The sequence below is a fragment of the Spinacia oleracea genome, chromosome 4 (assembly GCF_020520425.1).
Source record: "Spinacia oleracea cultivar Varoflay chromosome 4, BTI_SOV_V1, whole genome shotgun sequence".
NCBI classification, from domain to species: Eukaryota; Viridiplantae; Streptophyta; class Magnoliopsida; order Caryophyllales; family Amaranthaceae; genus Spinacia; species Spinacia oleracea.
The window spans coordinates 16,060,556-16,132,644 of NC_079490.1; the positions used below are offsets into that span (position 1 = coordinate 16,060,556).

Consider the following 72,089-nt stretch of genomic DNA (forward strand, 5'->3'; position numbering starts at 1 on the left):
AGTCACTGACTGCTTCATCAAAACGTATATTCCAGCTCCTGGATGCCTGCTTCAATCCGTAGATTGACTTCTTTAGCTTGCATACCTTTTTAGCATTCTTTGGATCCTCAAAACCTTCAGGCTGTGTCATAAACACAGTTTCTGTTAAAATGCCGTTTAAGAAAGCAGTTTTGACATCCATCTGCCATATTTCGTAATCGTAATATGCAGCGATTGCTAACATTATCCGAATAGACTTTAGCATTGCAACTGGTGAAAAGGTTTCATCATAATCCACACCGTGGACTTGCCTGTAACCTTTTGCAACCAATCTAGCTTTGAAAACTTCAAGTTTCCCATCCTTGTCCTTTTTCAGTTTGAAAACCCATTTGCTTCCAATGGCTTGGTAGCCATCTGGCAAATCGACCAAATCCCATACTTGGTTTTCAGACATGGAGTCTAATTCAGATTGCATGGCTTCTTGCAACTGCTTGGAGCTAGGGCTCGTCATAGCTTGTTTGTAAGTCGCAGGTTCATCACTTTCAAGTAATAGAACGTCATAGCTCTCGTTCGTCAAAATACCTAAGTACCTTTCCGGTTGAGATCTATATCTTTGCGATCTACGCGGGGTAACATTTCTAGATTGACCATTATTCTCACCAGATTCTTATAAAGATCTCTGAGTTTCATCCTGAATGTCATCTTGAGCATTCTCTAGAGTTTGTTGTTCGACTCGAATTTCTTCGAGGTCTACTTTTCTCCCACTTGTCATTTTGGAAATGTGATCTTTCTCCAAAAAGACACCATCTCGAGCAACAAATACCTTGTTCTCAGATGTATTGTAGAAGTAATACCCCTTTGTTTCCTTAGGATAGCCCACAAGGATACATTTGTCAGATTTTGGATGAAGTTTGTCTGAAATTAATCGTTTGACGTATACTTCACATCCCCAAATCTTAAGAAAAGACACATTTAGAGGCTTTCCAAACCATAACTCGTATGGAGTCTTTTCGACAGCTTTAGACGGAGCTCTATTTATAGTGAGTGCAACTGTATTTAGTGCATGTCCCCAAAATTCTAATGGAAGTTCGGCCTGACCCATCATTGACCTGACCATGTCAAGCAAGGTTTTGTTCCTCTGTTCCGACACACCGTTCCGTTGTGGTGTTCCAGGAGGAGTCAATTCTGATAGAATTCCACATTCTTTCAGATGGTCATCAAATTCATAGCTCAGATATTCACCGCCTCTATCAGACCGCAGTGCCTTTATCTTCTTGCCTAATTGATTCTCTACTTCACTCTGAAATTCCTTGAATTTGTCAAAGGATTCAGACTTATGCTTCATTAGGTAGACATAACCATACCTACTGAAGTCATCAGTGAAAGTGATAAAGTAGCTGAAACCACCTCTAGCATTTGTACTCATTGGTCCACATACATCTGTATGGATTAAACCCAATAGTTCATTTTCTCTTTCTCCAACTTTAGAGAAAGGTTGCTTTGTCATTTTGCCAAGTAAACATGATTCGCATTTACCATAATCCTCTAAGTCAAATGGTTCTAGAATTCCTTCATTTTGAAGTCTTTCTAAGCGTTTCAAGTTTATATGGCCTAATCGACAATGCCACAGATAGGTGAGATCTGAATCATTCTTTTTGGCCTTTTTGGTATTTATGTTATATACTTGTTTGTCGTGATCTAATAAATAAAGTCCATTGACTAATCTAGCAGATCCATAAAACATCTCTTTAAAATAAAACGAACAACTATTGTCTTTTATTAAAAAGGAAAATCCCTTAGCATCTAAGCAAGAAACTGAAATGATGTTTTTAGTAAGACTTGGAACATGGAAACATTCTTCCAGTTCCAAAACTAGCCCGGAGGGCAACGACAAAAAGTAAGTTCCTACAGCTAATGCAGCAATCCGTGCTCCATTTCCCACTCATAGGTCGACTTCACCCTTGCTTAACTTTCTACTTCTTCTTAGTCCCTGTGGATTGGAACATAAGTGTGAGCCACAACCAGTATCTAATACCCAAGAAGTTGAATTAGCAAGTATACAGTCTATAACGAAAATACCTGAAGATGGAACGACTGTTCCGTTCTTCTGATCTTCCTTTAGCTTTGGACATTCTCTTTTGTAATGGCCTATTCCATCACAATAAAGACAGCTTGATGTGGACTTGTCCTGCTTTGATTTAGCATTGCCCTTGGACTTTCCACCTTTCTTGAACGGTCTCCTTCTAGCCTTGAGTAAATATTTGGCTTCACAGTCCAGTATTATTTCAGCCTTTCTGACAAGGTGAACAAATTCTGCAACTTTTTCTTCTCTTGGTTCACTTAGGTATAGTTGCTTGAAGCGACCAAACCCACTGTGTAGTGAATTGAGCAAGATAGAGACTGCCATCCTTTCGCTTATTGGTGTTCCTAGTAGACTTAGGCGATCAAAGTATGAACGCATAAGATCCACATGGAACCTCAGTGGGACGCCTACCCTCTGTTTAGTGCGAAGGAGCTGAACATGTGTTTCTTGGACCTCCATCCTATAACACCTGTTGGGAGAACTAACCTTTAGACCAGACATTGATTCAATCAACTCATGGACGTTCAGGTCCCTGTCCTCCGTGCTTCCACGACAGATATCCCTCAGATTCTTGATGAGCGTAAAAGGTTCATAGGCTACAAACCTTTTAGCCCAATCATCAGGGATATTGTTCAGCATGAGACTCATAACCTTTTTGAGATCCGTATCCCAGGCGTAAAATCTCTCAGGGGTCATGTCTCTGGCATAGTAGCTTGGCATGGGATGTGACAGTACATACTCAAGTCCATTGAGTTTGACTATTTCAACTAGCTTAGCTTCCCATTCAAGAAAATTTGCCAGGTTCAGCTTGACCATAAGCTTAGAACCCATGATGATGTTTTGATTGTTGTTTGCCATATTAAAAACTACAATTGAAAAGAATAAACAAATAAATAACCATTCACAGTTTCTCTTAATAAACTTAAATCCTAGCATACATGCATAATTTAATGTTTATTAAGCATTTTATTCAAGTTATGTGTTCCGGCAGGTGTGAATAAAATGATTCCAAGATCCTAAAATCATTGAAGAACTAAGCACAGTTTGTCGACTTAATCCTAAAACATCTTAGGTAAGCAAAAGCCTTTTGCTAATAGTCTAGAAACTATTCTTGGTTGATAGGTACGTCTAAGAACTTATTAGGTAAACCTATCGATTTTGCCACGACATAAAAGGACTCCTTACTTATATCGTTGAGTTTCACCAAAACTAACATGTACTCACAATTATTTGTGTACCTTGCCCCTTTAGGACCAATAAGTAACACCTCTCTGAGCGAAAACTATTACTAGATTGATGTAAAGGATATCCAAGCAAGTGTATATTTTGGCATGGCACCTTTTAACTCAATTTTTAAGTTTGGAACTTAAGGCTCTTACTATGTTAGTTAGATTTTAAGTGAACTAAAATCCTTAATCATGCAACATAATCAAGCCACAATCTTATGCATAATTAAGACATATTTAAAGCAATAAATAACTTAAAGCATGCATAAGATAAATGTGATCTAGTATGGCCCGACTTCATCTTGAAGCTTTGACTTCAAAGTCCGTCTTGAAAATCTCCGTGGGAGGCACCATTTTCTTCAAATAGGATAAGCTATAATTAAAACTAATTACAACTATTTGATGGTACGCAGACCATATTTGAATTTGAAAAACAACTTTGGTACTTTAGACCAATTACATTCAAATTAATGGTACGCAGACCATATTTTCTATCCTATTTGGGCCATACTAGTCACTTCATAACCTGCAAAACAGTACATATAAAATATATACCATTCACCCATTCATTATCATGAATGGCCCACATAGCTGGTTAGTTAAAACACATTATGCATCACGTAAACATTTGCAGCAATTAATCAAGGGCACCAATAATCTACCAATTATTCAGTCCTTATTAATTCTAATCAAGTTGTTTTAACCTTAAGGATTTGTAGACCTAATCAAGAGTTTATGACTAAAAGGGCTCCCACTTAAACCAATAAATTCATATGCTTTACTAATTTTAAACATAAAAATGTATTTCTAGTCTAACCGGAAACATACAAATTTAATTAAAATTTAAAGCTCATATAAATTTATAATTGAATCCAAAAAGTTTAATTTAATTTCAGTCGTATTTAAATTAATTCATGATTTTAATTTTAGTTAAATAATTAGAATAAATAAAATTTATTATAATTACAATATTCAAAATTAAAATCCAAGAAAATAATTTAAATTATTAATTTTAAAATTAATTAAAATTACGTAAACTGAAAATTTCAAATTAAACATTCAAAACGATCTAATCGCAACGCAAACACCCTACGCATCGCACGCCCATGGGCCACACGCACACAGCCATCACTGGCCATGTGCGCGCAGCCCATGCGCTCGTCGCATAGCTGCTGCATTTTCCCATCGCAAGCCATCGCACAAGTGGTGCTCGCTGCACGCGCGCCAGCGCTCGACGCACGCGAGCCATCGCTCGCTGTGCGCGCTCGCCAGCGCTTGCTGCGCGCGCTCCAGCGCTTGATGCACGCGAGCCATCGCTCGCTGTGCGCGAGCAATTGCGCGCTGCGCGCGATCAGCGCTGGGCGCAGCGCTCGTGGCACACGAGCTTGCGCTCGCTGCGCGCGAGGCTGCGCGCGGTTGCGCGAGGCAGTGCGCGTTGTGGCGCAGCTCGCTTGCTGCCCACACGCGACTGCCATGCCTTGCCTTCGCCCATGCCCATTCATCCATAGCTCGTGGCCCACGACACAAGGCAGGGCTGCTGCCTGGTGCTCGTGCACCATGCCCCTGCTCATTGCATTCGTGCCGCACGGGCGACGAGCTCCCTTGCTCGTCGTCGCATGCCCGCATTATACAACACCCCTTAAGGGTAACACGAAGCGTCCATTGCTTTGTGCGTGAAAGTTATATGAACGAATCGCATAAAAATTTAAAATTAATGACAAATTAATAAATTAATATTAATTTCACAATTTTAGGGCCAAAAATCGAAAATTTATTATTCAATTGATTTCCGATTATCATGGATTCAAGCCTAGGTCATAAAAAATTTAAAATTTATCATAAATTTACAATTTTTATGGTGGTTTTTAATCATAGGTTTCTAATTAAATTATAATTAATTATGAAAATCAAATTAATTCTAAATTATTCTAATTTTCAACAAATTAATCATAATTACAAATTAGATTGCATAATTAACAAGGCTAGGCATTCAAACTTGTTAAACATATACAGTAGGTCAATCAAAAATTCAAGATTTATCAACAAGAATCGCAAATATTTAATTTAACATCTTAAATTTACGAAATTTTGCATTCGAAAAACTAAAACCTTCGAAAAGTCATAGTTAGGCTTCGAATTTGAGAATTCTGGGTTCGACAGAAAAAAACATTTTTACCTCGTGATCGGGCTTGGCCAGGCCTGGTTACACTTTATAGCTTTGATTTCGAAAACGTCTGTAGATACTTCCAATGACAAAGCGAGGGAGTTTCTATACATTTGTAGGTACTTCCAATGACAAAGTGAGGGAGTTTCTATACTTAACAAATTCCAATGACACGTGAGGAATATGTTAACACTTCAAGTGATGACCCTAAAGTCAAATGTTATCACTCGGGGGCTCGTGAGACCCTCGCAAAACAGGTCACATACACCATGGCTTGTATGACGCACTCCGTCTAATACTTTGACCATCGTCTTACTCCAAGACTCAGTCAAAGTTGGGGCTAACTGTAGACACCTACTTTTGTCCCCATTCCCGAAAGGGAAGGTTCCATGATGAGAACATAAATATCCACTTGGCAACGCATCTCCTATAAAATAACGAATCTCGATCACCCTTTTCATTTCAGCCAAACCTGCTATTTATAGAAACCTGCAAAAAATAGTGACTGAAGACATAAAAGATAGAAATCTGTCGGAATTAGGTGTTACACTCCAACATAAATCCTAAAAGAGATAGAATTTACAAAAGGAATTCTATTCCTGGTATAATTCGAAAATAAGAGTTACGTATTAATTAAAATCCTAACGAACCTAGAGTTCGTAACGGGCCCAGACGCATTCCGTCAAAAAGTTGATACGCACTAAGAAACTCGGATAAGTCTCAAAAGCTCCGTGATTAAGAGTCCAAATCTGACAAAAGGCTAGGCTCAGACCCTATTTTCAACGCCTGGGTCTGGGCGCCGAAATCATCGGCGCCCAACCCTGGGCGCTGAAAATACCTGGGGTCGTGCCGTGTCCGAATTCTCTTTGGATTCGTTTCTAAAGATCTATCTTTCCACAAACTCCTTCCCTATAAATATAGCCTAAAAATCGATGTGAAGAGAACACACAATTCCATAACCTGAGTATTGACTCTAGCCTTAAGCCTAGCCTCACGCTGCGAAATTGATCCGGCGTTCTGTCGCAATCGACCCAAAAGTCGAACAGAACGCGTCCTGCCCCTTGTAGCTGATGAATTAAGCCCAAATACTGGAACACTGCTTAGAAACCCGAGATTCGTTAAATAAAAGGAGAAATAGCAAAGCCAAGTGGTTAGTTTTCTGAGAACCGTGATGCACCTCTCAAGGGTGCGTTGTAATGTGTCCCTCATATGATTTAATCGCTTTCATCACCCTTTTATAAAATTGTCAAACTATTAATTTGATTGATCTATCACGCCTAATAAAGATAATACCTTGGACAATTGAACTATCATGCTAGGCACCTTAAATCAATCTAAATAAGATAATCACGATCGATTTAGTATTATGTGTTGCATATTGCTAAAATCAATTCAGAGTAGTTTAATTGTTTAAACGCATGTCCCTTCAATTATTAATGCTGAGCTAGTAAGCATAACCTGCCTCTGGAGTTATCGATGATCACTCCTCTCGGTAGTTACAGTCCCCCGAACTCTCAATCTCTGCCCTGCGGGTGTACGTTGAGCGATCCCCACACCAAGGATCACAAGGGAACCTATGGCCGTCATGGTCGAACATAATTGCACTCCCTTTATGTCACGATAACCGGGTTTTGTCAGTTTTTCTCATTGTCGTTAAAAACTGAATGGCGACTCCTATATTACTAGTCGATTGGGTGTAAACTCAAAGGAAATCTAACTACACTTGATCTGACGACGTCACGCCCACGAGGGACGAGGTCATGCATTAGCCTCGTGCTTTTTCGACCCCCTCACAATAGGTCCAATAAGCCACCCAAGATCTCGGAAGTGGTTGAAGACATGCACAGTGTTAGGTTATGATACATATGACAATTCATAAATCATGCGGAAAAAACCATTAAGCCAGGAATACATATTATTTACACATAATCATATAGCATAATTTAGATGCATACTCTTTGTTGCGTGCCTTCCCTAGCTGCGCCCGAACCGAACAAGAACAAGTCTTTAGGACTCCAAGTGTCGTCCCTCCGTAGATAGTCCACAGCACGTCCGGATCCGCCTTAAGATTGACCAACTAGAATCGCCCTTAAGGTACTATTATTTTCGGCTAAATAGGCAAGAGTTATGGCTGATTTTTCTGCTTAAAAATCCTAGTTTTGAATACTTGAAAACTTATATATAAATAATGTCCCCTAGGCCCTTATTTATAGAGGTATGGAAAAGGAATTGTAATCCTACTAGGATGTGGATTTGTTAATTAGAACTTTATTAGGACTCTAAATAACAAAGCAATTCTAATAAGATTAGGATTTTAATCTTCGCACGAATCCCAATAGAATTAGGATTTCCGGCATACGCATCGCACAAGCCGTGCACCCGCGCAGGCCTTGCGGCCCACGACAAGCGCACAACCCATGTGCGGTGCTGCGTGCGCGCGCGCGCCCTTGGCTGGGCCTGGCCTTGCGCTGGGCCTGGTCGAGGCGTGCGTTGCGTGCGGCTCGCTGGGCGATGGCCTGGCTTCGTGCTGGGCCTTCGTCTAGCGGGCCTCGTCCGATGCTAATTCGTACGATACGTTTCCGATTAAATTCCCGATTCCGGAATTCATTTCCGATACGAACAACATTTAATATTTCCGATTCCGGAATTAATTTCCGTTTCGAACAAATATTTAATATTTCCGTTTCCGGAATTATTTTCCGATTCCGATAATATTTCCGTTTCTGACAATATTTCCGTTTCCGGCAATATTTCCGATTCCGGCAATATTTCCATTTCCGATAATATTTTCCGATACGTACCATGTTTCCGTTTCCGGCAACATCTACGACTTGGATAATATTTATATTTCCGATATGATCCATATTTCCGTTTCCGGTAATATCATCGTTTCCGGAGTATTCATTTCTTGCCTGTGACGATCTCAGCTCCCACTGAAACCAAGATCCGTCGATTCCGAATATCCATTGATGGAGTATTTAATGCCATTAAATACTTGATCCGTTTACGTACTATTTGTGTGACCCTACGGGTTCAGTCAAGAGTAAGCTGTGGATTAATATCATTAATTCCACTTGAACTGAAGCGGCCTCTAGCTAGGCATTCAGCTCACTTGATCTCACTGAATTATTAACTTGTTAATTAATATTGAACCGCATTTATTAGACTTAACATAGAATGCATACTTGGACCAAGGGCATTATTTCCTTCACACAGATCGTGGGGACAACGGTCGTTAACGGATTCCTATCTTCTAAGGATCCTCTCAACTAACAATGTCGTTGGACTTCACTTATATAAGCATGGAGCAACGACATTGGAAGGCACAAGTTAATTCAAGCACTCAAGTAATATCAAAGCAATACTTAGCCATTAAAGCAATCGATGTACTCGTTTATTTTCTTTACAAAAGCACAGTCGTTTACTTAGTCATATTCTTAGGATACTTAGTGGATTGATAGCCTCATAGCTATCCGTGGTTTTTTACCTTATTCCTGGGTTTTCCGCGTCAACATCTCCTTGTGTCGCCTCTCTTTTTATCGTTTTTCGCATTCTTTACTTAGTTAGTGTCGACCCAAGCCAAGTGTCTCCCCTAGACGAAATTTGGTATAAAAAGCTTGGCGTCGTCTGTGGGAACATTAACTAGGTTCCACACGAAAACATCCCCTCACAAAACACCTCTCTCAAAATGACTTCTGGAAACATGACACTCGCATAGATGAAAGCGGCCGACGACAAGGCCCAGGCAGAGCTAGCTAGGGACAAAGCTGAAACCGCCCGCATCTTAACCCAAAACGAGCAGCTCGCATCCGAAAACCTATCTTCCAAAGCATCTGTTGAAAACCTCCAGAAAGAGCTAGAGTCCGCGAAGAGCACCAAGCACCGTTCCAGAATCAGTGGAAAGCCAAAGAAGCTGACATTTGAGATGCCCAACGAATTCGAAGATCTGATCCCATCTGACGAGGAGCCCGAAGAAGAATAAGATGGAGCAATGCCTGACCCAGTGACCCGCCGCCTGAACAAGATGGAATCCCACATGAAGAAGCAGTGTTCGTTGATGTTGAAACTGATGACCAAGCTACCAGGAGCACCTACGCCAGTGGAGATCGAGCCAACCGACGGATACGCAGATTCACCATTTTGCGAGGCGATCGCCAGACTAACATTCCCGCACTAGCTACGACTTCCTATTTGGACCACCCTGTACGACGGAACGTCCGACCCCTACAAGCATGTCAACGTCTACAAGCAGCGAATGTGGAAAATCGACATCCCATACAACTTGGTTGAACATGTCATGTGCAAATCTTTTGGAGGTACCCTCGACGGAGAAGGTCTGGAATGGCTCATGAACATCGCCCCCGGATCCATATCCTGCCTATCTGATCTCATCAACGCCTTCTACCAGCAGTTCGCTAGCAGCCGTTAACTGGAAAAGCAGACGATCGATCTCTATCGGTTGGCCCAAGGACCAGACGAGTCGGTATGCGAATATTTTAACCATTTTAATTGTGAAAAAATTAGTATAAAAAACTGTGATGTCAGGACAGCTATTGAAGCATTCAAGAGAGGTCTCGTCCCCAACTCGGAGTTGTACCGGGAGATTACCAAATATCCCTGCGCACCCTTCGAGGAGGTGAGATCGAGAGCCACTGCCCAGATGCAGATCAAGGACGACAAAGTTGCATGGTCGACAGCACCACGGCCAGCAGGGGCAGCAGCGACAGACGGTCATACACCCCGAGGAACAACAGTTGGCGACACCAACCATATAATTGCCAAAACCAGGTACAAAATGTCAATCAATATAATGATACTAACAACGTTCACATGAACGAATGGGCCGATCACCTCGACATCTCTGAATGCGGCTTCAACGTCGACATCGGAGGCGTTGTCACCGCCCTTCAAAATGTAGGTGGAACTGTCAGATGGCCCAGGAAGAGCGACAGACCAGATTCCATGAAAGACATGAGAAAATGGTGTGAAATCCACCGCGACAACGGCCACAAAACCAAGGAGTGCATCTCCCTTAAAAAGGAGGTCGCATATCTTCTGAAACGTGGGCACCTGAAGGAGCTGCTGAGCGACAAAGGGAAGGAAACATACAACAAGGAGAAAATCGCCCAACCCGACCCAACGACGAGCAGCGATCGACCGGCCCCGCCCAAATTTAACAAAGTGATAAACGTTATTTCTGATGGTTCAGATATTTGTGGACTAACTTCTTCTACAGCTAAAAAGATCAACAGGGGAGAATCTGGAGCCGTCAAAGAGGGAAAGACTGAGGATGAGATCGCACTTGAAAAATCCCTAGCAGCAATGTCAATCACCTTTGACGACTCAGATTCAGTAGACGCACAACAGTAACATCATGACGGATTGGTAATATCGTTCCCAATAGGCAACGCTCTAATCAAAAGGATACTGATCGACAACGGCAACTCGTTAAACGTATTGTTCTTGGAGGCCCTACAGGAAATGGGGCTCGAGGAAAAGAACATTGTTAGGAGATCGATAGTCTTAGTAGGATTCAGTGGAGAATCGCTGCAAACAGTCGAAGAGATATCATTGCCCACATATGGAGAAGGTGTCAACATCATGACTAAGTTCAACGTCGTCGACTGCCCATCAGCTTACAATGTCATCCTAGGGCGACCATGGATCCACAAAATGAAAGCAGTACCGTCAACATACCACTTGTCAATCAAATTCCCGACCAAATGGGGTGTCATGGAGATCAAAGGACAGCAAAAAGACGCAAAGAAATGCTATGAAACGGCGCTGAAACCATCAAAATCATCCATCTAGCAATTACAGCCAGGGCCGACAGCAGATGAACCGGACGACCAACAGATCTATGAGGTAGTACTAGACTCGACAAAGCCTGACCAAGTCGTAAGGATAGGAGCGTCGCTGCCTGACAACATCAGAAGTCAGATAGTAGCGCTCCTAAGAGAAAACTTGGACTGCTTCGCCTGGTCGCATGAGGACATGACAGGAATTAGCCCGGACGTCATCGCCACGTCGCATGAGGACATAACGTCGACCCCAACTTTATGCCAGTGAAACAGAAACGATGAAATTTCGCACCTGGAAGGAATAAGATCATAGACGAAGAGGTTCAGAAATTGATAGATTTGGGAAAAATCAGAGAGGTTAAGTATCCAGACTGGTTAGCAAATGTCGTCGTCGTCATCAAGAAGAACGGGAAATGGAGAGTCTGCATCGACTTCACGGACATCAACAAAGCATGCCCCAAAGATCTGTTCCCTCTGCCACACATAGAAGCAATGGTCGACGCCACCGCCGGTCACGAGCTACTCACTTTCATGGTCGCGTACTCAGGATACAACCAGATCCTCATGCACCCGGAGGATCAAGAAAAAACATATTTTGTAACGGATAGAGGATTTTATTGTTATAAAGTCATGCCTTTTGGTCTTAAAAATGCAGGTGCGACGTACTAGCGGCTGGTCAACAAGATGTTCAAAGATCAACTCGGAGACACGATGGAGGTCTACATCGATGACATGCTGGTAAAATCAAAGAAAGCGGACGACCACGTAGAACACCTACGACAGTACTTCAAAATACTGAGGAAATATGGTATGAAACTTTACCCGACTAAATGTTCTTTTAGAGTATAAAGTTTTTGGGCTACATCGTCACCCAATGAGGAATCGAGGCAAGCCCTGACCAAGTGCGTGCAATCATCAACATCCAATCGCCCAGAAACATAAAAGAGGTACAACGCTTGACAGGAAGAGTGGCAGCATTGAACCGTTTCATTTCCAGGTCGTCGGATAAATGTCGTCTATTCTACGACGTCTTACGCAAAAACAAGGGTTTTAGTTGGTCCGACGACCACGAAACGACTTTGCAAAATCTCAAAAAATATCTAATGTCGTCACCCCTCCTGTCTAAACCCAAGGAAGGTGAAGTCTTACAACTTTACCTTGTCGTCAGCCCGGCAGCAGTCAGCGCGGTGTTAGCCCGAGAAGACGAGACGAAACAGGTATTCCTCCCTCGAAAAACTTGTCTTAGCACTCGTCACTGCCGCCAAAAAGCTAAGGCATTGAAACTCACCAAATAGTGGTGATGACTTATTATCCAATTAAGTCTGTGATGCGTATGCCAGAACTGACAGGTCAAATGGAGAAATGAACAATGGCACTAGGAGGATTCGACATCAAATACCAACCAAGGACGGCTGTAAAGTCGCAGGCCCTAGCGGACTTTGTGGCCGACTTCAGCCCCGACTTGGAGAAAATAGCAGACGACGAAGTCAAACACATCAACATCATAGGCGGAACGTGGACACTATTCATCGACGACTCTTCTAACTTTCGTGGTGCAGGTTTAGGCGTCATGCTGAAATCACCACAAGGGGACATGATAGCACAGGCCATATGCTGCGACTTCAAAGCGGCGAACAACGAAGCAGAGTACGAAGCACTAATCGCCGGAATGATGTTAGCCGAAAAACTAGGAGCAAGCGGACTCGACATCTTCAGCGACTCCCAACTGATCGTCAACCAAATCAACGACGACTACGAAGCTAATGACCTTAAAATGACCTTGTACCTCGAGAGAGCTAAAAAATGAACCACAAAATTCAAACCCTTCTCCATCAAACAAGTGCCACGAGACAAAAACACACAGGCTGACACACTCGCTAACTTAGGATCCGCACTCAGAAAATCACCATTCTCAACCATACCCCTAGTACTTCTACTGTCGCCCGCCATAGACAAAGAGATACCACAAAACGCCAGCCTCGTCCTATCAACCACAAACACAGACAGCTGGACCAAACCTATCCTCGACTACTTAACACATGAAACCCTTCCCGACGACAAGCTCGAAGCTAGAAAAAACCTTTTTAAAGCTTCACGATATGTTATCTTGCAGGGCATCCTATTTAAAAAAATTAGCCATCGGAATGATGATGCGGTGCGCAGAAAAAACAGAATGGGAAGGGCTGCTCCAACAATTCCACGAAGGAGAATGCGGAGGACACGAGGGAGGATGAAGCTTATCAACTAGGATAAAGAAGAACAGATACTACTGGCCAACGATATTCAAAGATGCCATGAGGTACGTCGCCAAGTGCGATAAGTGTCAAAGGCACGCTGGTATGACACACAAACCCTCTGAATTCTTATTGTAACACCCCCAATTTACTAACTATAAATAAATAAGAATATAAAAGACTTTATAATAACATTGCAGAAGCTTACACCTAAATCGGAGGTATCACCGCCACACTTGACCACATTGTCAAGTGCTAAGGCTTACAAAACTCAAACTATTACAACTCAATTACTAGGTGATCTATTTACAACTGTACAACTGTCATAAAAGACTAAACGGTAACACTTGAGCTCATTTAACTTCTAACTGCAATCCTTCACGATCAATCTGCTCCAGTCATCTTGACTGCTCACCATAGAGGACAAATTCCAAAAGGATCGTCGCAGGGCCACCATAAGAAAAAGACATGACCGCAAACACACATAGCAAATAAACACACACGTCAGCAAAAGCTGGGTAATCACCTGTTACAAACAGAAACATGCTAAAATAGAATAATAAAGTCTCATGTAAATAATGTAGTATGAAACTACATTTCAAGTACGATCCCAAAGATAAAACTAACTCCATGCTCTATGGAAACTATAAATTTCTCTTCATATGAACCTCGATTATAATGATATGATCTTTTCCTCTACTAAACGTACTCAACCCAATAGGTGCCATATTTGCTCTTTGTTCTATACCTAGCCTTGGACATGGGTAATTCGAATAATAAACCAACAAGTATAAAAACTTGAAACTCTCAATAGCTGCTAGAAAGACTCTCTGAGTCAAGACCACTTTTGGACCAAATCCCACTTTTGGGATACTAAGAAAATAAAGATTGTATCTTGCTCCTCTACTAATGGTTATCATCTCCTTACCAAACATGCCAAGGACTAAGGTCTATAACATTGAGCCTCAAACCAAAAATAACCGCAACCTTTTCTCATTATATATATGAACAATAAACCCATCATGGGTTAAATTTATACACTTCTCAATTACGGCACAAGATCCCAAATTTAAACAATATATAACTCTAATGGGTAACTAATAACACTTATCAAGATCAACAGTCTAATATTTCCCAAACTAATTGAGTAAAACTCACGCAGGTCTAATATTCTCCAAAAGACCATATACATCTAGCATCATCAGTAACTCATATTACCTATCTAAAGAATCTAAACCAAAACTTAATGATATGGTATTATAAAAAAATAAACTAAACATAATTCCTAAAGAGTAATCGAAACATGGATTACACTCATGTATACTCAATCAATGAAGCGGCACACTTTGAATCATATATCATAACAATATCGAATGAGACCAAACACATAAAACTAATTAACAGATTCCAATGCCGCATAAACGAGACCCTAATTCAGTAAAACTCCAAGAGATGCATGATTACTCATAATTAATACGAAGAATAACATATATACACAAACAACTCCAATGTACTAAGTGTGTGTGATTACAAATAATAATATACACGAACAATTAGAAGGGACTAAGTGTGATTACCTTTCAATAAAAACAACCATATAAACAATAGGTCGCAACATACACGATAACACAAGCCGTTGGATCACGCGAGAGGCTTTCTACATGACTGTAAACGGAAGTACGCTACAAATGAGTGATTTGTGGCGCATGACATTATTAGTGGTGATGGAAATGTAGAGGTAAAAGATAATGGAGGAATTGATGAAAAAAGGTCAATTCTTTCCCACTCTAATTATAAGAAACTCACACACAAAACTCTGCAAGTGCATATAGAAAACGGCAGAGGCAAAACATAACCTTCCTGTACAAAATAATTAGGGTTACGAAATATATATAGGTGCTTATATTTAGAGTCCTACTAATTTTAAAATAGTGTTTTTAAACTTCTGAAAATATTAAAAGAGACTAACTAAAAACGGAAATAATTATATTTTGACTATAAAATATATTTTATAAAATTATAAAATATTGGGGTATTACAATCTATCCCCCTTAAAAGAAGTTTCGTCCTGAAACTTAAAGTTGGAAAATTTTAGGGTATTACACTTATATCCGACTTTAACTCCTTGGCCTTGCATGAAATGGGGCATGGACATAGTTGGTAAATTACCCGTTGCCCCAGCACAGAAGGTCTTTATGTTAGTACTAAAGGATTACTTTTCTAAGTGGATAGAAGCAGGTGCGTTCCAACAAGTAAGGGACAAAGAAGTATGCTCGTTTATCTTGACTAACATAATATGCAGGTTTGGAGTACCCTCGGAGATCATATGCGACAACGAATAGCAGTTCATCAGCGACAAAACGAGAGCTTTCTGCAAGACGTGGAACATTGAGCTAAATACGTCGACGCCAAGATACCCCCAAGCAAACGGCCAAGCAGAATCTAGCAACAAGTCTATAATCGGGTCACTGAAGAAACGCCTGGACGACAAGAAGGAACGGTGGGCAGAAGAGTTGCCTTCCATCCTATGGGCCAACAGGACGACGCCTAGGACGACGACGGGGTAGACACCCTTCTCACTCGTCTACAGGTGTGAAGCAGTACTGCCCCCAGAAGTGAAATTTCACAGTGCACGGTACGGTCTCATGACACCAACACAAAACGACGTGGAATTAAGTGAGAACCTCAACAACACAGAATATTTAAGGGAAGCAGCGTTGATAAGGATGGCATCACAGCAAAAAATCATCGCAAAGTGTTTCAACATAAACGTCAAGGTGAAGATGTTCAAAGAGGGCGACTGGGTGCTACGCAAAGTGTTCCAAAACACAAAGGAACTAAACGCAGGTAAATGGACACCGGCTTGAGAAGGACCATACCTGATCGACAAAATTATTGGAAAGGGGGCATACAGACTTGTCACCAAAGACGGCAAATCGGTCCCACGAAACTGGAATGCCGCCCACCTTAAGCTTTATTATTTTTGAACCCTCGTCGTTGCAATTTTATCAATCGTCACATTGTCTTTTCATTTTCTTTTCATTTTTAACGCTTTATTTTTATCTGAACCATTACTGACTTAGGCATCGGAGGGCCGTTGGCACCCCCAACGGCCTATTTTCCTAGCAACCCATGTTCATTTCGCAGGTCATACATTCGACAGACTTACCAACACATTGAAGGAAACGACGACATAAATCAACAATGGACGACGTCGCCCCAAGAGGTCATTACCCTTAAACAAAATTGGATCCTAACAACGACGCGTCGCTTCCGAAACACAACGACTACAGACGACGCAGGTACTATTTTATATGCACATAACTTTGTCCTTCGAGTACCTATATTTTTTTTTGTGACATCTAATACACTACGCACGACAATAGCACCGAAACACAATGAGTCATCGCACGTCCACAGAGAAAATGCAATCGAAAACCAAACACACTTGTCATAAACAAAGCAAAATGCGCGACCTCTAGGGCCGCGACTTCCAAACATAAGTTATCACCTCATAAGGGCGACCTAAACACACAAAATTATCCAAACACCTCGTCACCGCCATCGACGACGGGTAAAAACATCCACAAATTAAACCACAAAAATAAACAGAAGTTCAAACTACACACTATTACATTCAATCCTGGGTAGAAACGGGGACTTCATCTTCTTGTTTGGGGGCACGACGGTGTCAGAAGTGTTCATGACCTCCGTCGACTCTTTCTCTAACATCTCCTCTTGAGGGGCGACGACGGAGGAACCTTCCTCTTCCTGCACGGCGGGGGCGATAGGGGCATCCTCGACCAATGGGGCGACAGGGGCCTCAGTAACCCTCGTACTGGCGGTGTCAGCCATCTCTTCCACATCCACCACTGGCACCGCCAACTCCTCCATGGTACCACCATTGGCCAAAAAGTCGCCCACCTCTTTCTGCGCGGGCCAGATGCTAGTTTCCCCAATCAGGCACGAGTACATCATATGCGCCCTCGTCCTCCAGATAGCCAACTCTTTGCAATCCTTGAACTCCTCCTGCAAAGCGTCGTACAGACTTCTTAGCCCTTTCATCTCTGCCACCTTCAAAGCTAACTCCTCTTTCACCTCCTCGACCTCCTTTGTCGCATTAGCAATCTGGTCATCCTTAGCCTTCAACTGTTCGTCCTTTTCCCTCACGACCGCAGCAAGGTCATCCACCTTCTTCTCAACAACCTTCACCTTCGACTCCCAAGACGTTGATGCCTTCTTCGTGGCCGCAACCAGCTTGCCAGCATTAGCCAACTCGTCGCACAACTGCGAACAAAACTTACGAGCAGCCATCGAGGCTTGAAATGCCTGCACACGGAGATGTCACAAATAATCAGCGACGCACGTACGTAACGCGCGCAAACATGAACGACGCACTAACACGCGATAAATGATAAATCAAACGTAACTAACGAAAAATACACTTACCCGCAAGCTAACTTCAGCAGCGTCCGACGCAACAGACATCGACAACGCCTCACGATAACGCTGATATGTCGAAGGCAAGATCAACCTATCCACATAAGGCCAAACAACAGCAGTCTCACCATCACCCAAGAAGTTTGCAGGTAGAGAGATAATCGTATTGTCAACAGTACGTTTTTCGGCAGGACACTTCTTGGCCGACGCAGCAGGAGCCTTGCCAAGGGTGATAGTAGTCGACGACGCCTTGAACGGCTGTGGAGGCGACGATGACGTAATGGGATGGAAACCTTCAGCCCCGATAATTACAGGTGTCTCAGGAGACGCACCTATCTTAGAGTACCGAGGAATGATAGGCAAGCTTTGCCCACCAGAAGCAGTAGACGACCTCAACCGTTTCCTCGCACGTTCTTGTATCTCACTCTGCGACATCCTTGCCACAGGTTTGGACGACAAAGTATGCTCTTCACCAAAAAACACAACATATCACCATAAAAACCCCATTCAAATACAAACACGATAAACAAAAAAAAAACGGTCAAGTACCTGAAGTGTCGACCATGTCACCTTCCTCCCCTTCGGTAGACGATGAATTTTCTACTACCTCGTCAAGCAGGTCCAACCTCCTACGTCGACGAGTCAAACAACCTGACTCCTCTTCCACTTCCTCCTCGTCGACGTCACCTGATTGATCTCCCTCTTTACCTTACAAGCAACCACTGTCGCGATGGAATGACCTCTCGACGACGGAGAACCCCAAAAACTTGAGAGTCTTGTCGCGAGAATCCGCGTTTAGCCCAGCCATCGACGTATTGACAACTGCAAAACACAGCCAAGTAAGGCGACGTTCAGTAAAATAACAAAAACAAAAAATGAGAAATACAATTACCTTCCGTCGTCCACCCTTCAACCAAGAAATTCCCTTTGTCCCCCAGGGAATCCTTGTTAACATAAACGAAACGACTGATTCTCCACCCTCTGTCGTTCACACTCAAGCCAATACCCAAAATTTTCATCCCCTTCCTTGTGACCAGAGTGTAACGACTATACTCCTTAAGCGCCAAGTAGTAGTTGTACATAAAATCGGCCAAATCAAACGGCACATGCCAATCTGAGGTAACCTTTTGCACTACAGTAAAAATTCGCCAGATCTGAGGCATTAACTGACCTGGGCTCAAATGGAACACCTCAATAAAAGATCTAGCTAGAGGCATAAAAGGAAACTTGAAACCAAGCGTAAACGGATACTCATACAGAACCACGTTGAAGGAAATATGTCCTTCATCCAAGGTGCATTAAGTCTAATACCAAGGTTCAGATTAATTGCGAACAATTAATTCAGTGAGATCAAGTGATCGGAACAGCTAGCTGGAGCAGTGCTTCTGATCAGTGAGTTCTAATGCATATTTGAACTCACAACTTACTCTTGACTGAACCTACAAGGTCACACCAATGACACGTAACAGATCACCGGATTAAATGAATCGGAAATTCATTTAATAGCTTTTCGGGAATTAGTTGGAAAACGTATTATACGATAAGACCTTGCATCGGAATCGTATATCGTATCGCGAATATTCGTAAGCTAGGCGAAACGAATAAATCGTATCGTACGACGGTGATTCGTCGTATATGAAACGATAAATAATATATCGGAAATATATTAATCGCAGATACGGAAAGGGGCAACGCTGCCAGCCCAACGAGACAAGGCGCGCAAGCGCGCAAGGCCCACTGGGCGTAGCAGCGAGCCAGCGCGCAAGGCCCAAGCCTTGGCTGGGCGCGCGCGCGCATGCGAGGAACAGCAGCAGCAGCGCACACAGCGCGGCCCAAGGCCCAGCGCTTGTGTGGCTGTGCGCGTGTGGGCTTGCACGGGCGGGGCTGGCTTGCGCTTGGCCTATGTGCCTTGGCCGGTTGATATTATAACCTAAGGGTTATAATATTAATCCATCACACGTTTTCCAATAACCTAATGCAAAAATCAGATTACACATCAAACCCTAAGGAGGAGAGAGAAACCCTAATTCTCTCTAGCCTCCATGGATGTGTTCTTCCCAAAAGCACAAACTCTTGAATGATTGTCTAAGCTACGATTATCAAGACGGATATGATCGTGTCGGTGAACCAAGTAGAGGAACGACAAGTGGAGTTCTTTGTTCGTGTTCGTTGACAGATTATTGTGGAAAACACGCTTCGAATGTAAGTTTGCTTAATCTGTGCTTTATACATGTTTCCTGGCTTTGGGGGATTGTTCCGCACATGTTATTATGTTTAACTGTATTCCCCTACACACGTATCCTGGGGGGAAGTTAAGGGCCTCATCCTCCTGACCGGGAATTTGAACCTCCGTCGACGGCGGAAAACCAGCGAGCTTGATAAACGCCACCGAACTCTCAACAGTGGCGTAAAACGGATTGAGTGACTTAACCCGGCTAGACCCGGCTTCCTCCTTCTCCTTAATCACAACCGACTTAGATCTAACCATTGTTTCTATGAAATTCTATAGAAAAAACCAAAGAAAAATGCCGAAATTTACCTGGACTTGGGCGAAGTTAAACAGGAAAACGATTCCACTTCCTCTTTTTCTCTTCCTTTCTCTCTCTTGTGTTTAGATCAGGAAATTCTCGAAGTTTTCTGTGTGGAAAATTTATTGCCTTTTAATTCACAGCAGTTTCCCACGATCGAGGCAGTTGAAGCAGTTTCTTTTTGAAATTTAAATTGTTATTTTTGCTCCGCAAGACCCTGCAAAATCACAATTGGGGGAAAACTGTTATCCCACTTTTTGGACTAATGACATAACTGCTTTGACGCTTGATCATGTCGTGCCGACCAGGTACTGTCGTGTTGCAGGTGGCATCCTGTCGAATGAACAGGTCGGACGCAACATCAGGCGACGAGGTATAGGCGACAGAAGACCAACGACAAAGGATAGGCGGCAAGTGACTAGCGACAACAGATAGGCAAATAAGAGAAGATAGGTCAAGATCCAAACCCAAAGCCCAAGGTTTGCAGCGCCGTCAAGCAAACAGAATAGGTCCAACAAGCCACCCAAGATCCCGGAAGTGGTTGAAGACATGCAGAGATCGTGGGGACAACGGTCGTTAACGGATTCCTATCTTCTAGGGATCCTCTAACTTAAAAATGTCGTTGGACTTCGCGTATATAAGCATGGAGCAGCAACATTGGAAGGCATAAGTTAATTCAAGCACTCAAGCAATATCAGAGCAATACATTTGTAATACCTCGTATTTTTCTATAATTATAAATATATTTTATTATATTTATAAAGAATTTCGTTGTATTTTTATAAATTAATTTCATTTAATGAGAATTAAATGCGCTTTTATTTTTAATTAATTTAATTATTAATTAATTTCAAAAACCGAATTTATTTAGTTGGGATTTGTTGGGTCGTATTTCGAAAACGAATTTAATATACTTAAAGCCCGGTTGTTTTGACTTGATCAAACCCAACAAAGCTTGCTAGGAGTAAACTAAAATGAGCCCGGTAATGAGCCCAACTCAAAATTACCCTAACCTAGCCCACGTCGGAGAGAAGACCTATAAATAGACCTCATATCAAACCCTCACAACCAAAAATTCAGAAATCTCTCTCTCTCCTCTTTTTCCTCTCCTTGCGGCACACTCCACGCCCCACACTCCCTCTCTTTGTGCGCCCTTGCTTGCGGCGCAAGGCATCCCTCGCCCGTCTCTTTCTCGCCTTCCCGCAGCCGCAGCGTAGCACTACGTGCTTGCGTGCTGTGCGGTCGTGCCTTGATGCGCTGCCCACTCGTCCCTCGTCTCGCGTCGCGTCGTAGCACAACAGCAGAGCTGTGTGTGCGCGCGTTGTGCCTCGCCTGTGCCCAGCGCCCAACTCGCCTGCCCCTGTCCCTTGTGCGCGCGCGCCCTTGCTGCGGTGCGTTGCGCTGCCGCTGCTGTTGTCGTGCTTGTCGTGTGTGTTGGTCGACACACATACACACGATTAATAAATCGTTGTGTGTGTGTGTGTTGATCAATTGTTTAATAAAATTTTATTTTCAAAAATATTAATTTTCAGTTTTAGTTTGATTTAATTGTTGTGATTAGTTTAAATATTTGGGTTGTTTAAATTAATTATAACGGTTCTGAACACCGTATTGGGTTAGTGTTGTGTTTTAATTAAAGAGATTGGTTTTGATGATTGAAATTATAATTTTCAGATTTAATAAGTTTATAAAGTGTTGATTTTTGAAGTCAAAACATGTTTTGGAATAAACTATTGTTAGGGTTTTGATTTCAAATTAATAAAGCGATTGATTCACATAATTTAATGACAATTTAAATTATGGAAATCAACTTAAATTTTCAGATTGTTTATAGGCTTTAAAAAGTTGGTTTTTAATGGTTTTAAAGCTAAAAAGTCAATGTTTTATGTTAGGACTTGAGTTGACTATTTGAGACTATTAAATTAACGATTAATGAATGATTTCTAATTAAACTAAGAGTTTTAGAATCTTAAATAGTTGCTGGAAATTTAGTGAACATGGATAATAATTTAGTTCTCTTATTTTGTTTATAGGAGTTGATTTCTAGTGAGTCGTGATTCACACAGTGGCCCCCGTACTTAGGTATTCCAGGTACGTACAAGACTAGGGTGACCACCGATCCCTTGAGGACTTTGTGAAGTATATTGAATGCGAATCATGTGAACTTATATGTTATTATGAATTCATGTTTGATGATTGGAAAGAATATGTTATTATGAATTCATGTTTGATGTTGGGAACGAGCATGTTATTATTTTTATTGAATCTATGTGAACGAGCATGTTATGAATTGAGTTATGCTTTATAGATTCATTTGAACTATCATGTTATTGACTTTTTTATAATCGTTGAATTATGTCAAGCATGTTGTTCAAGTTGGTTTGCATGTATGAGTAGTGCGCATGCAAGTTGCTATTATTATTATGCTATAGTACAGGATGTCTAGCATAATTATTGAGCCAGTCGAATATTGCCAGTGAGCAATATATATTCTACCAAGGGGTAGAATATGGTAGAGAGTCTATGTGAATTGAATTAAGGACAATTCGTGCTAAGGGCACACCCCGCTTGTTAATAGGCAATGTCGGGTTATCTCAAACAGTGTTTTTGAGAAGGAACAATGGGAGTAATTTCACTTGAGTCTATGTTTGATCACAAGTCCTAAAGAAGTAAAATAATGAAGAGTCATTGTCGAATTGTCGAATTGTTTAATTGTTTAAATGTTTGTATGTTGTGTCTTGAGTAGAGTCTTGAGTCGCCTTGAACATAACATATTAATTAACGTAAAGTGTAACCCAAAGAGCTTCAAAACTCTTGGAACGTATATACCTTGAGTATGAACAATGGAGGGAGTCTTGCCGGAAAACTTGTACTCCTAGAATGATACAAGACGTTGTTTCATTCTCTTTTATGCCGTTGTGCATTGGAATTCTTGTCGGTATGGCCCGACTGTCGGTAGTAACCCGACTTATTTTGGTGTATGGTTGGCTCCCATCACCCTTTCTTTCCTTTTGAGGATACTTTACTTTACCCGTTCGAAGCTACTTTTTATTAAACTGTGAGTCAAGAGTCGTGTCATGTGTCGAGTCTTGTCTCCATGTTTGTTGTTTATTACATGGCTTTTGCATGTGGATTATTTAATTCGTCGAGTGAAGCATATTAGGATAGAATGTTATTCTAGCTTGTTCGTACTCAGCTTTTGCTGACTTCGTGCTTCATGTCTTCTGGTCATGGCCTTTGCCTTAATGACCCTATGATGATCCATCAATTGCATTTGCGTTATTGGGGAGTAGATTTTTAATAAAGCAGGTTGTAGAGATAACTTGCGGGAGAAGTTATCATGGGATTCGAGTGGAGAGTTATATTCTTTCGTAATTACAAACTCTATTTTTTATTTATAGTCATGACTAATACTACCGCTTATAGTTAATGGATTTTGAAATACTTTAATACTTTGGTTTAGGCCTTAGTGGTTCCAATTTGTTTTAATAACCATTAACTATTTATTTAATGTATTTTGAAAGTTAGTTAATTCCGCTGCGTAATTCTGGTAAATAGCCTTAGCCGTTATCACGGTGGCGGTAATATCTTGGTAATTCTTGTGTTTTAAGTCGGAAAATGTTTTATAAAAAGCAAGGAATTATTAGGGTGTTACAAAGTGGTATTTGCAGAGCTCTAGTTTGAGAGCTGCTTTGCATTAATTAATAGTGCAAAGTGGTAAATCCTTAAACTACGATTGCGGAACTTTAGGATTTTTCGAAAACTATTTTCCTAAAGTCAAAAAGTTGTTTTTGAGTACTCAAAATTTTGAAAAGCCAAATACCAATTATTTCAAGTATTTGAAAGTTATTTTAAATATTTGAGTTTTATTAAATTCGAACTATTTTTTTATTATTATTTCCGAAACATTTTCGGATTTTTCAAAAAAAAATAATAATTTATTATCGGATTTTTCCGAAATTTTCAAAAAAAAAAAAAAAAAAAATCCGAAATAATTATTTATTTATTCCTTTTTAATTATTTTCGAAAATAATCGAATTAATTTCTTAAATTATTCGATTACTTATTTTAAATTTTCGATTTTAATTTTAATAATTTCGTATATATTTGAAGTTATTTATTTAAATTAATTTCGAAAATTTTCAATTATTTTAAGTGAGGAAAGGGTAGAATAAGAAGGGTATAATTAGACTAAGTACGTGTTTAAGTTAAGTGTGCATTGCTAATCAAGTGTTTATGTGATTATGCCTTGACTATGTGATCTTTTATTTAAAGTTGATCATGTCTTGTTTTGCTTTATGTGATTAATTGCATCACGATTCATGATTACGCATATACTTGTGTATTGAAATAGTATGGCTCAACGAACTTACTTTGTTTTTGGAACACTTTAGTAAGATCTTGTAGCTGTTAACTTTCAGGATTTAAGATGTTGATTTCAAAGTACGCAAATCTAGGAAACCTAGAGAAGCTAGATTGTGAAACCCCACACATTTATGTGAAGAAGATCGAGTTTGCTTGCAACTATTTTGCTACAGTGAAGAACCTAGCTACCCAAACTAAGGAAGAAATATGTTATGGCAGAGATGGTTATTTATTGCTTACCTTCCAAGAACCCATACATAGAGCTTAAGAACCGAATTCGTGATATACATATGGAAAATGGTATTCCTAATTACTACAAGTATGGTACTCCAGATGGTAGATGGAGATATGATTTGGAGATTATGACCACGATTATAGAGCTCGCGGAGGAATGTTTTGATGATGGTAGGACAGTGGAAAACATCAACCTTACAGGACTAGATAATGATACAGAAACTCAGATGGATGAGGATAGTGATGATGATGTTGTTGAGATTGAGAACCCTAATCCTATCATTCCTGAACCTACTATTGAGATCTCCAGTGATACAGAAATTGAGCCTGAAACCAACAATGATGAAGTAAACAGTGTGCTACAACAGAACAATTAGGATATGGAATATGAGTCTGATCCAGAAGAAGACCTTGATGACTTTGAAGACCATGAACACTCTTCACCAGTTTGTGAAGGAGGTTGGATAGTAGAGTAGCGTTTAAAGACTTTTCTAATGTAATAGCTAGTGCTTAAATTTTAGTGAAGTAATAAAGTAGTAAACTACTATTTATGGTTTTAGTAGTTCAGTTTTGCGGTCTTTCGAATAAAGTACGATCCAAAGGATGTATTATTTTTCCCATTGAAGTAATAAAGTTTAGAATTCTTTCTTTTACCTCTAATTCTAAGTCTATGTTCTCTTTTAGCGATTATTGCAAAAATTTCATGTATTTCTTCAATGAAATTGTACTTGCAAGGTGGTTCAATTTTCATCACTTGAACTTTGTGATGCGGACTAAGAGAGAAAGCGGCCACAATAGGCGCCTATCTCACTTAGGGTTCGAAAATTTTGTGCTTGTGTACTAAATGAATGGCTAGTTAGTGCAATGAATTAGTAAGGCGGTGTCCAAACTCAGTTGTTAAAGTTAGTCTTTTGTTTTATTCAGGAGAAGAGAAATGACTACCCAAGGAATTGCCGATGTGGTTAGGCAACTAGCTGAAGTAGTGTAGAACTTAGCACAGAATAGGAATAACCAGGGAGTTGATCCAGCTGGTGAGATGTTTAAGAAGGTGGCCCAAAGTAAGCCTCCTTTGTACCAAGGGGAGATAGACCCAACTGTACTTGAGAACTGGCTAAGGGAGTTCGATAAGCTTATCGTACACTACTACAAAAACTCACATTCACGACCAAACATTACGACCATAAGCGTTTCTCGTCGTAAAAAATCAATATCAACGACGAGATTTAGAAGTGGTCGCGAAAAGTTTCATTAGTTACAACCAGCCTTTAATCTCGATGTAATTATAAATATTCTTGTCGTAAAATTCCTCTAAAAATAAAGCGGGATTTTTTCCCGGGTCTGCAATAAAATCTACGACGACCAAAGATTTAATTACGACAAGTAACTCGTCGTAATTGTGAAAATTATTATTATTTTTTTAGAAAAGCTCCAAGTTAGCAGAAGAACAAAAAAAAAGAATATGAACAAGCAAAACAAAACCCTCATCTCTTTCGTATCTTCTCTCCTCTCTCCACCAAAATGGCAGCCAAATTCTTGATACCCTAATTCTCACCACTAAACAGTGTGAATTTCTCCCCCAAACCTCAATTTTTTGCTCTAATCGAATAGATCTAGTCATAATTCGTAGTTTGAATTCAGTCATATTGAGTGGGAGATTTCAATTTGCTTTTCAATTAGCGAATTCTGAAGATAGGTGTGAAATTGGCTCTCCTTCGAGGAGTTGGAACCGTTTTAGAGGTATGACTAGTTTTTAATTGTGTTAATTATGCTTTATTTTCCTTTTCATTACTATCACCAACCCTCAATCCCAATGAACTAGCAATTTCGAAAGTGGGTCTTCTAGTACTACATGAGTTAATCAAATTGGGGATATTCACATTGGCTTGATGTTGTTTTTAGGTAATTTTACTGTATAAGTAGAAAATGATGTTTTGAAATGTATGAATTCTGTTTGCATAATTACTTGGTGCTCATACATAAGTCTCGAGTTGTGTTGTGCTGCTACTTGTTTTGTTTAAGATGTATTTGGTTAGATGATAGAGTGTAGTCTACTTGGCTTAGTGGATGGCCTTTCTTGCAAACATGGCATTGTCTTTGTTTGGCTTGGTGATGTATATAAATATATCTGCTGAGAACTTGCTGAAGTTCGTTCAATTATTCACAAACTGCTCTCTCTTTTTTATTTTCCTTCAATGTGAATGGTTCTCACAGCTGCAGGGTCGAGGAGAATGGTAATGAATTAGATGTTAATTTAGAAGGAAACTCATATGCCAAAGTCCATGGTTACAACCGTAGACTGTTACAGTAAGATGACATTATTTAAGGCATAAAAAGATAATGATGTTAATGTGGCACATTTGGTGGTGCTTAGCTAATTATACTTCACAAGCTATCGAATTATCAATATTGGTGTACTAGCAGCATATTTGATTATCTATAAGCGAAGATAATGATGGTTGACTAATGCCAACTTTAAGATTTGTAATTTGTTTAAATTTGGATAAAAACTTGAAGATTTGAAGATAAAAAACTTGTATTATTCCATTTAATAACATTGCTGGTTGCTGTGCTTATTGCCTGAATAAAATTTGAACCTATGAAGAAAAACGAAACAGAATGAAAAGTATTGATTGAGAGAAGAAGAAGAAAGCAGAATCTTATTTCTGTTTTCTGTATTAGATAATGAAATAATTATTACAGCAATGAATTATATATAGTACAGCTTAGGGATCTAGATTGTTCTAAAGTTTGTTATAACAAACTTATAACTAACTTGCTGACTGTGTGCTGACAAAGCAGCATCAGCAGTAAAACAACAGCATTAGGAAAGCAGCAACACTACAGCATTAGGAAAGCAGCATCACTAAACTATTAGTATGCATAGAATGATGATGCTATAATCAACATCCCCCCTCAAGATGGAGCATCACAAGCTCCAATCTTGGAAAGAAGTGTCTGAAATTGTGTAGAACACAATGGCTTAGTGAAGATATCTGCTAATTGTTGCTGAGTAGGCAAGTAATTTAGATGCAGTAGCCCTTCCAAAACCTTATCTCTGGTGAAGTGACAGTCAATCTCTATGTGTTTAGTGCGTTCATGAAACACCGGATTTTTAGCAATGTGGAGAGCTGACTGATTATCACAGTGTAATGTGATTGGCTTCAAATGATGAACTCCCAAATCCTCTAACAGGTTGACAATCCAAGTAACTTCTGAGGCAGCTGCTGCCATTGCTCTATATTCAGCTTCTGCAGAAGATTTGGAAACTGTCCCTTGCTTCTTAGACTTCCATGAGACTGGTGATCCACCAAGCAATAAAATGTACCCTGTGATTGATCTTCTAGTATCAGGACAAGATGCCCAATCTGAGTAAGAAAATGCTTGTAAACTAACAGCATCTGATGCTTTCAGCAATATCCCTTGATCTTCAGTGTGTGCTAGATATCTTAGAGTGTGGTGCAGAGCTGCCACATGGTGTTCTCTAGGATTCTGAAGAAATTGACTGAGAGTTTGGACAGCATAGGAAAGATCAGGTCTTGTGTGGGTTAGGAAATTGAGTTTTCCTACTAAAGACCTATATTTCTCAGTATCAGAATAGAACTCTCCTTCTTTGTTAGATAATTTAACAGTCATAGGCAAAGGAGTGATTGCTCTCTTAGTGGTATCAAAACCACAAGATTCAATAAGTTCTCTAGTGAACTTCTTCTGACTCAGAATAATCCCATCTGTAGTATAGCCCACCTCCATACCAAGGAAATAGTTTAACCTCCCTAGATCCTTAATACTGAATTCTTGATGAAGATATGCTTTTAATGCTTTCAGTGTATCAACATCTGTTCCTGTCAAAATGATGTCATCTACATAAACTGCTGCAATGTTGATGTGACCATTTTGTTTGTTGATGAACAAACTGTAGTCATACTTGGATTGTATGAAACCTTGTGTCTCTAAAGCAGTCAACAACTTCTCATGCCATTGTCTTGATGCTTGTTTTAAGCCATAAATGGATTTAACCAATCTGCAAACTTTTTTGGTTGGATTGTCTACCCCTTCAGGCATCTGCATATACACTTCTTCTTTGAGATCCCCATGTAGGAAAGCATTATTGACATCTAGCTGAAAAAGAGGCCATTTTCTACTAGCTGCAACTGCTAGCAAGCATCTTATAGTACTCATCTTCACAACAGGGCTAAAAGTTTCCTCATAATCAATACCATACTTCTGGTTGTACCCTTTAGCCACTAATCTTGCTTTGCACCTTTCTAGTGCACCTGTGGATCTCAATTTCACTTTGAACACCCACTTGCACCCTATAGCCTTTTTCCCTTTTGGTAATTCCACCAATTCCCAAGTGTAGTTTCTATCCAAGGCCTCCAGTTCTTTCTTCATGGCTTCAAGCCATAATGGATGTTTAGCAGCTTGACTATAGGACACTGGTTCTGTGATAGTACAAACTTGAGACAAGAAAGCTTGAAATTCATCTGGAAATGTGACATATGAAACTAAATTACACCAATGCTTGGTGACAACAGGGGTGTCTGTGTTGGTGGATGATACTGCAAAACACTCATAAGCATCTAAGTAACCTAGTGGTTTATGTATTCTTGCAGATTGTCTGATAATAGGATAAGGGAGAGGTGAATTGGAGGAATTGGAAGTGGAATCTATGGAATGAGTGGTGTTTGTGTGGGGTTCAGAAGAAGAGTTAGAGTTATTAGGAGTTTGAGTGGTGTTTGAGGGAGTTGGTGTTGTTGGAGATGGAGAAGAATTGAACTGTGTATGCACAGAATCTGTAGATGTGGCTGATTCTGTGGGTGGTGGTGAATGTATAGGTAAAGAGTGAGGTGGAAAAATGTTTGCAGAAGAAGTGAAATCAGGTGGATCAAAAATGGTAGGTGACATGAAGCTAGGTAAGTAGATGGCATTAGTATAGGGAGAAGGTGAAAGGCTGTGTTTTAGATAGAGATGAAAAGGAAAATGTTTCTCATGAAAATGGATATCTCTGGTTACAAAGAATCTATTTGTGTCTATCTCTAGTACTTTGTATCCCTTCTAAGTAGTAGAGTATCCCATGAACACACAAGGAGTTGCTCTAGGATTCATCTTGTTTCTCCCAACCTTAGATGTGGATACATAACAAAGACAACCAAAGGTTCTTAAATGTGAGAGGTTTGGAGTTTGTTTAAACAATCTGTAGTAAGGTGTTTCAAGATCTAAGGATTGTAGAGGCATCCTGTTGATCAGATAAGCAGCACAAAGGACACACTCTCCCCAATACCTCTCTGGCACCTTAGATTGAATGTACAATGCTCTTGCTGTTTCTAGTAAATGCTTGTGTTTCCTTTCTACAACACCATTCTGTTGTGGAGTATGACTACAGCTAGTTTGAGTCAAAATACCAAGAGTCTGATATAATCTTTTCATGTCAGCTTCACAAAACTCTTTAGCATTGTCTGATCTGATGCATTTCACTGTCATTCCAAATTGTGTTTTCACCATGTTTAAGAAATTGCTCATGACAGTAACACAATCACTTTTCTGTTTCAGAAAATGTAACCACGTAAATCTGGTATAATCATCCACAATTGTCAGAAATTGATTACATCCAGTAGGAGTTTTTACAGAATGAGGGCCCCAAATATCTATGTGTATAAGATCAAAAGGACTAGTTGACTTAATGCTACTAGAAGGAAAGCTAAGTCTAGTCTGTTTGGCAGCAGGACATACTTGACAAATATTATCCTGTAAACAAGGTGTGATCACACAGCTAGGGTTTATTAGTTTCAACCTATTGAAAGGTAAATGACCAAGTCTTAAGTGCCACAACTTGGCATTGTCTACAGTAGAAAGACAAGCTACACTACATGTGTGTGTCTGCACAGAATTAGCTTCTCCCAACTTCTTTTCTGCCAAATTGTATAAGCCTGACTTCACATCACCAAGAGGAATCAACTTCCCTTGCTGATAGCAAACAAAACACTTGTCATGAGTAAAGTGGATCTCACAATCCAAATCTTGACACAATTTGTGCACAGATATTAAGTTGTACTTAAAATCTGGTACACACAGCACATTATTTAGGGTTATGTCATCATTAAGAGTTACTGAACCAATATGAGTGACAGCTATTTTACTCCCATCAGGTATAGTTATGTAGGTGTTTTGTTTCTTAACAGCTTCATAACTAGTAAAGTGTGTCAGGTCATAGCAATAATGGTCTGAAGCACCACTGTCTAAAAGCCACTTAGAGTTTGTATGAGACAGTAAACAGATATTACCTGCCATCATAGCTGAGTTTGTTCCAGTCCCTGCACTCTGCTGTTGTTTAGCCAACATATCCATGAGCTGTTGATATTATTCCATAGTAATCACTGGATTAGTTTTAGATTGTGGCACTGTTGTTTCTCCTTCATTAGAATCACCTCCAAAAGAAACAGCAGCTGTTTTGTTGTCCCTAGTCTTAAAACCAGGTGGATAACCATGGATCTTGAAGCATCTCTCCACACTGTGACCCTGGATTTGGCAATGAGTGCAATAATAGTTGGATCCTGGTTTACCATATCTTGTGTTAGTTCCAGTTTTCTGAAAACCAGATTGAAATCCTGTCTGCTGAGTCTTGTAGCTCTTGTTGTTATTGTTCCAGTGATCTCCATTGAATCTTCTCTTTTCAGCTGCAAATGCCAATGTTTCCACTTGATTACTAGCCTGAGACACCTCTTTGTGTCTTTCTTCTTGAGCAAACAACCTGTAGGCTTCAGAAACTTTTGGCAAAGTAGGCACCATAAGTACATTTCCTCTAATTGTAGCAAACTGATCATTGAGCTTCATCATGAACTGCATGACCATTTTTTCCTGCTGTCTTTGGAAAAATTTCTTGGTCACATTGCAAGTACAATTGTTGCAGGTGCAATAAGGCAAGGGATGAGCCTCTTCAATTGCATCCCATATAGACTTGATTTCAGTAAAAAAATTCAGACACAGACTTGTTTCCCTGTGCTATCTCAGCTAATTTTTGTTCGAGTGAATAAATTTGAGCCAAAGAAGCAAATCCAAACCTATCCTCTAAATCAAGCCAAACATCTCTTGCAGATTTAAGAAACATAACACTCTTAGCAATTACCTCATTCAGATTGCCTAGGATCAGAGAGCATACCAAATCATTGCACCTTTCCCAAGCTTTGCATTCTACTGTTCCAGCATCTGGCTTCATGTAGCTTCCATCAACAAATCCAATTTTGTTCTTTGCTGATAAAGCTAATAGCATCGATCTTTTCCAGCTAGTGAATCCTTCTTCACCATTGAACTTGAATGAAACCAGTTGTACTGAATTAGCATCAGATGGATGTATGTAATATATGCTAGTTGGATCTTGATTTGGTGGAAGATCCTTGTGTGAATTGGTGTTAACATTCTCATCACCAGCAGCCATTTTCAGCAGTTTTGTTCAAATATCAGCAGTTTTGATCAAGATGATCAAGACAAATTCAAAAACCAATGGAAACACAAATCCAGAATCAGAAAGAATACCACAAGTTCCAGTGAACAAACACCAGAATCGATTGATCAATTTGACAACAAACAAATACTGAACTGATAACAGTTTTGCGGAATTTTTCAGAAAAAATGAGCCAAGGATCCTTGATCCTTCTCTGATACCATGAAGAAAAACGAAACAGAATGAAAAGTATTGATTGAGAGAAGAAGAAGAAAGCAGAATCTTATTTCTGTTTTCTGTATTAGATAATGAAATAATTATTACAGCAATGAATTATATATAGTACAGCTTAGGGATCTAGATTGTTCTAAAGTTTGTTATAACAAACTTATAACTAACTTGCTGACTGTGTGCTGACAAAGCAGCATCAGCAGTAAAACAACAGCATTAGGAAAGCAGCAACACTACAGCATTAGGAAAGTAGCATCACTAAACTATTAGTATGCATAGAATGATGATGCTATAATCAACAACCTAGGACTGTTGGTTATTGTTGTCAAAGCTATAAACAAGTCTCTGAGAATAAAAAATGGATTTGGTTATCTATTTAGTTAAAATAGAACAATGCTAGATTAGTCGATCGTCTTTGTTAGTACAAAGAGTTTACAGGAACATACAGTAAATAATATTTTTATTTCATGGTTTGTGTAGACCATGTCTAGGGCTATAAAATCGTGTTATAGGTCGGTTACAGTTCGGGTATAATCGGATAATATAGTTCTGCGGGGTCATTGTGCTTATGCGGATTGAATGTGTGAATTTTTTCTGGGTCAATTCGGTTTTTTCAGAAATTAGTTGGATCGGGTTATTTTTTGACATCCCTAACCATGTCTATGTCGAAAGAGCAATTCTTAATCTTGACATAACAACAAATATCATTTTCTAACTCTTTAACTTGAATAATAATAAGTAAATAACCTTTTAAAGCCATTTTCTTGTCAAAGGCTTTTTACATACTAATTAAAGGAATATGTAAATAAATTCCGGAGTTACATTTCTCTTTCACCTGTCTCTCTCTCTTCCTCTCTCCTCTCTCCTCTCTCTCTCATGGCGTTTTCTTAAAATTGGTTAAAAGAGGGATTGAATTTATAGAAACAGTAATTATTAAATGAACCCAGAAAATTAAAAACAGGGTAATATTCATTTGTGTTTTAGATCATCAATTGTAACCTAGCTCTTATTTGCCTCCTCTTAGTCTCTTTACTCAACTACCTTACCACCATCTTTTAATAAGAGTTATCCATAAAAAAAACCAAGAAATACATATCTCTTATTTACTATTCTGTACCTCTTACCTAACTTGTTACATGTTTTCCCTTTATAAAAAGAAAATAAAAATTACAAAACATACACAAACCTCCACCTCAACCCCTCTCTTATTTCTAAAAACTACCTCTTAAGGATGGGCTGAAAGTTACCAAATTTTAGCTAAGAGCTAACTATTAAGGAGAGATAAAATTTAAAAGGGGGCTAAGAGTTGTCTAATATACATATTTTTTTTTTGACAGCAACAAATAAGAAAAACACACACTATGACCCTTTTCTAGCCTTATGGGCCAAATCATGGGCTGATTGAACTATGGATCTGTTAACATGGATACAAACAAAATAAGCTACAGTAATTTAGTTCATACTTTTGAAAGGTTAAAGATATATTTTGTTTGACGGTAATTTATTCGTATTATTTACTTGGATTGTGACTTACTTCTGTGTAGGCCAACCGAAGGTGGAGACGTTGTGGCTGCTTGCGGATCACTACTCACTATTTAGTTTGCGGTATAAATTTTGGACTATCCATGTTGTATGTTTATGATTCTCCTTGTTCTCAATTTATGTATGCTTTAATTTGTCTTTCTGTGATACTTTTTGTTGTTGATAAAGGGAAGTCTTTCTTTGATGGTTGGTTGCTTATGCTTCTTATGGTTTTCTAAAGTATGGTGTTTTCTAGGATGCAATTTGTTTTTATTTGATCGTGTATTTTTAGTGTATTATCTTTCTTTTTATCCAGTTAATAATACATTTCTCTTTTCAGTCATTAGTGAATGGAGATGGTTATACATTATCTATTTAGTTACCTTCGTGAATGAATTGTATATATGTTATTTCATACGGAAATCGGTAAGTAAGGACCTGAGCATTAGGGTATTGGAAATTAGAAATTGAAGTTTAAGACTTTGTTATTGTGTGTTTTATGTGTTAAGGCTTATGTCTTAGGGTACTTTTCTTGATATGTTGTAGAGTAAAAAAAAATTAAGGGTAATTTAAATTTGTAATTTCAGAAATATGGCGCCTTGTAAGCAATGGATGAAACTTGCTGGAGACAATCGTTTGAATAATGAATATGAAATAGGCGTTGAATCTTTTATTAAGTATGCATTTGGAAAGACGGGTGAAAAAGAGAAGATCAAATGTCCATGTGTTAAATGCAAAAACTCATCATTTGGATCTCCAAATATGGTTAGGGATCATTTATTAACTTTTGGCATCATTCAAAGTTATAATTTTTGGTATCATCACGGGGAAAGGGTGGGTGAGGATGCATTTGAGTCACCAACTGTAGGAGATGATGATGGATTAATAGAAAGTGATGGTGAAGATGAGATGGAGACACTGCTAAGGGATTTTTTTCCTAATAATTGTGGTTTTGCTGAAAATGATATGCATGATGGTTCATCGAGTACTAGACGTGAAGATCCTAATGATGAAGCAATGAGATTCTATAGATTATTTGATGATTTTCAGAAACCTTTGTATGAAGGCTCCATCTCCTCGACATTGTCTGCAATTGTTAATTTGCTTCACATTAAAACTCTTGGGAGGTGGAGTAACGAGTCATTCACTATTCTTTTGAACTTTTTGAAAACTCAGTTGTTGCCAAAAGAGTCATCCCTTCCTGATTGTTTTAATGATGCAAAAAAAATTGTTAAAGATTTAGGTCTCTCATATGAAAAGATAGATGCATGTGTTAATGATTGTATGCTATTTTGGAAAGATGATGAACAATTAGAACATTGTAAAGTTTGCAAGGCTGCTAGGTGGAAACAAGGTAAGCATAGTGGAGAAACTAGAACCAGGGAAAATGGTAAGAGAATACCTCAAAAGGTACTTCGATATTTTCCACTAAAGCCTAGACTTCAACGTTTGTTTATGTGTTCAAAGACGGCTTCTGATATGAGATGGCATAATGAAAGGCAAGCTGAAATTGGTGTGCTTAACCACCCTTCTGATGGGAAAGCATGGCAAGATTTTGATGAAAACCATCCATCATTTTCTTCAGAACCTCGTAATGTTAGGTTAGGGCTTATAAGTGATGGATTTAACCCGTTTTCTAATATTGCAAACCCATATAGCATTTGGCCTGTTATGTTAGTTCCATATAATTTACCTCCTTGGATTTGTATGAAAAAATCTAGCATGATGTTGTCAATGCTTGTACCCGGCCCAAAAGGACCAGGTGATGCAATAGATGTCTATTTACAGCCTTTGATAGAAGAGTTGAAAGAGTTATGGGAAGTGGGCGTTGAAACCTATGATGCTTCCAAATGTGAAAATTTTAAAATGCATGCTGCTTTGCTTACAACAATTAATGATTTTCCTGCTTATGGCATTTTATCTGGATGGAGTACAAAAGGAAAGCTGGCTTGTCCTTGTTGTCACAAAAAAACAGCTTATTTGAGGTTGAAAAATTGCTGTAAGCATGTGTATATGCGTCATCGACGTTTTCTTCACATTAAGCACTCATGGAGAAAGAAGAAAGATGTATTTGGAAAGAAAGAAAAAGGAGAGCCACCAAAACCATTGTCAGGAGAGGAAGTTCTTCAGCAAGCGAAAGATCTTAAAGGTTTTTGTTTGTCAAAAGATCCTACTAAGAGAACCAAGGTATGTCACAAGACTAGAGGGGATAATTGGAACAAACTAAGTATTTTTTTTGAGTTGCCTTACTGGAAAACACTTCTGTTACGACATAGTTTAGATGTAATGCACATTGAAAAGAACATATGTGATATTATTTTGGGAACCATCATGAATATTAAAGGAAAGACAAAAGACACAACTAACTCTCGTCTTGACATGGAGGAATTAGGTATAATGTCAAAGCTTCATCCAATAAAAAAGGGTGATAAGACTGAAATACCTCATGCGCCGTACACCTTAACTAAGAGTCAAAAGGAGATATTGTGTCGATTTTTGAAGGATCTAAAAGTTCCTGATGGGTTTTCTGCTAATATTTCTCGATGTGTTAATGTGAAAGATAGTAAGATTTCTGGATTAAAGAGTCATGATTGCCACGTTCTGTTACAAAGCATACTTCCTCTAGTGATACGTGGTCTTTTAGTTAAGGATGTTGCAGAGCCTTTGATTGAGTTGTGCCAATTCTTCAGCGTGTTATGTGCTAAATCGGTAAAAGTTAAACATTTAGAAGAAATTAAAGCCCAAATTCCTTTGACACTTTCCAAGTTAGAAGCATGGATGCCTCCTTCTTGTTTTGATGTGATGTTGCATTTAAGTGTGCACTTAGCTGATGAGGTAATACTTGGTGGGCCTGTTCAATTTCGTTGGATGTATCCTGGGGAACGATATCTTCATAATCTTAAATTATATGTGCGTAATAAAGCTCGTCTAGAGGGTTCAATAGCAGAGGGTTATCTGGTGGATGAGTGTATGACTTTGTGCTCAAGGTACTTGGATGAAATTGAAACAAGGTTTAATCGTCTTGAGCGAAACGATGATGGTGATAAAGATGATTCGAAAAAGCTTTCTATTTTTTCTCATGCCGGACGACCACTGGGAGCTCGAAAGAACACCAACCTAGATGTTTATGAAAGAGAGCAAGCTCACATTTATGCTCTAAAAAATTGCAGCGAAGTCGAACCATTCCTCCAGTATGTATTCTATACATATATATTTATTTATTTTGGGTTTTGTGTTTGTTTAATAACTTCCTCAATGTTAAATGTAGAGAATATGCTGAAATTATAGCAACCGAAGGAGTTGATATCTCACCAGAAGAACAAGATGCTAAATTTGTACTTTGGTTTAGAAAAAGAGTGAGTGTACATTTGCAAAATGTTATATAAGAATTACTTTTTCATATAAACTATTTATGATAATCATTATATTGGTATTTTTCAGGTTGAAAAGTTGCATGAAGAAAACAATTGTCTTTTTGGGGATGAGTTCTTGTCTTTAGCTCGTGGTCCTATTAAATATGTTCAAGCTTTTAGTGGTTATATAACTAATGGATTCAGGTTTCACACATCTAAACGTGACAAAAATTTGAGAACACAAAATAGTGGAGTTGTGGTATTGGGTGACACAGGTGATGGACATGAAACTTTAGACTTTTATGGAGTGTTGACGGAAGTGATCAGGTTGGAGTATTTGGGGGGAAATTATGTTGTGTTTTTTCGCTGTGACTGGTTTGATGTGCTTGATTCTAGAAGAGGAATTCATGTGGATAAATTTGGTTATGTTAGTGTAGACACCCAAAGGCTCCTAAAAACAAATGAACCATTTGTTTTAGCTAGTCAAGTATCACAAGTCTTTTATGCAACGGATGTTGTGAAACAAGGTAGTTGGCGTGTTTCTGTTAAGACAAAATCTCGTGCTACATATGATATGTCAATGGAGAAAGATAGCTCACAACACATGGAAATTTTGGATGATACAGATGATGCATATCAAGAACTAGAATCTTTTGGATTAGATTTTGCTGTACATGCACCGACATATACACATAATGGAATGAGTGTTGAAGATAGGATTGATGTGGAACCTGAGATCGTTGATACACCTACCTTAGTCAAGAAACGGAAAAGAATTTCTAAGAAAAACTAGTTACTTTTGGTGTTGTTTGGTGCTTGTATGTTAAGTAGAGTTTATTTAAATTCACCATTATTGTGACAATTTTCTCTCTATTTTCTTTGTGTTTCTTTTCATCTCTGCCTTTTGATTTTTTTCCTTTCTTACTAGAATATTCTATCATGTTATTTGTTTAGGAAATGCTAGTGTTATAATTTTGTTAACTAACTTGCTAGTGTCCTTTTTATTGTTAAAGTGGCTTGTTCATCTAAATGGCACCAATTGGAAGAAAGGCTACATTTCTTCCACCAGGGAGACTTGGTTTAAGTCGTAGTGTAGGTTCGAAAGTTTCTTTTCTTTCTGGAGTATTAGCTAAAGCACCCTCAAAAACTACGACAAGCAATGATAATCCAGATGCAAATGTTCCTACTATGGTAAGTGAAGTGAACCAAGGAACTATCAATGAAGCATCCATGGAAGAGGATATGTCACATGCAATTCTCCTTCAATCTCTTCGTGAGGACGTCGGGAATGATGAAAGTGATATTATACAAAGATCCATAAATAATGCAGCCATTTCTGACTTCCTTGAGCAGCAAAATGCTTTACAAGATGCCTTGACGACCCAAAAGGAAGGTATTATGTTAACTTTAAACATGTGATTAGTAAAATTTTATTATTGTTAATAATTAGGCAAATTTGTCAAAAACTACCTTATAAAATATGATTTTTGCGAAAAACTACCTTATAAAAAAAATGTTGTAATAAACTACCTTATAAAAAATTTATGTTGTAAGATACTACCTTTTCCCGAATTATGAACGTTTGATCGAAATTTCGGGATTGACTTTACCATATATATGTCACGTGCCATTTAATTACGTCTTTCCCGTTAGATGTCGCGTAATATGCACCTAGTAAAGTCAACGTCGTAATTTTAAATTAATGCTCATAATATGGCCAAAGGTAGTATCTTACAACATAAAAATTTTATAAGGTAGTTTATTACAACATTTTTTTTATAAGGTAGTTTTTCGCAAAAATCATATTTTATAAGGTAGTTTTTGACAAATTTGCCTAATAATTATTTTATGGTATGTTAAGTATCTTCTTATGTTACTTTTGGTGTTTAGTTTTGAGCTTCATTATGAGGGGAAGTCGTTGGTGTAGTCCACTTCTTTTCTTTGACAATTCTGATAAACTTTGGCAGATTTTATTATTTGTTTTGTGCCTTGTTAATATATTGCTTAGCAAAAAAATAATTGTTTTATTGAAGAAATTTGTTTACTTTATGTTTGTGAAGCACATAACCCTACATTAAGGAAGAGAAACAGAAAACCGGATGCAAAGCCAAGAGGTGTCAACAAGTGCAAGAAAGTAGCAAATCTTAAAGACGGGGAAAAGTTGGAGGTTGAGTTTTATATGAATGGTGCAGTTGGTGATAACCATAAAGATTTGACAAGGCACATGGGAAAACTTGTTCGAGATCGTATTATATGTCCAGTAAGAGTGCATACATGGGATGAGATTGATAATAGTGTAAAGGAGCATATGTGGCAATCCGTTTTGGTAATGTTATATAATATTCTTTATCATTTATCTTATTAATTCATGTATAATATTTTGAATTAGTAAGCTACATTTTTTAATTATTCATGCTGAACACATTTATTGAATAATTGACTTTTGCTAATATTAATGCAGAACAAGTTTGTTGGTAAAGGCTTTGATTTGGATCGTAAAACAACTATTGACCATCTGAAAAGGTTATGGCAAAATTGGAGAGGAATTTTGAATCAAAACTCAATTATTCGGAAAGGTGGTCTGGAAAATGCATTGAATGAAACGCCTAATGATTTAACACCTGCTGATTGGAAATGGTTGGTGGAGGAACATTTTTCAAGTGAAGCCTTTAAGGTAAGTTCCTTATGATAGTTTTTAATATTTTTTAGGAAAGGGCATCAGTGTTATTCATAATTTATTCCATGTTTTGTACATTCAGAAGTTGAGTTCTAGAAACTCTGGCAATCGAGGCAACTTAACAATGCTACATCACACTGGAAGCACACCTTTTAGACAAGTTATTTGGGAAGATATGGTAAGATTATTAACCTATACATAGGTTTTCCTTTGGTGAACTATTTGATAATTTAAACTTTGTATATGAAGGGTGGAAAGGAAGGAAAATATCTGCCTCCGATATCTGCTGTTTTTAAGAAAACCAGAGAAGGAAAGTCCGGCAATTTAAAAGAAAATGATGCTACCAAATTGGTATTCCATCCTTTTCAAACTATTCACAACTAGTAAGTGTAGTGTAATGTAGAGTCTGCTTGTAATTTAATTTGTTGGTTTCTTTGTAGGATGAGATAGTAAGTGTCGAAAAGGAGAACCCTTCTCTTTCACAATTTGAAGTTGTTGAAAAATTCTTTGGGCCACAAGATCGTGGTGGTGTGGTTTGTTTTGGCTTTGGAATAAGACCCAAAGATGTACGAGGCCCTTTACCTACTAGAGCAGATCTTACATCACGGGCCCATGAGAAACAAAAAGAAAATGATGATCTTCGAAAACGCATGGATGAAATGGAAAAAGTTCGTCAAGCAGATCTTGAGAAGATGAGTGCTTTAGAAGAGAAATTCAACTTGTTCCTAGCAGCCTATATGCAACAACCTAGCTTTGGTGACCAAGAAATTCCTGATGATAGTTAAAGATTAAGGTACGAAAAATTCTAATTGTACCCATTATATTTACCATTTATTTTCAGTTTTACTCTTGATAGTTCCAAAAGTCAATTATGATGGAAAAAGGGGAATATCAGCTAGTAATCATTTTAAATCCTAAATTTTCTAAAATAGTTATAAACTCTCCTATGATATTATTTTTTATCATTTAATTGCATGCACTCTGACCTATGATAGTATCATGTATAGTTCAAATTACTAGTAAGTAGTAACTTACATGATATAGAAAAAAGGTAGAGAAGCATATACTTGTCAAATATCATCCGTTCATGTCCATGAAGGTGAAACCTATATACTTCTGTTTGTGCGCTTCTCCCGAGTTGTTCCTATACCTGATTTTGGAAAAAAATTCTTGCTAAATTTTGTTTTAAACATCTTAATCAGTTACCTTCTTGAATACGCTTAGGTTTGTGAAGTTCTGAACCCTCATTTATATTCCTTGGTGTTCAATGCTTGATCTCGTTGCTTCGCCTTAGATGGTAATTAAATTTATGTTCTTGTTAATATGAAAAATTGGTATGGCATCATTTAAAATAAATATCTCCGTGTAGAATTGGATAATACATGTTCTAGGTTTAATTGGACGCAGTGAATAAAGAAGTAAAGTGTATTTGATCACTCTTTATTTATTTTTCTTGCTCTAATCGTAGTCATTTGTTATATTTTCTAATATTTAAATCATATTCATTTGTTTTTTTGTCCATCTTGATCATTCCTATTTTACGTATGAATGCAGGTAGTTGATGACTATATATTATAGCATTATATTCAGCATATATATAATTTTTCAAGGCTTAACGGAGAGGGCTTAATGTGGAGATTGGTTGTGTCCTCCATCTAATTGTAGCTTGTAATATTTTGGCATACTCTAATTTTAGCTTACAAATGTAATGGGGCTTGTGTTTTTGTATTAGTAAACAAAATATATCATTTTGTTGGGTAACGTACTGTTATGAACATATTATTGTTAAATGAAAATTACAATATTTGAGGTCATTATATTATGGTGTATTATATTGTAATATTTGGTTTCACAGGTTTTTAGATTTATTAATATATCTGGTACATAAAATAGAATCATGGGACCCAAAATAATGGTCGCAAGAAAAGTAATTAGGTTCATTCTTGTCGTTAATTGCAAATCTTTTTACGACGAGAAATACGGTCGTAGTTATAAAGTTGTAGGTCGTAAAAGATAAGTCTTTTAACCACTAAAAACAATAGTTGCGACGAGAAATCTCGTCGTAGATAAAATTAATTACGACGAGATTATATTCTCGTTGTAAAAAATTACTTGCGACGACCATACCAATCTCGTCGTAAAAGTGTCCAATACCTTTCGCGACGGAGCCTATAGCGACGGCTTGCGACCATAAGGATTTCTCGTCGTAAAAGGCTTTTTACGACCAAAATGGGTCTTTTTACGACCGAATTACTTGTCGTTGATGAGAGTTTTTCTTGTATTGGTAGCTGTCAATTGCCTAGAAGACCTTAGGGTTAATAGTGATGTTTATTACCTTAGGGGAGAAGCTGATTTGTGGTGGCAAAGATGTGAGAATGCTTTGAGAGCTACACCTGGATTTGGATGGGAATCATTCAAGGTAGCCTTAAGGAACAAGTTTTACCCACCATACCTGAAGAAGCAGAAAGCCCAAGAGTTCATCGAGTTGAAAATGGATGGTATGTCTGTGACATAGTACTATTCTAAGTTTATAGAGCTGTCTAGATTTGCACCGGAAGTGGTGGCAACGGAGGAGCTTAGAGCCCAAAGATTTGAGAGCGGGTTGACTATGGATTTGCAATTGATGCTTGCTGGAGAGACCTTTACATCTCTTGACACCCTATATGGAAAAGCTGCCCATTTGTATGGCCTGCAGCAAAGGAAGAACGGAATTGGTGAAAAGAGGAAGGATGTTGGTAACCAAAACCAAGGTGGTGGCCAGCTGATCGAGGGGAAAACTAGGTCGTTACTAGTCTCTCCTAATCAAACAAAAAACCTAAACTAACCACTAAACACAAGTAAAGCGGCAAGCAAGGGTCGGAATCCACAAGGACTAAGGTGCACTAATTTATGCTAATCGAACAACAAGCTAGGTCGGAACGGGGTTTGAAAAGTCAACTAACCAACTAAAACTAAACTAACTACCAAAGGACAAACATGGTCAAGGAATGAGATCAAACACCAACAATAATGAAACAAGTATACGAGCAACAATTAAGAATGATGATGCATAAGCAAAGTATGAATGATGTGTTGGTTAGAAATAGATCCCCAAATGACTCCCGCCTTGGATCAATTCTTAGAATAGTCAAATGCGAACTCCCGTCCTACACACAACTACCCTTAGGTCACGGTAAGCACAAACCAAACAATAGTCAACTTAGGTCACGATCCCTCGATTTTCCTAAAGTCAACTACCCCAAAATCTAAGTCATACACAAGTAGCTCATTTGCATACAACAAAGTTTGAGTATGCTCAAACAAACAATAATTTAATCATGTAACATCACCAAATTCAAACTCATTTACCCAAATCTATCATTGTTAGGTTTTCACCCAAACCCTAACCAATAAACTACTCCATCAACATAAAAATATGAAATTTATATAAATTAACAACTAAAAACATGATTTTAAACAATAACAACAACTAATCTAAACATGAATCATTAAACTAAACAAAAACAATTAAACTAATCAAAATAATAAATAAAGCAATAAATAAGGCAATAAATAAAGAGAGAGGAGTAAAGAAAATCTCATTGATTAAATGGTGGAAATCTCCAAATCATCAATTCCCATCTTTAATTCTTCAACATCCAATTTTAACCCATTTAATTTTCTCACTTTTCTCTCCCTAAAACTAAAACCCTAGAAAAAATGAGACTAATTATGTACATTCCTCCCCCCTTTGAAATTAGAATAAAGAGTATTTATACTACTCTAATTAATTAAAAGAAAGAAAAAGAAAAAGAAAAAGGAAAAGAAACTCTAAAACTAAAAAAAAAAGGGAATAAAAAAAATAAAAAAATAAAAAGATAAAAGAAAGGAAGATAAAAGGAATTCAAAGAAAGAAAAAAAAAAAAAAAAAAAAGAGAAAAGGAAACCCCCCAAATAATGTCAGACCCCTCCTCTTTCTTCCAAAACCCCAGAACCCCCTTCGTCCTTTTCCTTTGTCTATGCGCCTCTGCTTCGCAACTCCTTCCAAATCAAAACCATCGTCAGCGATCCTCGTTCATCCTCGATAATCATCATCATCGGGCATCACCGTTCATCTTCATCAATAAACGATCATCCTCGTTGGTCCATCACACATCAACGGCCATCATCGATCATCGTTCATCGCCGATCGATCAACTGAAATCGCAGCCCTCCATTGAACCATGTACGGCGCAATCGAATGGCCTGGAACCACCATCATCACGTGCAATCACGAGCTTTCATTAATCCTTACACCCAAACGCGCCCAATTGTTCGAACGAACACAAATGGAGGTTCGGCCGGACTTATTTTCGGTTTGGGCGAACACCGTTCAGGTTCGGCCGAACCTCATACAATCAGGAACTCTAAATCTTTTGTTCGGTCGAACTCGATACGGGTTCGAACGAACCAATATACTCTGTTTTTCTCTGTTTCTTGATTGTGTTTTTGGGCGTTTCTTGTTGTTGTGGTTGGGTTGGATGTGGCGCATAGGTGTTGCTGATGCTGATGCTGATTGGTGTACGAAGATGAGGTTGGTGCTGCATAGGTGTTGCTGCAGCAGCTCGGTGCTATTGGAGTGGTTGTTTCCGGCAGCTCTTGTTGATAGGTGAAGGGTGTGGTGTAGGATAGAGGAGGGTGTGGTGTAGGATAGAGGAGGGTGTGGTGTAGGCTAGGGAGGGTAGCTGATGTTTGTGTATATTGGACTCTTGGGCAGCAGTTAGCCGAGGCCCACAAGCAACAAAACTCATACCCCAATTTTCTTGCTCTCTGACATAGTAACACAAGTTGACTTGGCCTTTGAAACTCATATCCAAAACTTCGAGCAAGCACATCTACACAATTGAAAATAATACGAGGGGAGAAACTTGACATGTAAAAAAAGTAAGACGAATATAAATCTAATATACATATATAAAGGAGGCATATTTGCTGAAAGATTAGAGCGCCACCTAGGATTACTAATGGTTTCGGCCAATGAAAAATAAGATTTATAATTTTTTTTTTGAATTAAAAAAATCAAGTGCCATGTAGATAATTAATTAGGTGCCACGTATGTACTTTAATTAATTTTAAAGTATCAAATATTAATTAAATATATTTAAATGTTTAAGAAACATAAATATTACTCTGTAGAATCACACTTCATACGATATTACTATAGATTGAGTATGAGAATTCCAAATACACACTATTTAATTAATATTAAATATATATTAATATTAAAATATACTACGTATGTTAATTTGATAACATAAACGAAGAAGATTTTCAATCAATGGAAAACACTATCCTTTGCTACATAGTACTTCTACATATATGGATTTATACATAGGTTGAATATTGAAATATGAGAATGTTTTTTTTTAAATCGTACAGTAATAATTAATATTGAGTCATAACATAAATACTCCATAAGATAAGGTTTGTATTGATAAAAGTATTGTCAAAGTTTAAATTCAATAAAAAAAAACTAGAGTTTAATGTAACCTAAACTTTAACCGTGAAAACATTATAAATAGTTCTGATTCTCTTAGGGTTAAGTGTTTGTAGGTTCGCCACTCCTTCTCCTCTTACTCGATTTTGTAATTGTACGTGATTGTAGTGTTTTTCTTTGTAACTTCTATCACCATTTTTTCTCAAATTCCTTCACATGTAGTTAGTTATGCATCATATGCATGGGTTGTTTGAATGGTAACTGGTAAGTGTTATATTTATGCTACCAATGGAAAACGAGTAAGAAGTATATAAATTACTTAGACTAAAATTTATCCTCCTTACTTTTTATGTTAGTTTTATCTCATCATAACGAAGCAATTATTCGATATTTAATGTAATTAACCAACCGATAAAGAAAATGACTATAACAAAGTACAAGGTTAATAAAATCTTATACGAGTATTTTATAATATATCTTTATAGTATGTATTTGTTGAATTATAAACTAACCGCGTTTTTATATATTTCATATTATTATAATGTGTATTTATCATGCAATGAAAATAAATATCCGTGCATCGATACGATTAATGGTTGGAATTGAGTAATAGCTTAGAGTTATACTTTACTCCAAGTTTACGATAAAGAACACTCTTTATCTAAGGAGTACCATTTTTTAGGATAACATATCTGCAAATTAAATATCATTTGCGTTGAGTAAAATATAATAATTAAAATACAAATATAAATACAAATCGTAATCCATTAGTTGATGGTTCAAAAAAATTATTAATTACACTCCCCCAGCATGCATGTTTTGTTATTAGCAAATTTTTCGTGTTTTATTTTTAGTTATCGGCATAACTGATTGTGATTTTTTTTTCTTCTAACTTCATTGTATTTCATCAAATAACCTTTTATATATGATAATATGAATATATCTATAATAAACCGTGCATCGCACGGGTTTCAATCTAGTAAATAAATAAAATTAACAATAATAATAATAGTAATAATAATAGTAATAAAAATAGAAAATTAATAACAAAAACTAAATAATTAAACTATAAAATTATAAAACCAATAAAATAAATAAATTACGAAATTAAGATCTAAAAACTAATAAAAATAGCTAAAAGCACTAGATTAAGCAATAAATAATCGAAATAAGAATTTAAGGAAAATAAAGACTAAAAATGCTAAAAATAGAATAAAACCTACTCAAATAATGCCTAAATTACTACCCTATGAGTGTCATAAACGTCACTCATCACCAGCAGAATCAGGGAAACTTTAAGAAAAAACAAGGGAAACAACCATTTCCAGTTCAGGGGAAACCAGGGTGGAAACAAGAACAATTTCCACAATAACAATGGAGATAAAAATCAGTCTACAGGGATTGGAACGAGAGTCTATGAGTGTAGACGTTGCCATACTAATCACCCAGGTCGAGACTGTAATGGAAACCAAGTTGTCTGTAGGTTTTGTGAGAAGCTAGGCCATAGAGAATTTGAGTGTTGGGCCAAGAATTGGAAACCCAACCAAGTCAACCAAGGCAACCGCCAGAACAACAATCGGAATAACCAAAACCGGAATGGAGGGAACAATGGTGGAAACCAGAGGGGTAACCAGAATGGTAACAATGGCAATAATGGCCAGGGTAATGGAAAGCCCGGAGGAAACTATCAGCAGAATGGGAACCGAAATGCTAATGGAAATGCCAATGGAGGTGGCTATAACAAGGGAGTTGCCCAAGGAAAGCTGAATGTGATCACTAGGCAGGAAGCCGAAAACTCGTCTGACGTCATAGCTGGTACTTTTTCTATTAACTCCATTTTAGTTAAAGTACTATTTGATTCTGGTGCGACTTATTCGTTTATATCAAAGGGTATCTTAGAGAAGTTAGGATTGAAAGAACCTGAAGAGATTGAAGTACCCATAGTGATACCAACTGGTGAGATTGTGAAATGCACTAAGATCCATAGGAATGTACCGTTAACCATAGCCAAGACCATATTCTTGTCTAGCCTAATTGAGTTTGAGTTAGGAGATTTAGATGTGATTTTGGGAATGGACTAGTTGGCCATGTTCAAAGCTAAGATTGACTGTGAGAAGCAGAAGATTCACTTGAAGTCTAGTCTAGGAAAGGTGGTGTCGTATCGCCGTTTTGGGAAGCCTAGGAGTGTAGGAATCGTCACGGCAATGGAACTCGTGAAGTTAATACACAAAGGGAACCCTGTTTTCTTATGCAATGTAAGAGACCTAGACCATGTGAAGAGAGAGCAACCAGGGGATATTGCAGTGGTGAGTGAATTCCTGGAAGTGTTTCCGAAAGAGATCCCGGGATGCCGCCCAATCGACCAATCGATTTTACCATAGATTTAGCACTTGGAACTGCACCTATCTAAAAATCCCATACCGGATGGCTCCAGCAGAAATGAGTGAGTTAAAAGGTCAACTTGAGGAATTGCTAGAGAAAGGTTATATCAGACCAAGTGCATCGCCTTGGGGAGCGTCAGTCTTGTTTGTGAAGAAGAAGGACGGTAGTATGAGACTCTGTATAGACTACAGGGAGCTCAATAAGGTCACAATCAAGAATAAGTACCCTTTGCCTAGGATAGATGATCTATTTGACCAATTAAAAGGAGCAAGAATGTTTTCAAAGATCGACTTGAGGTCAGGTTATCATCAGTTGAGAATCGCGGAGCACGATATACCAAAGACTACATTTAGGACTAGATACGGTCATTATGAGTTCACAGTTACGCCTTTTGGGTTAACCAATGCACCTGCAATCTTTATGGACTTAATGAACTGAGTATTCCATGCATTCTTGGACAAGTGTGTAGTGGTTTTCATAGATGATATTCTGGTCTACTCTAAGAGTGAGGAGGATCATGCGGAACACTTAAGGTCAGTGTTGAGTACCCTGCCAAATTCTCGAAGTGTGAATTCTGGCTGGAGAGAGTTGCGTTCTTAGGACATTTTGTATCCAAGGAAGGAGTTGCAGTGGATCCTGCAAAGATAAAAGCCATTAGTGAGTGGCCTACACCTAAGAGTGTCACCGATATTTGGATTTTTCTTTGTTTAGCGGGTTATTATAGATGCTTTGTGCAAGACTTTTCTAGAATCGCCAAACCAATGACAACCTTGATGAAGAAAGAAGCAAAGTTTGAGTGGAATGACCAGTGTGAGGAGGCGTTCCAAGCTTTAAAGACGCGATTAACAACCGCGCCGGTGTTAACTTTTCCAGATGAGAGCGGTACTTATGATGTATATAGTGATGCCTCTAAGAATGGTTTAGGGTGTGTGTTGATGCAGAACGGGAAAGTGATTGCGTATGCATCGAGGCAGTTAAATCCATATGAATCCAATTACCCTACCCACGATTTAGAGTTAGCCGCCATAGTGTTTTCATTAAAGATATGGAGACACTATCTGTATGGTGTGAAAGTAGGATATTCACGGATCATAAGAGTTTGAAGTACATTTTCACACAGAAGGACTTAAATATGCGCCAACGAAGGTGGTTGGAGTTAATCAAGGACTATGATTTGGATATTCAATACCATAAGGGAAAAGCCAATGTAGTCGCAGATGCCTTGAGTAGGAAATCAAGTCATGGTGTGAATGCGTTAGTAGTTGCTAGCGAGTTGTGTAAGGACATGCATTGATTGAATCTAGAAATAGTGAGTGGAGAATGCCTTGAGGGTATGATGAGTTCCTTAACCATCCAGTCGTCGGTGTTTGATGAAATCAGGGAGAATCAGGCTGGTGACGTTAAGTTAGAGCGAATCAAGGAAAAGGTTTCGCAAGGAAAGGAGATTGATTTTAAGATCCACGAGGATGGAAGTTTGAGGTATAAAGGACGATGGTGCGTACCTCAAAATTGTGGTGAACTAAAGGAGACGTTAATGAGAGAAGGTCATAATACGCCATATTCTGTTCACCCGGGAGGTGACAAGCTGTATAAGGATCTGGAAAAGGTCTATTGGTGGCCAAGGATGAAAAATGAAGTGGCTGAATTCGTGGCAAGGTGTTTGACTTGTCAGAAGGTTAAGATTGAGCATAGGAGACCTCAGGGAAAGGCCCAACCTTTAGAGATTCCGAGTTGGAAGTGGGACTGTATCTCAATGGACTTTGTCACTTGTTTACCCAAGTCGAAGAGTAGAAATGACACCATTTGGGTAGTGGTGGATAGGTTGACTAAGTCGGCAGTGTTCATACCAATGAAAGAAACCTGGAAAATGGAACAACTTGCCAAAGCTTACATCAAGCATGTAGTGAGATTACATGGAGTTCCTAAGGATATCGTATCAGATAGAGATTCTAGGTTCCTTTCGAATTTCTGGAAGAGTGTGTAGAAGAACTTTGGTACCACATTGAAAATGAGTACAGCGTTCCACCCAGCCACAGATGGACAAACCGAAAGAACTATTCAAACCTTAGAGGATATGCTAAGAGCTTGTGTGATTGATTTTCAAGGTGGATGGGAAGATATCCTAGATCTAATTGAGTTTTCATACAACAATAGCTATCATGCCAGTATTGGAATAGCACCATTCGAAGCCCAGTATGGACAAAAATGCAGAAGTCCACTATGTTGGAGTGACATTAGTGAAACCTTCGTACTAGGTCCCCAAATGATAGAGGACATTATGAATTAGGTTAGGACTATTCAATCCAAAATCCAAGCAGCGCAAGATCGGCAAAAGAGCTACGCAGATTTAAAGCGTAGGGATGAAGAGTTCCAAATAGGTGACAAAGTGTTGCTTAAGGTTTCACCAATGAAAGGTGTGATGAGATTTGGGAAGAAAGGAAAGCTTAGCCCAAAGTATATAGGCCCATATGAGATCCTAGAACGGATAGGGAAGGTAGCTTATAGATTAGCCTTGCCCATGGACTTGCATAGAGTGCATAATGTGTTTCATGTATTTCAGTTGAGAAAGTATGTCCCGGATAAGTCTCATGTACTGCAACCGGAGACCATAGAGTTAGACCAAAGTTTGACATTTGAGGAAAGACCTGTCAAAATACTCGATAGCAAAGTGCGTAGTACACGAACTAAGGATGTTAAGATCGTTACGGTGTTGTGGTCTAACCAAGAGTCTGAGGAAGCTACCTGGGAAGCGGAGGAGGAAATGAGAAAGAAATATCCCGAGCTTTTTTCCGAGGTTAGTTGAGTTACGGGGCCGTAACTCGTTTTCTTTAAGGGGGGTAGAGTGCGGTAGAATTTCGCGCTTTTTACCTTATTTACCAAATTTATCCTTTAAGATAAGCTTGAATCGTTGTTTTCAGTGAAGTTTCACTGTTTATTGTCATGTTGAATTACTTAAAGAGTACAACAACTAAAACTTTTTGCAAAGAAAACGCACTAAAGTCTCAAAATAGTCTCAAGTCTAGTTTTAAGGTTGTGATTTCCGTGCCCAAGTTTCGGGATGAAACTTCTTTTGAGGAAGGTAGACTGTAATACCTCGTATTTTTCTATAATTATAAATATATTTTATTATATTTATAAAGCATTTCGTTTTATTTTTATAAATTAATTTCATTTAATGAGAATTAAATGCGCTTTTATTTTTAATTAATTTCAAAAATCGTATTTTATTAAATAGATTCAACGAATTTATTTAGTCGGGATATGTTGGGTCGTATTTCGAAAACGAATTTAATATACTTAAAGCCCAGTTGTTTTGTCTTGATCAAACCCAACAAAGCTTGCAAGGAGTAAACTTAAATGAGCCCGAGCCCAACTCAAAATTACCCTAACCTAGCACAGATGGGAGAGAAGACCTATAAATAAACCTCATATCAAACCCTCACAACCAAAAATTCAGAAATCTCTCGCTCTACTCTTTTTCCTCTCCTTGCGGCACACTCCACGCCCCACACTCCCTCTCTTCGTGCGCCCTTGCTTGCGGCGCAAGGCAGCCCTCACTCGTCTCTTTCTCGCCTTCCCGCAGCCGCAGCGTAGCACTACGTGCTTGCGTGCTGTGCGGTCGTGCCTTGATGCGCTTCCCACTCGTCCCTCATCTCGCGTCGCGTCGCAGCACAACAGCAGAGCTGTGTGTGCGCGCGTTGTGCCTCGCCTGTGCCCAGCGCCCAGCTCGCCTGCCCCTGACCCTTGTGCGTGCGCGCCCTTGCTGCGGTGCGTTGCGATGTCGCTGCTGTTGTCGTGCTTGTCGTGTGTGTTGGTCGACACACACACACACGATTAATAAATCGTTGTGTGTGTGTGTGTGTGGATCAATTGTTTAATCAAATTTTATTTTCAAAAATATTAATTTTCAGTTTTAAATTGTTTTAATTGTTGTGATTAGTTTAAATATTTGGGTTGTTTAAATTAATTAGAACGGTTATGAACACCGTATTGGGTTAGTGTTGTGTTTTAATTAAAGAGATTGGTTTTGATGATTGAAATTATAGATGATTGAAATTATAATTTTCAGATTTAATAAGTTTATAAAGTGTTGATTTTTGAAGTCAACATGTTTTGGACTAAACTATTGTTAAGGTTTTGATTTCAAATTAATAAAGCGATTGATTCACATAATTTAATGACAATTTAAATTATGGGAATCAACTTAAATTTTCAGATTGTTTATAAGCTTCAAAAAGTTGGTTTTTAATGGTTTTAAAGCTAAAAAGTCAATGTTTTATGTTAGGAATTGAGTTGACTATTTGAGACTATTAAATTAACGATTAATGAACGATTTCTAATTAAACTAAGAGTTTTAGAATCTTAAATAGTTGCTGGAAATTTAGTGAACATGGATAATAATTTAGTTCTCTTATTTTGTTTATAGGAGTTGATTTCTAGTGAGCCGTGATTCGCACAGTGGCCTCCGTACTTAGGTATTCCAGGTACGTACAAGACTAGGGTGACCACCGATCCCGTGAGGACTTTGTGAATTATATTGAATGCGAATCATGTGAAGTTATATGTTATTATGAATTCATGTTTGATGATTGGAAAGAATATGTTATTATGAATTCATGTTTGATATTGGGAACGAGCATGTTATTATTGTTATTGAATCTATGTGAACGAGCATGTTATGAATTGAGTTATGCTTTATAGATTTTATTGAACTATCATGTTATGGACTTTTATAATCGTTGAATTATGTCAAGCATGTTGTTCAAGTTGGTTTGCATGTATGAGTAGTGCGCATGCAAGTTGTTATTATTATTATGCTATAGTACAGGATGTCTAGCATAATTATTGAGCCAGTCGAATATTGCCAGTGAGCAATATATATTCTACCAAGGGGTAGAATATGGTAGAGAGTCTATGTGAATTGAATTAAGGACAATTCGTGCTAAGGGCACACCCCGCTTGTTAATAGGCAATGTCGGGTTATCTCAAATAGTGTTTTTGAGAAGGAACAATGTGAGTAATTTCACTTGAGTCTATGTTTGATCACAAGTCCTAAAGAAGTAAAATAATGAAGAGTCATTGTCGAATTGTTTAATTGTTTGTATGTTGTGTCTTGAGTAGAGTCTTTAGTCGCCTTGAACATAACATATTAATTAACGTAAAGTGTAACCCAAAGAGCTTCAAAACTCTTGGAACGTATATACCTTGAGTATGAACAATGGGGGGAGTCTTGCCGGAAAACTTGTACTCCTGGAATGATACAAGACGTTGTTTCATTCTTTTTATGCCGTTGTGCATTGGAATTCCTGTCGGTATGGCCCGACTGTCGGTAGTATCCCGACTTATTTTGGTGTATGGTTGGCTCCCATCACCCTTTCTTTCCTTTTGAGGATACATTACTTTACCCGTTCGAAGCTACTTTTTATTAAACTGTGAGTCAAGAGTCGTGTCATGTGTCGAGTCTTGTCTCCATGTTTGTTGTTTATTACATGGCTTTTGCATGTGGATTATTTAATTCTTCGAGTGAAGCATGTTAGGATAGAATGTTATTCTAGCTTGTTCGTACTCAGCTTTTGCTGACTTCGTGGTTCATGTCTTCTGGTCATGGCCTTTGCCTTAATGACCCTATGATGATCCATCAATTGCATTTGCGTTGTTGGGGAGTAGATTTTTAATAAAGCATGTTGTAGAGATAACTTGCGGGAGAAGTTATCATGGGATTCGAGTGGAGAGTTATATTCTTCCGTAATTATAAACTCTATTTTTTATTTATAGTCATGACTAATACTATTGCTTATAGTTAATGGATTTTGAAATACTTTAATACTTTGGTTTGGGCCTTAGTGGTTCCAACTTGTTTTAATAACCATTAACTATTTATTTAATGTGTTTTGAAAGTTAGTTAATTCCGCTGCGTAATTCTGGTAAATAGCCTTAGCCGTTATCACGGTGGCGGTAATATCTTGGTAATTCCTGTGTTTTAAGTCGGGAAATGTTTTATAAAAAGCAAGGAATTATTAGGGTGTTACAACATTAGCCATTAAAGCAATCGTTGTACTCCTTTATTTTCTTTACAAAAGCACAGTCGTTTACTTAGTCATATTCTTAGGATACTTAGTGGATTGATAGCCTCATACCTATCCGTGGTGTTTTACCTTATTTATGGGTTTTTCGCGTCAACATCTCCTTGTACCACCTCTCTTTTTATCGTTTTTCGCATTCTTTACTTAGTTAGTGTCGACCCAAGCCAAGTGTCGCTCCTAGACGAAATTTGGTATAAACACTGCGTACATTCATTGTTGTTGTTGGAGACCTAAAAGATACGGAGTATGCACTTCAATTACAAAAACTAAGTATATGATTGTTTCATGTATAAGAGCGAGTTCTAATAAAATAGTTGTACATTGTAATCAAGTAATAGTTATGTTTTAACAGTATTAATTATAATCTTCAGTCAAATAGTTATAATTTCATATATCAATTACTCCTTACGTCCCAGATTAGTTGTTACACTTTCTTTTTTCGTCCGTCCCACATTAGTTGTTACACTTCTAAATTAGGAATGACTCCATAATTATTATATTTGTCTCTCTCTTTCCACTAACTTTTTGTCCCCACACCATCTCTCATTCAATTAAAAAAATACTCTACTAACTCCTATCACATCTACTTTTTTAATAAAATAACAATTGATAACCATACAACCACTTATCACCTAAAACTTTGTGCAAAGGTAAGTGTAACAACTAATCTGGGACTGAGGGAGTATATTATTTATGTTTTTGAATGCTAACATCAACTGTCATATGTGTATCGGTATCTTATAGGAGACCATATTAATTAATTCAGAAAAATCTATACTGAAATACTTTTAGTACTTATTCCGCTCCCGAAATATCGTACCATTTTGACTTGACTATTCACACTATATTTTTCACCGTATTTTGTACTTTATACAGAAAAAATGTAATCGTATAGGATCTTCATAGATTCTTATCGATATATAATTTCTATATAACAATTTTTTTATATGTATAATTTAAAAATATTACGAGTCAATGTCATGTGCCGAGAAGCGTAAAAGTCAACATAGTGCAATATTAAAAGAACAGATGAAAATATATACATTTGACTACATGTACTATTGTTTTATTCAGAGATAAACAACAACATACCCCTAGTTGTCTTAGAACCAGACATGGAATAATTAAGAGTACAACTTAATTTTAACAAAGCAAATTAAACCAAATTAAGACGACCGTACAACACAAATATAACACCAAGGGCGAAGACAAACATACAACACATAACGCAGCCATGATTCATGAACGAATTAACATCCGATGATACATCCACAACGTAACCAAGAATAACTAGTTTCTGACGCAGCTACCGGAAAAGAAGGCGGTGCAGGTGAATCCGGGGCAACACGGGTCAAGACGACCACAAGGAAATCCAGGTGTTGGGCACCATACGCATGCATACACACTCACGGTATGGCCAACGAACATACATCGGTTTCCATAGCAACATTGATTTGGGTTATTAGGGTTGCACCGTTGCCCTTGTACAGCGCACTTTAGATTATTATCATCAACCACCCCACCTCCGCCTCCGCCTTCGCCTGCGGCTGCGGCTGCGGCTCTAGCTCCTTGGAGTAAAATATTTGAAATTGGAAGCTGCTGATAGTCGTCGGAAAATTCACCTTCCGCAAGACCATTGCTGCCCATTACCAGTACAATAGCAACCAGAACAACCCATTTCTTCATTGTTTTTTTAGTGTGTTTTTAAGGGTTGATTATTGCTGATACAGTGTGCCATACAAAGGGGGTTTAAACCTCTTTATATAGCCCCACATAGGCCCTTCCCTTACCCTTCTGCAGTTCTTTTGTCCTCTTTACAATACAAGGTGTATTTGAAACCTGCATGCATCAAGGACAAAAACACGTATATTCATATAAACTCAAAACACGTTTATGATATGTACTACTTCCTCCGTTCCACAATAGTTGCATCATTTCTCATTTGTGTACTATTCATCAATTAACTTTGACAACCTTTGTTTCACTGTTGTGTAAGAATAAACTTCGTATTAATGCAAGGGTTCCAAATATCAACTTTTTATAATTTTTACTTATACGCATTTAGAGATATTTATGTTCAAATAAGCGCGTTGACATATGTGCAATGAGAAATTATGCATCTATTGTGGAACGGAGGAAGTACTTTTTAGCATTTTTTTTGATAATTTGTTTTTTTTGGGGGGGTGAGATATAAATTATAAATTAGGGGTTAGAGATTCGAACCTGAAACCTATTGTACATAGCCACATGCCCTCATCCAAGACTTTATTGGTTTCTTCTCTTTAATTGTCACATAATCAACATTCATTTTATAAAAATTGAGTGTAAAATATGCACATAATTTGATAAATTGGGCCCATTGAGAGATAGATAAAGATCGTGTGGTAAAACTTAATTACCATTATATGTAAGCTATGAATCAATTTCAAAGGGTCGAGACTCTCTAGAGAAGAATATGTGGGCATGTAGCGATAAAACAAGGATAAAGGGAGTATGTCAAGTTAGCAACTCGAACCTTAAATAGTTGGTCCCACAAGCTAAGGCCACAATCATATCTTATCTTACTATAATCTTATAATGTGGCTAGCATGAATTTGAAACTATTGGCACGCATTTTTTATTGGACAAACTTTCTGAAGATAAGCTAGCTAGAAAATATCTTTACAAGTGAGGCTTAAGATTTATTCATGACCTACCATACGGAATGAATTCATTCCATCAACGAATGTGTACAATCTAGTTATATGTAGGTTTCATGTTCTGAATTATAATTTATTTGAGTTATGTGACTTACTACGTACGTGTACAGTACGGAGTACTTCGTAATTGATATCAATAGCTCGCCTAGATAATGGAGTAGGAAATAACAAACTGACTTGACTACATTATATGTACCTTAAATATTAGGCAAAATTGCTAAAAGGGACCTTTTATAGTCCAGAATTTGCGAGAAGGGACCTTTTAAAAAAAAATTTGTAAAAACACACCTAAATGTAAAAATAATTTGCGAAAGACAAAAAAGAAAGAATATTCAGGCATTGACTTTGACAAGCCGGCGTTGACCGTCACGTGAGAGTCACGTGCTCCATATTTTCTCTATGTGCACCCCTTTTCCCTCCAAAATATCAGGGTATATAAACCCTTTGAAACCTAAAAAAATAATCTGGGAAACTCTTCAACTCCTGCTGCGCCATCAATGAGGTCTTCATTAATGAAGCGTCATCAATGAGGTTCGAAAAATTCAACCAATAAGCACAAGTAAGTCATCATCAATGGCCCAACTACTTAAATTCATGTTCTTTTTTCCATTTTTGGGCAAATTTTCTGACTTTCTATTTCCCGTTTTGTCAAAAATCTCTGCACCTTCTGCTCTTCTCTGCTACTGCTGTACTTCCATGGCTAATAATGAAAAGGGGAAGGCGTCATCATCAAGGAAAAGGAAGAGGAACGAGACAAGAGTCAACAACTACCTAAATTACAGAGTGATCCACAAGGACAGGTGAATTACCATATTTTTACCTTGAATATACTGTAAAAATTAGGGCTTAGTTTAATAATTCATTGGGATTATTGAAGGACATGTGTATTTGTTAATGGCTGGTAATATTATACTAAGTATTCCTAAAAATTCGATTAATTGGGATTAGGGTTTAATGTGATAATTCAAGAAATTGATTCTTAATGTGGTGGTTTATGTTAAATTGATTCTGGGTGATTAATGTGGTGGTTTATGTTTGTTAAATTTATTCTGGTTGTTAAATTTGGGCTTCATTAATCTGGTTGCTTGATTAATTAGGATATTTTGGCACATTTTGATGAATTACTGGAATTTGTATTGTTGAATTTATGTTGGCATAGCTGTGATTTAATAGGAAATTGAATGTAGTGTGTCGTTCTATGTGCATCAGGTTTAACGGTAGGATTCAAGTAGAACAAAGCTGGTTTAAATTGATGGAGCCTGTTACTATTAGGTTGTTTCATGGGGGGCAATTTGTATCTAGAAATAACAAAACTACGTATGAGAGGGGTGATAATCCTAAGGCTGGTATGTCATTGCATACAAATGTGGAGGAGATATGTTACTTTGAATTTGCAGATTGGATTAGGAGGGAATTGGGATACGAAAAAGTAGGTCAGATTTGGTTTAGGAGGCGAGGGTGTAGTTTACATGGGAATGGAAGGAAAGAGATCAAGAGTGATGTTGAGATTCCCGATTTTTTGAGTGCACCCGAGAAGGATGGGTCGTACCAATTGTATGTGGTACATGGTGAGAAGGAGTATGATGATAGGAGTCATTTTCCTACACATGTCAAGTGGTATAGTGATAGTGATTTCCAATCAAGTGGTGGAGGGAGCAATTCTGTGAGTGGTGACTCATCAATGGGGGGCCCACTGGTGGATCTAGTCAGCAGTACAGTCAGCAGCACTAGTCAAAACCCTAATTCCAGTCAACACTCCACACATTGCCACACTTTTAAAAGCTTGCCTCCACACACAAATCAGTCCAAATCACTTCCACCATCCAATCTGTCCAGGGAAATCCCACCCCCTTCAACAATACCCCTTCATTCCACACCCAGATTTCTCAAATTTTCCCCACTACTAGAGCAGGCAGTGAGACAAAAAATTCCCACAGTGTCCCTTTTTAAGAGAACACTTGCTGAAAAGGAGGCACTGCTTAAACACAAATCAGCTGGGGGTGAGGGAAGAGTTTCTGTGAGTGAGGGAGGAGCATTTGGGAGTGAAGTGAGAGCTGAAATGAAGGAAATAATGCCCTTGGTCCAAGTATGCATTCTATGTTAAGTCTAATAAATGCGGTTCAGTATTAATTAACAAGTTAATAATTCAGTGAGATCAAGTGAGCTGAATGCCTAGCTAGAGGCCGCTTCAGTTCAAGTGGAATTAATGATATTAATCCACAGCTTACTCTTGACTGAACCCGTAGGGTCACACAAATAGTACGTAAACGGATCAAGTATTTAATGGCATTAAATACTCCATCTATGAATATTCGGAACCGACGGATCTTGGTTTCAGTGGGAGCTAAGATCGTCACAGGCAAGAAATGAATACTCCGGAAACGATGATATTGCCGGAAACGGAAATATGGATCGTATCGGAAATATGAATATTATCCAAGTCGTAGATGTTGCCGGAAACGGAAACATGGTACGTATCGGAAAATATTATTGGAAATGGAAATATTACCAGAATCGGAAATATTGCCGGAAACGGAAATATTGTCAGAATCGGAAATATTACCGGAATCGGAAAATAATTCCGGAAACGGAAATATTAAATATTTGTTCGAAACGGAAATTAATTCCGGAATCGGAAATATTAAATATTGTTCGTATCGGAAATAGATTCCGGAAATGGAAATTTAATCGGAAGCGTATCGTACGAATTAGCATCGGACGAGGCCTGCCGGACGAAGGCCCAGCACGAAGCCGGGCCATCGCCCAGCAAGCACGCACGCCACAAGCCCAGCGCGCACCAAGGCCACGGATGCGTGGGCCGCGCTGCGTGGGCTGCTGCTCGCATGCGCATGGGCAGCCCTTGTGGCTGCCGTGTGTGTGTGTGAGTGTGTGCTCATACATGATTCCTAAATCTACAAAGAGTTAGTGTGTGATTAAATTCCTATTCCTAATTAGATAAATTAATTAAATAGAATTCATGTAGGATTCTAATTTCAATTAATTCGTATCCTACTAGGATTGCGATTCCTTTTCCATAACTCTATAAATAAAGGCCTAGGGGTCATTATTTACAAACAAGTTTCAAGTATTCAAAACTAAGATTTTTAAGCAGAAAAATCAGCCAATATTCTTGCCTACCTAACCGAAAATATTAGAACCTTAAAGGCGATTCTAGTTGGTCAATCTTAAGGCGGATCCGGACGTGTTGTGGACTATCTACGGAGGGACGACACTTGGAGTCCTAAAGACTTGTTCTTGTTCGGTTCGGGCGCAGCTAGGGAAGGCACGCAACAAAGAGTATGCATCTAAACTATGCTAAATGATTATGTGTAAATAATATGTTTCCTGGCTTTATGGTTTTTCCGCATGATTTATGAACTGTCATATGAATCATAACCTAACAGTGGTATCAGAGCCCCTTATTATTTTCATAATCTAAATTGCATGAACATGGTTAAATATTACAAATTTGCAAGAATTAAAAGGGGTGATTAATTTTCGTAATTGTTAATTAATTGCAAATTGCGTTTATTTAATTATACGTACGCAGTTTTTCGGCAGTTTCTTCGTTACTCATCCGAATTGAGTGATTTTTGTGTCAATTCCGCATGTAAAAGGCATTCTAAAATTTTGACAAAAATAGTACTTTTCTGCCGAACCCAGAATTCTCAAATTCGAAGCCTAACTATGACTTTTCGAAGGTTTTAGTTTTTCGAATGCAAAATTTCGTAAATTTAAGATGTTAAATTAAATATTTGCGATTCTTGTTGATAAATCTTGAATTTTTGATTGACCTACTGCATATGTTTAACAAGTTTGAATGCCTAGTCTTGTTAATTATGCAATCTAATTATTAATTATGATTAATTTGTTGAAAATTAGAATAATTTAGAATTAATTTGATTTTCATAATTAATTGTAATTTAATTAGAAACCTATGATTAAAAACCACCATAAAAATTGTAAATTTACGATAAATTTTAAATTTTTATGACCTAGACTTGAATCCATAACAATCGGAAATCAATTGGATAATAAATTTTCGATTTTTTCGCCCTAAAATTATGAAATTAATATTATTTATTAATTTGTCATTAATTTTAAATATAAATTTTAAATTTTTATGCGATTCGTTCATAAAACTTGCACGCACGAAGCAATGGACGCTTCGTGTTACCCTTAAGGGGTGTTGTATAATGCGGGCATGCGACGACGAGCAAGGGAGCTCGTCGCCCGTGCGGCACGAATGCAATGAGCAAGGGCGTAGTGCACGAGCACAAGGCAGCAGCCCTGCCTTGTGTCGTGTGCCACGAGCAATGAACGAATGGGCATGGGCGAAGGGCGAGCCAAGGCAGTCGCGTGTGGGCAGCAAGCGAGCTGCGCCACAACGCGCGCTGCCTCGCACAAGAGCGCGCAGCCTCGCGCGCAGCGAGCGCAAGCTCGCGTGCCACGAGCGCTGCGCCCAGCATTACTCGCGCGCACAGCGCGCGATGTCGCCCGCCCAGCGAGCGATGTCGCGCCCCAGCGAGCGATGGCTCGCGCGCACAGCGAGCGATGTCGCGCGCCCAGCGAGCGATGTCGCGCGCGCGCACTGCGAGCGATAGCTCGCGTGCGATGGGCGCTGTGCGGAGGCTTGCGATAGGACAGCAGCAGCTATGCGACGAGCGCATGGGCTGCGCGCACATGGCCAGCAATGGCTGTGTGCGTGCGGCCCATGGGCGTGCAACGCGTAGGGTGTTTGCGTTACGATTAGATCGTTTTGAATGTTTAATTTAAAAATTTCAGTTCACGTAATTTTAATTAATTTTAAAATTAATAATTTGAATTAATTTCTTGGATTTTAATTTTGAATATTATAATTATAATAAATGGTATTTATTCTAATTATTTTACTAAAATTAAAATCATGAATTAATTTAAATGCGACTGAAATTAAATTAAATTTTTGGATTCAATTATAAATTTATATGAGCTTTAAATTTTAATTAAATTTGTATGTTTCCGGTTAGACTAGAAATACAATTTTATGTTTAAAATTAGTAAAGCATATGAATTTATTGGTTTAAGTGGGAGCGCTTTTTAGTCATAAACTCTTGATTAGGTCTACAAATCCTTAAGGTTAAAACAACTCGATTAGAATTAATAAGGACTGAATAATTGGTAGATTATTGGTGCCCTTGATTAATTGCTGCAAATGTTTACGTGATGCATAATGTGTTTTACTAACCAGCTATGTGGGCCATTCATGATAATGAATGGGTGAATGGTATATATTGTATATGTACTGTTTTGCAGGTTATGAAGTGACTAGTATGGCCCAAATAGGATAGAAAATATGGTCTGCGTACCATAAATTTGAATGTAATTGGTCTAAAGTACCAAAGTTGTTTTTCAATTCAAATATGGTCTGCGTACCATCAAATAGTTGTAATTAGTTATAGCTTATCCTATTTGAAGAAAATGGTGCCTCCCACGGAGATTTTCAAGACGGACTTTAAAGTCAAAGCTTCAAGATGAAGTCGGGCCATACTAGATCACAAATATCTTATGCATGTTTTAAGTTATTTATTGTTTTAAATATGTCTTAAAATGCATGAGATCAAAAGCTTGATTATGTTGCATGATTAAGGATTTTAGTTCACTTAAAATCTAACCAACATAGTAAGAGCCTTAAGTTCCAAACTTAAAAATTGAGTTAAAAGGTGCCATGCCAAAATATACACTTGCTTGGATATCCTTTACATCAATCTAGTAATAGTTTTCGCTCAGCGAGGTGTTACTTATTGGTCCTAAAGGGGCAAGGTACACAAATAATTGTGAGTACATGTTAGTTTTGGTGAAACTCAACGATATAAGTAAGGAGTCCTTTTATGTCGTGGCAAATTCGATAGGTTTACCTAATAAGTTCTTAGACGTACCTATCAACCAAGAATAGTTTCTAGACTATTAGCAAAAGGCTTTTGCTTACCTAAGATGTTCTAGGATTAAGTCGACAAACTGTGCTTAGTTCTTCAATGATTTTAGGATCTTGGAATCATTTTATTCACACCTGCCGGAACACATAACTTGAATAAAATGCTTAATAAACATTGAATTATGCATGAATGCTAGAATTTAAGTTTATTAAGAGAAACTGTGAATGGTTATTTATTTGTTTATTCTTTTCAATTGTAGTTTTTAATATGGCAAACAACAATTCATTCAACATTCGATCAATTCTCGAAAAGGAGAAGTTGAACGGGAAAAACTTCCTTGACTGGCAAAGGAACTTGCAAATAGTTCTTATGCAGGAAGAAAAGGAGTATGTCCTAGATGAGGCGATGCCCGAAGCTCCAGGCGACGGGATCACTCAGGCAGCCCTCAATCGTTGGATTGATGCCAACAAGGATGTGAAATGTCTAATGCTCGCCACCATGAGTGCGGATCTGCAGAAAACGTTCATCAACTCAGATGCTTTCACAATCATCAGTGAGTTGAAGAACATGTTCCAAGATCTGGCTCGAGTCGAAAGATTCGAGACTCATAGGCAAATTCTTGAGACCAAGCTTAAGAAAGGCGAGCCCGTAAGTCCACATGTTCTCAAAATGATTGGACTCATTGAGAATATGAGTCGGCTGGATCAGCAATTTTCTCAGGAAATGGCTATAGACACCATCCTCCATTCTCTTCATAGCGGGTATGATCAGTTCAAACTGAACTACAGTATGAATAGTCTGGACAAAACGCTCACTGAGCTTCACGGTATGCTGAAGACCGCTGAAAAGACGCTCAAAAGTGATAAGCAGGATGTGCTTATGGTGCGTGGGGGCAAGTTCAAGAAATCTGGAAAGAAGAGGAATACTAAGAAAGGTGGCAACAAAGCCAGCCCAACTAAGCAAACTGGCGCCAAATCTGCAAAGAGAAAGGTCAGTCAACCCACTTCTGAATCCGAATGCTTCTACTGCAAGAAGAAGGGGCATTGGAAGAGAGATTGCGTGAAGCTAAAGGAAGATCAGAAGAACGGAACAGTCGTTCCATCTTCAGGTATTTTCGTTATAGACTGTATACTTGCTAATTCAACTTCTTGGGTATTAGATACAGGTTGTGGCTCACACTTATGTTCCAATCCACAGGGACTAAGAAGAAGTAGAAAGTTAAGCAAGGGTGAAGTCGACCTACGAGTGGGAAATGGAGCACGGATTGCTGCATTAGCTGTAGGAACTTACTATTTGTCGTTGCCCTCCGGGCTAGTTTTGGAACTGGAAGAATGTTTCCATGTTCCAAGTCTTACTAAAAACATCATTTCAGTTTCTTGCTTAGATGCTAAGGGATTTTCCTTTTTAATAAAAGACAATAGTTGTTCGTTTTATTTTAAAGAGATGTTTTATGGATCTGCTAGATTAGTCAATGGACTTTATTTATTAGATCACGACAAACAAGTATATAACATAAATACCAAAAAGGCCAAAAAGGATGATTCAGATCTCACCTATCTGTGGCATTGTCGATTAGGCCATATAAACTTGAAACGCTTAGAAAGACTTCAAAGGGAAGGAATTCTAGAACCATTTGACTTAGAGGATTATGGTAAATGCGAATCATGTTTACTTGGCAAAATGACAAAGCAACCTTTCTCTAAAGTTGGAGAAAGAGCAAATGAACTATTGGGTTTAATCCATACAGATGTATGTGGACCAATGAGTACAAATGCTAGAGGTGGTTTCAGCTACTTTATCACTTTCACTGATGACTTCAGTAGATATGGTTATGTCTACCTAATGAAGCATAAGTCTGAATCCTTTGACAAATTCAAGGAATTTCAGAGTGAAGTAGAGAATCAATTAGGCAAGAAGATCAAGGCACTGCGGTCTGATAGAGGCGGTGAATATCTGAGCTATGAATTTGATGACCATCTGAAAGAATGTGGAATTCTATCAGAATTGACTCCTCCTGGAACACCACAATGGAACGGTGTGTCAGAACGGAGGAACAGAACCTTGCTAGACATGGTCAGGTCAATGATGGGTCAGGCCGAACTTCCATTAGAATTTTGGGGACATGCACTAAATACAGCTGCACTCACTATAGATAGAGCTCCGTCTAAAGCTGTCGAAAAGACTCCATACGAATTATGGTTTGGAAAGCCTCCAAATGTGTCTTTTCTTAAGATTTGGGGATGTGAAGTATACGTCAAACGATTAATTTCAGACAAACTTCATCCAAAATCTGACAAATGTATCCTTGTGGGCTATCCAAAGGAAACAAAGGGGTATTACTTCTACAATACATCTGAGAACAAAGTGTTTGTTGCTCGAGATGGTGTCTTTTTGGAGAAGGATCATATTTCCAAAATGACAAGTGGGAGAAAAGTAGACCTCGAAGAAATTCGAGTCGAACAACAAACTCTAGAGAATGCTCAAGATGACATTCAGGATGAAACTCAGAGATCTTTAGAAGAATCTGGTGAGAATCATGGTCAATCTAGAACTGTTACCCCGCGTAGATCGCAAAGATATAGATCTCAACCGGAAAGGTACTTAGGTATTTTGACGAACGAGAGCTATGACGTTCTATTACTTGAAAGTGATGAACCTGCGACTTACAAGCAAGCTATGACGAGCCCTAGCTCCAAGCAATGGCAAGAAGCCATGCAATCTGAATTAGACTCCATGTCTGAAAACCAAGTATGGGATTTGGTCGATTTACCAGATGGCTACCAAGCCATTGGAAGCAAATGGGTTTTCAAACTGAAAAAGGACAAGGATGGGAAACTTGAAGTTTTCAAAGCTAGATTGGTTGCAAAAGGTTACAGGCAAGTCCACGGTGTGGATTACGATGAAACCTTTTCACCAGTTGCAATGCTAAAGTCTATTCGAATAATGTTAGCAATCGCTGCATATTACGATTACGAAATATGGCAGATGGATGTCAAAACTGCTTTCTTAAACGGCGTTTTAACAGAAACTGTGTTTATGACACAGCCTGAAGGTTTTGAGGATCCAAAGAATGCTAAAAAGGTATGCAAGCTAAAGAAGTCAATCTACGGATTGAAGCAGGCATCCAGGAGCTGGAATATACGTTTTGATGAAGCAGTCAGTGACTTTGGTTTCATCAAGAACGCGGACGAATCTTGTGTATACAAGAAGGTCAGTGGGAGCAAAATTGCTTTCCTAGTATTATATGTCGACGACATATTGCTTATCGGAAATGACATTCCTATGTTGAACTCTGTCAAGATTTGGCTTGGGAAATGTTTTTCAATGAAGGATCTAGGAGAAGCACAGTACATATTGGGCATCAAGATTTACAGAGATAGATCTAAAAAGATGATTGGACTTAGTCAAAGCACTTATATCAATAAGGTGCTTGATAGGTTCAAGATGGCGGACTCCAAGCGAGGCTACCTACCCATGTCTCATGGAATGACTCTAAGCAAGACTCAGTGCCCAAAAACACTTGATGAGCGTAGACGAATGAGTGGGATTCCATATGCATCATTGATTGGTTCAATAATGTATGCTATGATATGTACACGCCCGGATGTTGCGTACGCACTCAGTGCTACGAGCAGATACCAGTCAGACCCAGGAGAGGCGCATTGGACTGCTGCCAAGAACATTCTGAAGTACCTGAAAAGGCACAAAGATGACTTCCTGGTCTATGGTGGAGATGATGAATTAATTGTTAAAGGCTATACGGACGCAAGTTTCCAAACCGACAAAGATGATTTCAGATCACAGTCTGGGTTTGTCTTCTGCCTCAACGGAGGAGCAGTAAGCTGGAAAAGTGCTAAGCAAAGCACCATTGCGGATTCTACAACTGAAGCGGAGTACATTGCTGCACATGAAGCAGCAAAGGAAGCTATATGGCTAAGGAAGTTCATAGGAGAACTAGGTGTAGTCCCCTCCATTAAAGGACCAATAGCCCTGTATTGTGATAATAACGGAGCTATTGCACAGGCAAAAGAGCCTAGACACCACCAGAGAGTCAAGCATGTACTTCGTAGATTTCACCTTCTACGAGAGTTCGTTGAAAGAAAAGAAGTCGAGATAAGCAAAATTGGAACTGATGACAACATATCAGATCCATTAACTAAACCTCTGCCGCAAGCGAAGCACAACTCGCACACTGCAGCTATGGAAATCAAGCATATTGGAGAATGGCTTTGATGTCTCTGTTTAATGTTTTAAAGTTTTAGAGTTTAAATCTTTGTAAAACATTATTGGTTAATCATTCACAATAAATGAAAGGAATTCATTTTTCCATTTAATTTGTGGTTTATTAAATGATGAGTCCCTTCAATTTGACGATATATTCAAGATAGACTGTCAGGACCAGTCCTGTGACTAAGAAATGTCTATCAAGTGAACTTGAATGTCAAAGGTTGAAAATGGTCCCTAATCGGAGTTTTCTATAAAATTGGACGCATAGAAAACGTTAGACGATTAGAATGCAAGATGACTAGTAGTTCTGTTTCTTGAACTATGTGGACATGGCAATGTCATAATCATTTGCATAGATACTTACTTTGGGAAGACTAGTATCGGACAAGACCTATGAAACTTTACTGTAAGAGATGAAAGTCTGTCATAAGTAAATTTCATTAAATTATTAGACACTAAATCCTCAATACCTGAGTGATTTGAGATTACTTGTTTGAGAACTGGTTGCTTTGACGTTGACCAACCGTCGCACCGTAAAAGGAGGCTATAAAGGAAACGCTCAGGTAATCACCTATCAAACGAAGTCTAATCTCAAGATCGCAAGATTGGGATTGTCCTCCCATAAATCGGGAAGAGATGCTTAAAAGTTGTACAAGGCCACTCGGAGAGCTAGAAACTGTGAAATGCATGGCCGTGCTCGGATGAATCATAGGCTATGATTATCTGTTTATTTGATCAGTTGAACTCTGAAACCGAGGAACACCTCTGGACATAATAAGGATGACAACTCTTACCTTATGTTCAAGAGCAAGCATCGAGCGACAAAGGAATTAGGAAATGCACACTTGTCCCTAAGGACAAGTGGGAGACTGAAGGAAATAATGCCCTTGGTCCAAGTATGCATTCTATGTTAAGTCTAATAAATGCGGTTCAGTATTAATTAACAAGTTAATAATTCAGTGAGATCAAGTGAGCTGAATGCCTAGCTAGAGGCCGCTTCAGTTCAAGTGGAATTAATGATATTAATCCACAGCTTACTCTTGACTGAACCCGTAGGGTCACACAAATAGTACGTAAACGGATCAAGTATTTAATGGCATTAAATACTCCATCTATGAATATTCGGAACCGACGGATCTTGGTTTCAGTGGGAGCTAAGATCGTCACAGGCAAGAAATGAATACTCCGGAAACGATGATATTGCCGGAAACGGAAATATGGATCGTATCGGAAATATGAATATTATCCAAGTCGTAGATGTTGCCGGAAACGGAAACATGGTACGTATCGGAAAATATTATTGGAAATGGAAATATTACCAGAATCGGAAATATTGCCGGAAACGGAAATATTGTCAGAATCGGAAATATTACCGGAATCGGAAAATAATTCCGGAAACGGAAATATTAAATATTTGTTCGAAACGGAAATTAATTCCGGAATCGGAAATATTAAATATTGTTCGTATCGGAAATAGATTCCGGAAATGGAAATTTAATCGGAAGCGTATCGTACGAATTAGCATCGGACGAGGCCTGCCGGACGAAGGCCCAGCACGAAGTCGGGCCATCGCCCAGCAAGCACGCACGCCACAAGCCCAGCGCGCACCAAGGCCACGGATGCGTGGGCCGCGCTGCGTGGGCTGCTGCTCGCATGCGCATGGGCAGCCCTTGTGGCTGCCGTGTGTGTGTGAGAGTTTGTGCTCATACATGATTCCTAAATCTACAAAGAGTTAGTGTGTGATTAAATTCCTATTCCTAATTAGATAAATTAATTAAATAGAATTCATGTAGGATTCTAATTTCAATTAATTCGTATCCTACTAGGATTGCGATTCCTTTTCCATAACTCTATAAATAAAGGCCTAGGGGTCATTATTTACAAACAAGTTTCAAGTATTCAAAACTAAGATTTTTAAGCAGAAAAATCAGCCAATATTCTTGCCTACCTAACCGAAAATATTAGAACCTTAAAGGCGATTCTAGTTTGTCAATCTTAAGGCGGATCCGGACGTGCTGTGGACTATCTACGGAGGGACGACACTTGGAGTCCTAAAGACTTGTTCTTGTTCGGTTCGGGCGCAGCTAGGGAAGGCACGCAACAAAGAGTATGCATCTAAACTATGCTAAATGATTATGTGTAAATAATATGTTTCCTGGCTTTATGGTTTTTCCGCATGATTTATGAACTGTCATATGAATCATAACCTAACATGAAAAAGGGCATAGATCCAGATCAGTTGTGGGAAGAGCTGATGTGAGTGTGGGGAGAGCTGCTGTGAGTGAGGGGAGAGTTATTGTGAGTGAAGAGAGAGCTGAAAATGCTGATCAGATTGTGGTTGAGGGAAGAGCTGGGGGTGAGGGAGATCAGGAGACAGCTGTTGAGAATGAACAGAGAGGAAGAGCTACTGTGAGTGAGGGAAATGCTGCAGGAACTAAGGAGAGAATTGATGAGAGTCAATCTGATACTGACAGTGATGTCTTGCTGAGTGAGGGTGACTATGAAGATGAGAGTGATGATGACTTGTTCCATAAATATGTGGACCATGAGATAACTGAGGGAGTTGAAAGGACTTTAGGAGGACTGCAGCAAGTAGCAGGGGAAGAAAGGGAAGAAAGGGAAGAAGATGAAGACTGTTGTAGGCATATCTGGGCTAACTTCAAAGGCAAGTTTCCTGGTGTTGTGTACAAAGAGAATTTCTGGAAGGCAGCTAGATCTTCCACAAAGGTATTCTTTTTCTGTACTTTCTTTCTCTGAGTCTGCATATTGGGGTCTGTTTGTCTGTCTGCATATTGTTCTTTGAGTCTGCATATTGTGGTATGTCTGTCTGTCTGCTATACATTGATCTAACACAATGCATCTGTTGTTGCAAGCACCATTTCAACACTCACATGGCAGCTATAAAAGAGCTGAATGAAGAAGCATTTAAGTACTTGGATGCCATCAACATCGCTCACTGGTCTAGACATGGGTTTAGCACTGCTTCTAAGTCAGGAATGCTACTAAACAACTGTTGTGAGAGTTTTAATAATGTGTTGAGGGAGGCAAGGGCAAAACCAATCCTACAGCTGATGGAGTGGGTTAGGAGGTATGTCATGGAGAGATTCAATTCAAAAAGGGAGGGACTGAAGGGATTTAAGGGTGTCATTATGCCTTCTGTTGTTAAGATGGTTCAGCAAGGTCTTACGCAAGTGCATAACATGAGAATCAGGCAAGCTGACTTACATGAGTTCGAAGTGGACCATGACCAGGACACATTTGTTGTCAACTTACAGTCCAAAGTATGTGGATGCTACAGATGGAGTCTTATGGGAATTCCTTGCTGGCATGCATTGGCATGTATTCAAACAAAGAGGCTAAACTACGAAGACTTCATCCACCCTGCCTATCATGTTCAGACTTATGCCAAGTCTTATGCCCCACCATTCAAAGGCATGCCTAGTCAGAACCAATGGGATCAAACACCCTACCCAGTTCCATTGCCTCCACCTTACAGAAAAATGCCAGGTAGGCCAAGCAAGCACAAGAGGCATAAGGCAGCTGGAGAGGATGAAGACAAGCAGCCTGTTAAGAGAGCAAAGAGGCAAAACAAGTGTAGCAGATGTGGTGGACTTGGACACTACAAACCTAAGTGTCCTATGCCTGCACCACCTGGTGAAACAGTGGCAGCTTCAACCCCTGCTGGTGATACTTTTGCTGGTCAGATTGCAGCTCAAGAACCTTATGTGTTTCAATCCTCCCAAGGTGCTCCTCAACTTAACCCAAGTCAACAACAAGAATAGATAGGTTAGTTGTTAGTCAGTTGGAATCCTAGTTTTTGGTATTTTGTAAGTTAAATGAATACAATTGCTGATTGCTTGCTTGTCTCTGCTTGCTTGTCTATAGCTCTTATTTTGGTTATGAAACTGAAGTCAACTTTGGTATGCTAAAGTCAACATTAGTCATTTTGACTACTTTTGTAAGATTATGTCAATTTGACAAGTTATAAAAGTGTCTTTCTCTCCAATTTGTCATCTTATATAAGTCTATTTCATTTTGGTCAAGAAACAAAGTACCTTAAACATGACACAATACGGAAACAAAATACGGAAACAAAATACGGAAACAAAATAAACATCAACTTAACCACGACACAATATATTAAACATACCATAAACACGACACAATATATTCAACTCGACGGCTACAAAAATAAACATCAACTTAACCAAATACGGGAACAAAATATGGAAACAAAATACGGGAAGATTCATACCAACAAAACAAATAATTTTGGCAAAATAAAGGAGGCAAACTTTCCATTCATTCTAAACCACGATGGTTTGATTACAACAACGAATGTATTAAACATAAAGGCATTACAACGAGGAATTAAACCAAGCCTAGCTTCTAATTGCCTAACATTCCTTAAACAAAGTTCATCCTACCATCTACCCAAATAGCTTGATTACAGTGAAACTAAATAACACAGACACAATTGCACACACATAAATCATCCCCATTAGCTGATTCTGACCCAAGCCAGCCTTCTCAGACCCCCAAAACACCCATCATTATGCCCTTGTTCTTCCTCAATCAGTCAACCTCTTCGACTAGCCTAATCTTCTCTTGTTCAATGCAAGCAAATCTGTTCCTCAGAATTGCAAGATCAGTGGACAGCCTATGTTTTTCAGCAACAAGCACATTAGTAACATCCCTTTGCCATTCAAAAATATCTTCATCAAGCCAATCAAATTTGTTGCACCCCCTTTGCCCAGTTTCAGGATTGTAGAATTTGCAAGCAATAAATTTTCTCCCCGGGTTTTCATGAGTCCAAGCAGTCCTCTTGGCTACAGGAAACCCACACCCACGTTTCACTTCATTCCATGGAGCCATAATTACTGCAACAAGTAATCAACAACATCCGATTCAATTGATTTACAAAATTGGGGGAAAAAACCCTAATTTTTCGACTTTCAAATTCCAAAAATTTAGAAGGAATTCTTACCAGATAATTCGTACCCAGACTCGAATCTTGATGGAGATGCTTGCAGTATTCGTTATTCAACTTAATTTTG

At 38.5% G+C, this 72,089-nt stretch overlaps 4 protein-coding genes, 1 long non-coding RNA gene and 1 pseudogene across 5 annotated transcripts; 4 read left to right on the forward strand and 2 right to left on the reverse strand.

Moving 5' to 3' along the window:
- The first annotated feature begins 26,531 nt into the window (after nucleotides 1–26,531).
- On the forward strand, nucleotides 26,532–38,405 carry LOC110776519 (uncharacterized). The gene is made up of 5 exons (XM_056827741.1): nucleotides 26,532–26,791; nucleotides 34,265–34,325; nucleotides 34,829–37,432; nucleotides 37,510–37,597; nucleotides 37,683–38,405. Exons 3-5 carry the CDS (start codon nucleotides 34,833–34,835, stop codon nucleotides 38,385–38,387), a joined length of 3,393 nt encoding a protein of 1,130 aa, XP_056683719.1. The 5' UTR covers nucleotides 26,532–26,791; nucleotides 34,265–34,325; nucleotides 34,829–34,832; the 3' UTR covers nucleotides 38,388–38,405.
- Nucleotides 38,406–38,500: 95 nt separating this feature from the next.
- LOC110776518 (uncharacterized) lies at nucleotides 38,501–42,028 on the forward strand. The gene is made up of 7 exons (XM_021981076.2): nucleotides 38,501–38,987; nucleotides 39,655–39,920; nucleotides 40,056–40,268; nucleotides 40,354–40,449; nucleotides 40,521–40,622; nucleotides 40,712–41,064; nucleotides 41,826–42,028. The coding sequence occupies exons 1-6, from the start codon at nucleotides 38,624–38,626 to the stop codon at nucleotides 41,054–41,056; spliced, it is 1,386 nt and encodes a 461-aa protein (XP_021836768.2). The 5' UTR covers nucleotides 38,501–38,623; the 3' UTR covers nucleotides 41,057–41,064; nucleotides 41,826–42,028.
- Nucleotides 42,029–55,174: 13,146 nt separating this feature from the next.
- LOC110776514 (uncharacterized) lies at nucleotides 55,175–56,864 on the reverse strand. The gene is made up of 2 exons (XR_002530165.2): nucleotides 56,415–56,864; nucleotides 55,175–56,030 (listed from the first exon to the last, which is right to left on the reverse strand). It is a non-coding gene; the product is annotated as an uncharacterized lncRNA (long non-coding RNA).
- A 324-nt stretch (nucleotides 56,865–57,188) lies between these two features.
- LOC110776515 (uncharacterized) lies at nucleotides 57,189–59,816 on the forward strand. The gene is made up of 4 exons (XM_056841416.1): nucleotides 57,189–57,449; nucleotides 57,605–57,690; nucleotides 58,100–58,937; nucleotides 59,811–59,816. Exons 3-4 carry the CDS (start codon nucleotides 58,143–58,145, stop codon nucleotides 59,814–59,816), a joined length of 801 nt encoding a protein of 266 aa, XP_056697394.1. The 5' UTR covers nucleotides 57,189–57,449; nucleotides 57,605–57,690; nucleotides 58,100–58,142.
- A 9,435-nt stretch (nucleotides 59,817–69,251) lies between these two features.
- On the forward strand, nucleotides 69,252–71,025 carry LOC110776517 (uncharacterized). Its single transcript, XM_021981075.2, has 2 exons — nucleotides 69,252–69,759; nucleotides 69,906–71,025. Exon 2 carries the CDS (start codon nucleotides 69,924–69,926, stop codon nucleotides 70,812–70,814), a length of 891 nt encoding a protein of 296 aa, XP_021836767.2. The 5' UTR covers nucleotides 69,252–69,759; nucleotides 69,906–69,923; the 3' UTR covers nucleotides 70,815–71,025.
- A 301-nt stretch (nucleotides 71,026–71,326) lies between these two features.
- Nucleotides 71,327–72,089, reverse strand: part of LOC110792725 (pentatricopeptide repeat-containing protein At5g55840-like) — a 9,892-nt pseudogene continuing 9,129 nt past the window's right edge.

Excerpts from the sequence above, each read along its gene's own strand:
- LOC110776515 (XM_056841416.1), top strand. The coding sequence starts at position 58,143 with ATGGAGCCTGTTACTATTAGGTTGTTTCATGGGGGGCAATTTGTATCT.
- LOC110776519 (XM_056827741.1), top strand. The coding sequence starts at position 34,833 with ATGGCGCCTTGTAAGCAATGGATGAAACTTGCTGGAGACAATCGTTTG. Across the intron at positions 37,433-37,509 it reads GAAGTCGAACCATTCCTCCA|AGAATATGCTGAAATTATAG; the intron begins GTATGTATTCTA and ends TGTTAAATGTAG. Across the intron at positions 37,598-37,682 it reads TACTTTGGTTTAGAAAAAGA|GTTGAAAAGTTGCATGAAGA; the intron begins GTGAGTGTACAT and ends GGTATTTTTCAG.
- LOC110776517 (XM_021981075.2), top strand. The coding sequence starts at position 69,924 with ATGGCAGCTATAAAAGAGCTGAATGAAGAAGCATTTAAGTACTTGGAT.
- LOC110776518 (XM_021981076.2), top strand. The coding sequence starts at position 38,624 with ATGGCACCAATTGGAAGAAAGGCTACATTTCTTCCACCAGGGAGACTT. Across the intron at positions 39,921-40,055 it reads ATATGTGGCAATCCGTTTTG|AACAAGTTTGTTGGTAAAGG; the intron begins GTAATGTTATAT and ends ATATTAATGCAG. Across the intron at positions 40,450-40,520 it reads AAGTTATTTGGGAAGATATG|GGTGGAAAGGAAGGAAAATA; the intron begins GTAAGATTATTA and ends TTGTATATGAAG.